This window comes from Salmo salar, unplaced genomic scaffold, assembly GCF_965601325.2.
Source record: "Salmo salar unplaced genomic scaffold, fSalSal1 ptg000432l, whole genome shotgun sequence".
NCBI classification, from domain to species: domain Eukaryota; kingdom Metazoa; phylum Chordata; class Actinopteri; order Salmoniformes; family Salmonidae; genus Salmo; species Salmo salar.
The window spans coordinates 3,621,330-3,678,466 of NW_027675387.1; the positions used below are offsets into that span (position 1 = coordinate 3,621,330).

The 57,137-nt window shown below is 41.4% G+C and overlaps 3 protein-coding genes across 3 annotated transcripts in view; 1 reads left to right on the plus strand and 2 right to left on the minus strand.

Annotated features, from left to right (window-relative positions):
- LOC145876037 (NLR family CARD domain-containing protein 3-like) overlaps positions 1-366 on the minus strand; it is a 2,184-nt gene extending 1,818 nt beyond the window's left edge. The window contains exons 1-2 of the mRNA XM_082971809.1: positions 258-366; positions 1-130 (exon numbers count right to left, since the gene is read on the minus strand). The exon at positions 1-130 is cut by the window's left edge and continues 99 nt beyond it. Coding sequence (XP_082827935.1) covers positions 1-85 — 85 coding nt within the window. The 5' untranslated portion in view covers positions 86-130; positions 258-366. The remainder of the gene's footprint in view (positions 131-257) is intronic.
- Positions 367-26,800: 26,434 nt separating this feature from the next.
- LOC123733302 (uncharacterized) lies at positions 26,801-43,716 on the plus strand. Its single transcript, XM_082971883.1, has 5 exons — positions 26,801-27,146; positions 36,479-37,617; positions 42,786-43,166; positions 43,287-43,429; positions 43,561-43,716. Exons 2-5 carry the CDS (start codon positions 37,476-37,478, stop codon positions 43,666-43,668), a joined length of 774 nt encoding a protein of 257 aa, XP_082828009.1. The 5' UTR covers positions 26,801-27,146; positions 36,479-37,475; the 3' UTR covers positions 43,669-43,716.
- On the minus strand, positions 32,778-34,205 carry LOC123735947 (C-type lectin domain family 4 member E). Its single transcript, XM_045713117.2, has 5 exons — positions 34,146-34,205; positions 33,771-33,981; positions 33,508-33,650; positions 33,273-33,376; positions 32,778-33,153 (listed from the first exon to the last, which is right to left on the minus strand). The coding sequence occupies exons 2-5, from the start codon at positions 33,790-33,792 to the stop codon at positions 33,006-33,008; spliced, it is 417 nt and encodes a 138-aa protein (XP_045569073.1). The 5' UTR covers positions 33,793-33,981; positions 34,146-34,205; the 3' UTR covers positions 32,778-33,005.
- Positions 43,717-57,137: the final 13,421 nt, after the last annotated feature.

Genomic DNA, 57,137 nt, shown 5'->3' on the forward strand with positions numbered 1-57,137 from the left:
CATCTTCAGCATCCACCACTTCCTCCTCCTGCTTCTGACTCTCAAAGCCTTCTGGGAGTTCAGGACCAAGAATCCTCTTGAACATCTTCAGCTCGTTCTTCACAAATGTTATAATTTTCTCTTCAAGCAACTGAAATAAATCAAGTAAATAAGTTAAGCAAGAGAAGAAATGCTTTCTCATTAACACATGAATTAATAATTGAAAGAAACATTACTTGAGGAAAACAAAAACAAATGTACATAACAGGATCACATACACTGAATATAGAGTCCAGGTCTGTTTGATGACTCTGGGAAGACTGACCACTGAGAATCTCTGACTCTGATCTCTCCTGTTGGTTTCTGTGGACAAAACATGAGATTACAGTACACACACACACACACACACACACACTGTTTTAGGACTATGAAAATGGACTAAAGTAGGAGAAATGACTAGAGACAGTGTTGTTTAACACACTGACCATGACCCATGAGTTCTTCTTACCTTTGTTCAGTAGAAAAGTCTCCCTCTCTAAAGTGTATAGGATGATTCATAGACTTGTCACTCTTCATGGACACACAGCTGGGAACAGGGGAGGCTGGTCTCTCCTGCTTGATTGGTCTTCAACACAACAGAGACAAACATTACATCTCTCATCTACTCTGATCTCAGATGGGGAACATAAGAAGAGTTCCAAAACGCAACATATCACTTTACAGAAATGAGCTTTTATTGTTTAAAGAAATTATGTATAAATTATTACATCTCTCACAGACAAGGATTTGTTTCAAATCTATCACTTGATGGTTTCATTTCAGAGAGACAAAAATCTTTTTTTTTATGCAAAATGCTATATATCTCCCTCACTCTCAAATGTGACCGACCGGCTCAATTTGGTCATTAACTAAATAACTACATATATAGTGATTTTGGTTTATGTCAGTTTAATTGTTTGTTATGTATAAGTTGTTATTTTATGATTGTAAGTGATAAAATTAACTAGTAATTCTCAGTAATTACTACTTTAGTAAGGAATAACACATTTTTTCAGCACTACTGCAGTTGCTAAATAATTCCAATAGATGGGAACATAAGACCACAATGACATTTCAGAATATTAGTTTAGTTTTCTCCCTGGATACACCACCACTCCCCGCGCTTCCTGCAGAACCCCTGCAGTACCTCCGCAGACCCCGGATTGAGAACCCCTGATTTAGCAGATGCTCTTATCCAGAGAGATTTACAGTAACTGCATTCACCTTAAGATAGCTATTTATTTAGGAAATAAACTTAGTTAATTATTCATAAAATTGTCATCTTACCTCTTAGCTTTGGTGTTATGTCCGCCAGAGAGATGCATTTTGGAGGCAGGGCCCCCCTTCTCTCTCTCGCCAGAGAGACTCATTTTAGAGGCAGGGCCCCCCTCCTCTCTCTCCCCAGAGAGACTCATTTTAGAGGCAGGACCCCCCTCCTCTCTCTCCCCAGGGAGACTCATTTTAGAGAACTGACCCCTAAACAGAGATCCAACATGTTGGTTGTGGTTAACACAGTGACGTCCTAAACAGAGATCCAGCATGTTGGTTGTGGTTAACACAGTGACAACTAAACAGAGATCCAGCATGTTGGTTGTGGTTAACACAGTAACAACTAAACAGAGATCCAGCATGTTGGTTGTGGTTAACACAGTGACAACTAAACAGAGATCCAGCATGTTGGTTGTGGTTAACACAGTGACAACTAAACAGAGATCCAGCATGTTGGTTGTGGTTAACACAGTGACTAATTCTTGAATGTCAATTGTTCTCATTCATTCATTATCTCTTTGAGAAATATATTTTTAACAACTTTCTCTTTTACTTCACTACATTCATGAAGAAAATGATGTACTTTTTACTCCATACATTTTCCCTGACACCCAAAAGTACTCGTTACATGTTGAATGCTTAGCAGGACAGAAAACGGTCCAATTTGAACACTTATCAAGAGAACATCCCTACTGCCTCTGATCTGGAGGACTCACTAAACAGAGAACATCCCTGGTCATCCCTACTGCCTCTGATCTGGAGGACTCACTAAACAGAGAACATCCCTGGTCATCCCTACTGCCTCTGATCTGGAGGACTCACTAAACAGAGAACATCCCTGGTCATTACTGCCTCTGACCTGGAGGACTCACTAAACACAAATGCTTCATTTTTAAATGATGTCTGAGTGTTGGAGTGTGACCCTGGCTATCCGTAAATTAAAATAACAAGAAAATTGTGCCGTCTGGTTTGCTTAATAAAATGATTTTTAAATGATCACTACTTTACTTTTACTTTTGATGCTTAAGTATATTTTAGCAATTACATTTACTTTTGATACTTAATTATATTTTAAACCAAATACTTTTAGACTTCTACTGAAGAAGTATTTTACTGGGTGACTTTCACTTTTAATTGAGTCATTTTCTATTAAGGTATCTTTACTTTAACTCCAGTATGAGAATTGAGTACTTTTTCCACCACTGTTCTAACGTTCTAGAGACATATGAGCCACAGTTTCAACAGACATTTTGTAACTGCGTGGGCTACAAAGTTACTTTCAGTTTCATATAAGGAAATAAAGTAACGGTCACTGGGTGAATTCGTTTTGCATTGCCCGGCTCCCCGGGTGCGCAGAGTTTACGCATTTTAGACCATTCCATTGTGCCTTAAAATAAAACTCCACTCACCTGTAGCACCGGGCCATGCAAAACGAACTTCCCACTGTCGCAGGGCACTGAGACACAGAGTTCTAAACCCAGAGGCATTTACAACAGTAACCAGAGGTAACAGTCAGTTGCATGCGACAGCAGCAAATCATGACATTGTACCGAATCTTGCTTCAGTTTTTTTATTATAGTCCTTCTTATGTTATTTTTGCTAAACATATAATTTACTCGTAACCAAGTTTAGCTGTGTTTTTTTCCTCCAAAATATGAATTACTGTAGGACTTTAATAATTGTAAACAGGCCTACAAACCCAAAAGGTTTTAATGATGCCTTAAATCTATCTTCAAATATATATTTGATGATTAGTTGAATCCGGTGTGTAAGTGCTGGTAAGAACAAAAGGATTGAGAAACCCTGAGATAAACATAAAACTATATAATGTAAAAGCTCCTCCACCATCTTTACCAGACGTTTTACTGATAACATGTAGACCTACTGATTAGTTTCCACTTTGAAAACTGCTGTCAGCAAGTCAGCTCAAGAAACAGTTCTACTAACTAGTAATATCTTATTCCAGGTATTTATTCTCTTACTCTGTCCAGTAGAATCAATTATTGTTCAGAAATTCTTACTTTATTATTTAATTTAATAATTTTTATTTTATACTTTACTTTACCCTCAAAACACCAGTCTCAACGTCAACAGTGAAGAGGCAACTCCGGGATGCTGGCCTTCTAGGCAGAGTTGTAAAGAAAAAGCCATATCTCAGACTTGCCAAAAAAATTTAAATATTAAGATGGGCAAAAGAACACAGACACTGGACAGAGGAACTCTGCCTAGAAGGCGAGACGTTGAGACTGGTGGTTTGTGGTTACTATTCAATGAAGCTACCAGTTGAGGACTTGTGAGGCGTCTGTTTCTCAAACTAGACACTCTGATGTACTTGTCCTCATGCTCAGTTGTGCATCGGGGCCTCCCACTCCTCTGTCTATTCTGGTTAGAGCCAGTTTGCGCTGTTCTGTGAAGGGAGTAGTACACAGTGTTGTATGAGATCTTCAGTTTCTTAGCAATTACTCGCATGGAATAGCCTTACTTTCTAAGAACAAGAATAGATTGATGAGTTTCAGAAGAAAGTACTTTGTTTCTGGCCATTTTGAGCCTGTAAACAAACCCACAAATACTAATGTTCTAGATACTCAATTAGTCTAAAGAAGGCCAGTTTTATTGCTTCTTTAATCAGAACAACAGTTTTCAGCTGTGCTAACATAATTGCAAAAGGATTTTCTAATGATCAATTACCCTTTTAAAATTATAAACTTGGATTAGCGAACACAACGTGCCATTGGAACACAGGAGTGATGGTTGCTGATAATGGGCCTCTGTACGCCTATGTAGATATTCCATAAAAAATCAGTGTTTTCCAGCTACAATAGTCATTAACCTCTTGGGTATGTGGGACGTGACTGTCCCAACTGCGGGACACACTATTCAACAGCCAGTGAAATAGCAGGGCGCCAAACTCAAAACAACAAAAATCTCATAATTCAAATTTCTCAAACATACAACTATTATATCCCATTTTAAAGATAAACTTCTCGTTAATCCAACCACAGTGTCCGATATCAAAAAGGCTTTACGGCGAAAGCATAGCATTAGATTATGTTAGGACAGCACCTAGACAAGAAAAACCACACAGCCATTTTCCAAGCAAGGGGAGGCGTCACAAAAACCAGAAATACAGCTAAAATTAATCACTAACCTTTGATGATCTTCATCAGATGGCACTCATAGGACTTCATGTTACACAATACATGTATGTTTTCCTCGATGAAGTTCATATTTATATCCAAAAACCCCATATTACATTGGCGTGTAATGTTCAGAAATGTCCCAAAACTTCTGGTGAATGAGCACATCAATTTACAGAAATACTCATCATAAACGTCGATAAAATATTAAACTGTTATTCAAAGAATTATAGATACACTTCTCCTTAATGCAACCACTGTGTCAGATTTCAAAAAAACTTTACAAGAAAACACACTTTGCAATAATCTGAGTACGGCGTTCAGACACGAAACCAAACCCGCCATTTTGTGGAGTCAATAAAACTCAGAAATAATATTATAAATATTCCCTTACCTTTGATGATCTTCATCAGAATGCACTCCCAGGAATCCCAGGTCCACAATAAATGTTTGTTTTGTTCGATAAAGTTCTTCATTTATGTGCAAATACCTCCTTTTTGTTCGCGCGTTCAGTCCACTCCTCCAAATGCAGGAAGCGCGCAAAAAAGTCACGAAGAAAAGTAAAAAGAAGTTCTATTTACGTTCGTAGAAATATGTCAAATGATGTATAGCATCAATCTTTAGGATGTTTTTAACATAAATCTTCAGTAATATTCCAACCGGACAATTCCAATGTCTTCAGAAAAGAAAAGGAACACAGCTCACACTCACGTGAGAGCGCACCTCTGAGCTCATGTCATTTCGTCACTCATCTGACTCAATATTCACAGTAGAAGCATGAAACAACGTTCTAAAGACTGATGACATCTAGTGGACGCCTTAGGAAGTGCAAAATTAACCCTAAGTCACTGTGTAGGCAATAGGCAATCACTTGAAAAAACTACAACCCTCAGATTTCCCACTTCCTGGGTGGATTTTTCTCAGGTTTTTGCCTGCCATATGAGTTCTGTTATACTCACTGACATCATTCAAACAGTTTTAGAAACTTCAGAGTGTTTTCTATCCAAATCTACTAATACTATGCATTTCCTACCTTCTGAGCCTGAGTAGCAGGCAGTTTAATTTGGGCATGCCTTTCATCCGGACGTCAAAATACTGCTCCCTACCCTAGAGAAGTTAACAATGTGTACACTGTATTTCTGATCAATTTGATGTTATTTTAATGGACACATTTTTTTACTTTTCTTTCGAAAATATGGACATTACTAAGTGACTCCAAACTTTTGAACGGTAGTGTACATGTAGGTAGGGGTAAAAGTGACTAGGCAATCAGGATAGAGATTACATCTCCTCATCCAGGGAGTGCACACACACACACACGGAGGGAATGTTGTGTTTGTTTAATATTGTTTTAGGACTATGAAAATGGACTAAAGGATTAGCCTGTGGATTATGAAAACAACAAAAAGAAATGTGAAAATGGGAGAGGAGAAATGACTAGAGACAGTGTTGTTTAACTCACTGACCATGACCCATGAGTTCTTCTTACCTTTGTTCAGTAGAAAGGTCTCCCTCTCTAAAGGATATAGGAGGCGCCATAGACTGCTCACTCTTCATGGACACACAGCTGGGAACAGGGGAGGCTGGTCTCTCCTGCTTGATTGGACTTCAACACAACAGAGACAAACATTTCATCTCTCATCTGCTCTGAGCTCAGATGGGAAACATAAGAAGAGTTTTATTCCAAAACGCTATATATAACTTTTCAGAAATGTTCGTAAATTAGCTTTTATTGTTTAAAGATATTATGAAAGAGATTGGTGTGATTTTTCACTATCTAATCATGGCATTGGATTATTCAATGACAGACATGTATTAGTTTAAAATCTATCACTTGATGGTTTCATTTCAGAGTCAAATGTTTTTTTTTGCAAAATGCTATATATCTGCCTCACTCTCAGAGAAATCGGTAGTACTGCTAGGTTTTACACAGTAATAATATATATCTGCCTCTCTCTCAGAGAAATCAGTAGTATTGCTAGGTTTAACACAGTAATAATATATATCTGCCTCACTTTCAGAGAAATCAGTAGTACTGCTAGGTTTTATACAGTAATACTATATATCTGCCTCACACTCAGAGAAATAAGTAGTACTGCTAAGTTTTACAAAGTGAAATGTAACAAATAACTACATTTTTAATAAAGAACTGTACAAATGATACACTTGTGACATCAATATTAAAACATTTAAATATAATAATCCAATACAGAAATATGAGATCAGTTTGTAAAACATTTACATTTGACATTTTAGTCATTTAGCAGATGTTTTTATTCAGGGTCTGGTTTCCCAAATGCATTTTAAGGAAAAGTTAATAATTTGAATATTCGCAGGAGCATTGTTAAATCTCTGAGCTGTTTAAAAAAAAACATTGTTATTAACGTTGAAAGCATCGTCGGAAAAGGAGGACCAATATGCAGCAGAATTGTTTTGGCTCATCTTGAACATTTATTAGACTCAAAATTAACATACAAAATAACAAAACAAACTCACGATATAGACAGTCTTCTCAGGCTCACATACGCTAGACAAGAAACAATCTCCCACAAATGACAAACACACCCTAATATATGGAACTCTCAATCAAAGGCAAAGAGAAAACACCTGCCTTCAATTGAGAGTCCCAACCCCAATTAACCAAACATAGAAACACACTCACTAGACTCCACATAGAAATATATAAACATAGACCATAAACCAAAAACCCGGAAATACTAAATCAAACGCCCTTTTACCAAAACACCACCCCGAACCACATAAAACAAATACCCTCTGCCACGTCCTGACCAAACTACAATGACAATTAACCCTTATACTGGCCAGGACGTGACAGTACCCCCCCCCCCCCTAAAGGTGCTAACCCCGGAAGCACCTCAAGAAAAACAAAAACCCCAAACAACAAAAAAATCCCCCTAAAGTAAAGGGAGGGAAGGGAGGGTGGCTGCCGTCACTGATGGCACTTGTGCTACACCCCCCCTCCCCAACCCACCTATGCAAGTGGTGGTTCAGGCTCCGGCCTATTGTCCTCCAGAGTGCCGACCCCGATCAGCCTCGGACCGTAGGCAGACTCCCCTTGCTCTGGATCCTGGGCAGACCTCCTCCTCTCCACCCTGTATACAGACTCATTAATTGAACAGTTAATCATTTTAAGTTCTGGATTGTCAGGCTTACTCAGTTCAGGGTTGCTGCTCGACTCCCTTGGTTCTTCGTAATCGGCAGACTCTGGGCCGATGGGGCAGTCTGGCAGCTCCGGGCAGTCTGGCCACTCTGGCAGCTCCGGGCAGTCTGGCCACTCTGGCATCTCTGGGCAGTCTGGCCACTCTGGCATCTCCGGGCAGTCTGGCCACTCTGGCAGCTCCGGGCAGTCTGGCCACTCTGGCATCTCTGGGCAGTCTGGCCACTCTGGCATCTCCGGGCAGTCTGGCCACTCTGGCATCGCCGGGCAGTCTGGCCACTCTGGCATCTCCGGGCAGTCTGGCCACTCTGGCATCTCCGGGCAGTCTGGCCACTGGCATCTCTGGGCAGTCTGGCCACTCTGGCATCTCCGGGCAGTCTGGCCACTCTGGCATCTCCGGCCACTCTGGCAGCTCCTGACTAGTGGGTGGCTCTGGTGGCTCTTGACTGGCGGGCGGTCTGGCGACTCTTGACTGACGGGCAGCTCTGGCGACTCCGGACTGACGGGCAGCTCTGGCGACTCTTGACTGACGGGCGGCTCTGGCGACTCTTGACTGACGGGCAGCTCTGGCGACTCCTGACTGACGGGCGGCTCTGGCGACTCTTGACTGACGGGCAGCTCTGGCGACTCTTGACTGACGGGCAGCTCTGGCGACTCTTGACTGACGGGCAGCCCTGGCGACGTCGGACTGGGATGACGCACTTGAAGCCTGGTGCGTGGTGCTGGTACTGGACTTACCAGACTGGGAACACGTACCTCCAGGCTAGTGCGGGGAGCGGGAACAGGACGAGTCGGACTGGGCTGACGCACTTCCGGGTCCGCACGAGAGACAGGAACTGGAAACACCGGGCTATGGAGGCGCACAGGCGGTCTTGATCTTACCTCCTGCACAACCTGTCCTGGCTGGATGGAACTAGTAGCCCTGTATGAGCGGGGTGCTTGTACAGGGCGGACTGGGCTGTGCAGGGGCCTGATGGTAGCCGTGCGTAGAGCGGGAGTTGGGTAGCCTGGTCCTCGGAGGCGTACCGGCGACCAGATGCGCTGCGCAGGCATCCTCCTACCAGGCTGGATGCTCACTCTAGCACGGCACCTGCGAGGGGCTGGAATAACGCGCACCGGACTGTGCGTGCGTATGGGTGAGATATTGCGCTCTTCAGCGAAACATGGCGCCCTCCACCTCATACGCTCCTCCATATAACCACGGGTAGCTAGCTTCCGGCTCTTCCTAGGCCTAGCCAAACTACCCGTGTGCCCCCCCCAAAAAAATTATTGGGGGTGCCTCTCGTGCTTCAACGCCAGTCGTGTTCCTCGGAAACGTTCCCGGTCCTTACCAGCCATTCTCCATGGGCCCTCTCCGGCCATAACTTGCTCCCATGTCCATCTCTCCCGTTTGTCCAATTCAAAATCCCTCTGCTCCTTCCTCTGCTGCTTGGTCCTGGTTTGGTGGGAGATTCTGTCAGGGATTTCGTCGTCGTCAGACGATATGGCGAAATCATCGTCGGAAAAGGAGGACCAATATGCAGCAGAATTGTTTTGGCTCATCTTGAACATTTATTAGACTCAAAATGAACATACAAAATAACAAAACAAACTCACGATATAGACAGTCTTCTCAGGCTCACATACGCTAGACAAGAAACAATCTCCCACAAATGACAAACACACCCTAATATATGGGACTCTCAATCAAAGGCAAAGAGAAAACACCTGCCTTCAATTGAGAGTCCCAACCCCAATTAATCAACCATAGAAACACACTCACTAGACTCCACATAGAAATATATAAACATAGACCATAAACCAAAAACCCGGAAATACTAAATCAAACGCCCTTTTACCAAAACACCACCCCGAACCACATAAAACAAATACCCTCTGCCACGTCCTGACCAAACTACAATGACAATTAACCCTTATACTGGCCAGGACATGACAGCAAGATGCAGTAGATGGTATAGAGTACAGTATATACATATGAGATGAGTAATGTAGGGTATGAAAACATATAAAGAGGCATTGTTGAAAGTGGCTAGTGCTAAATTACATCAAGATGGCAAGATGCAGTAGATGGTATAGCGTACAGTATATACATATGAGATGAGTAATGTAGGGTAAGTAAACATTATATAATATAAAGTGGCTAGTGATGAATTGAATACATCAATTTTTTATTATTAAAGTGGCTTGAGTTGAGTCAGTATGTTGGTAACAGCCACACACACAGACCTCACTTCCCTCTGGAGAGCCTTACGGTTATGGGCGGAGCAGCTGCCGGACCATTTCAGTTTGTCCGTGATGTGTACGCCTAGGAACTTAAAACTCTCCACCCTCTCCACTACTGTCCCATCAATGTAGATAGGGGGCTGCTCCCTCTGCTGTTTCCTGAAGTCCACGATCATCTCCTTGTTGACATTAAGTGCGAGGTTATTTTCCTGACACCACACTCCGAGGGCCCTCACCTCCTCCCTGTAGGCCGTCTTGTCGTTGTTGATAATCAAGCCTACCACTGTAGTGTCGTCTGCAAACTTGATGATTGAGTTGGAGGCGTGCATGGCCACGCAGTCGTGGGTGAACAGGGAGTACAGGAGAGGGCTGAGAACGCACCCTTGTGGTGCCCCAGTGTTGAGGGTCAGCGGGGTGGAGATGTTGTTACATACCTTCACCACCTGGGGGCGGCCCGTCAGGAAGTCCAGGACCCAGTTGCACAGGGCGGGGTCGAGACCCAGGGTCTCGAGCTTAATGACGAGTTTGTAGGGTACTATGGTGTTAAATGCTGAGCTGCAATCAATGAACAGCATTCTTACATAGGTATTCCTCTTGTCCAGATGGGTTAGGGCAGTGTGCAGTGTGATGGCGATTGCGTCGTCTGTGGACCTATTGGGTCGGTAAGCAAATTGGAGTGGGTCTAGGGTGACAGGTGATATGGTCCTTGACTAGTCTCTCAAAGCACTTCATGATGACAGAAGTGAGTGCTACAGGGCAGTAGTCATTTAGCTCAGTTACCTTAGCTTTCTTGGGAACAGGAATAATGGTGGCCCTCTTGAAGCATGTGGGGACAGCAGACTGGGATAGGGAGAGATTGAATATGTCCGTAAACACACCAGCCAGCTGGTCTGCGCATGCTCTGAGGACGTGGCCGGGAATGCCGTCTGGGCCTGCAGCCTTGCGAGGGTTAACACGTTTAAATGTTTTACTCACGTTGGCTACGATGAAGGAGAGCCCGCAGTTTTTGGTAGCGGGCCGTGTCAGTGGCGCTGTGTTGTCCTCAAGGTGAGTAAAAAAGCTGTTTAGTCTGTCTGGGAGCAAGGCATCGTGATCAGCGACGGGGCTGGTTTTTCTTTTGTAGTCCGTGATTGACTGTAGACCCTGCCACATACCTCTCGTGTCTGAGCCGTTGAATGAGGCTATAAGGAGTACCAGTACTGAGTCAATGTGCAGGGGTACCAGGTAGTTGAGGTAATAATGAGACTATAAGGAGTACCAGTACTGAGTCAATGTGCAGGGGTACCAGGTAGTTGACGTAATAATGAGACTATAAGGAGTACCAGTACTGAGTCAATGTGCAGGGGTACCAGGTAGTTGAGGTAATAATGAGACTATAAGGAGTACCAGTACTGAGTCAATGTGCAGGGGTACCAGGTAGTTGAGGTAATAATGAGACTATAAGGAGTACAGGTACTGAGTCAATGTGCAGGGGTACCAGGTAGTTGAGGTAATAATGAGACTATAATTGAGGTAATATGTACATGTAGGTAGTGGCAAAAGTGACTAGGCAATCAGGATAGAGATTTCATTTCCTTGTCCAGGGAGTGCAAACACACACACTTTCACACACACACACACACAGGGAGGGAACGTTGTGTTTGTTTAATATTGTTTTAGGACTATGAAAATGGACAGAAGGATTAGCCTACGGATTATGAAAACAACAAAAAGGAATGTGAAAATGGGAGAGGAGAAATGACTAGAGACAGTGGTGTTTAACTCACTGACCATGACCCATGAGTTCTTCTTACCTTTGTTCAGTAGAAAAGTCTCCCTCTCTAAAGTATATAAGAGGATCCATAGACTGGTCACTCTTCATGGACACACAGCTGGGAACAGGGGAGGCTGGTCTCTCCTGCTTGATTGGTCTTCAACACAACAGAGACAAACATTACATCTCTCATCTACTCTGATCTCAGATGGGAAACATAAGAAGAGTTTCATTCCAAAACGCAACATATCACTTTACAGAAATGTTGGTAAATGAGCTTTTATTGTTTAAAGAAATTATGAAAGAGATTGGTGTGTTTTTCACTATCTAATTATGACATGGTGTTGTTCAATGACAGACATGAATTTGTTTATAAACTATCACATGACGGTTTCATTTTAGAGAGTCAAATGTTTTCTTTGCTCAATGCTATATATCTGCCTCACTCTCAGAGAAATCAGTAGTACTGCTAGGTTTTACATAGTAATAATATATATCTGCCTCACTCTCAGAGAAATCAGTAGTACTGCTAGGTTTAATACAGTAATAATATATATCTGCCTCACTCTCAGAGAAATCAGTAGTACTGCTAGGTTTTACATAGTAATAATATATATCTGCCTCACTCTCAGAGAAATCAGTAGTACTGCTAGGTTTTACACAGTAATAATATATATCTGCCTCACTCTCAGAGAAATCAGTAGTACTGCTAGGTTTTATACAGTAATAATATATATCTGCCTCACTCTCAGAGAAATCAGTAGTACTGCTAGGTTTTACACAGTAATAATATATATCTGCCTCACTCTCAGAGAAATCAGTAGTACTGCTAGGTTTTATACAGTAATAATATATATCTGCCTCACTCTCAGAGAAATCAGTAGTACTGCTAGGTTTTATACAGTAATAATATATATCTGCCTCACTCTCAGAGAAATCAGTAGTACTGTGAGGTTTTATACAGTAATAATATATATCTGCCTCTCAGAGAAATCAGTAGTACTGCTAGGTTTAACACAGTAATAATATATATCTGCCTCTCTCTCAGAGAAATCAGTAGTACTGCTAGGTTTTATACAGTAATAATATATATCTGCCTCACTCTCAGAGAAATCAGTAGTACTGCTAGGTTTAACACAGTCAAATGTAACCGCCCGGCACGATTCGGTCTTATTTTAGAAACATTTTCAAATGTGTTTTTTACACTGGATAAAAGTAGAGACTCAGGGCTAGAAAATGGTATATCATACAAAACAGTTGATGAACAATGGGAAAGTAATTCTTCTTTGAACGTTGATGAACTTGTAACCTCACTTTTGAGAAAATGGCCTTTGAATGTTTTGGTACCTACTGGAGAGCTCTTCTTTGTCTACAGGGCTGTTACTTTGGCTGATAATGTCTCCCATCTAATAAATAGTTTTTCATATATATAATTAACTAAATATATTATGTTTTTGGTTTCGTCAGTTTCATTGTTTATTATGCAATAAATTGTTATTTTATGGTTGTAAGTTGTAAAATTAACTAGAAAATATTCAATTTTGCAATTCTGAGAAATTACTACTTTAGTAAGGAATTACACATTATTCAATATTACTGCAGTTTCTAAATCATTTCATTAGATGGCAGCATAACACCACGAATGACTTATCAGAAGATTAGTTTAGTTCTCCCTGGATACACCACCACTCCCCGCGCTTCTTTCTGTCCCTTTCCACACTGCTAACACAAGAGGAAGGACTGAAAAAGCATTTAACAGATTACTGTTTAGTAATATAATGATGATTCATGTTTATTATTACCTGTTTTTATGCTCATGTTTGAAATTATACTTCATTAATATAACGATTATCAATAAGCCTGAACATTAATTCCGTCACCTCTAGTTGAGAAGAATGTATTTTCCCAGTACATTCATTGTCAAATTCATCAACCAGCATCAACCCGCGATGCCTTCTCGCGCATGAAGTCAGCTCAAGGAGATATATAGCTAACTAAAGTAATGAGTGACCATTTTAGAAAATCATGGGACATATAGTCTGTGGTTGCATGCTATTTTATGTCAATCATATTGCTGCTTGTAGCCTATAACTGATGCTTCGTGGTCTTATGCTGCCATCTATTGGAAATATTTACCAATTAAAAGTCAGTCATTCATAGACAGACATTAGTGAGACACCTGAGAAGAAAAAAAAACATTGTTAATTCCTTAGATTAGTCTCAAACCTGCCCTGTCTATCCCACGCCAATTGCTGGACATTCACAAAGAGGTTACTAGGTCTCCCAGTTCAAACCACATTTGAAAAATAAAAACACATGTGGCTTGTTGTGTGCCTTGCAATAATAGATATTAGAAAAAAACGAATAACAAAATAAAAACAGCAAAAGGCTTAGACAGGTTTGATTAACAAAATAATCAACATGCTGTTTGGTACTATACTTGTATTTACTAACATAATATTATTACTAAAATAGTTTCTAAAAGTGTTTTAGGCTACCCTACCCTAGAATTAGGGTTAGGGGTTAAGGCTAAAATAGGTAATACACAGGATTAGGGGTTAAGGCTAAAATAGGTAATACGTAGGGTTAGAATTTCTGTACAGCACTTTGTGACATCTGCTGATGTAAAAAGGGCTTCATAAATACATTAGATTGATTGTTAGGTTTAAGGGTTTTAAGGCTAAAAACGTTATGGGTTTATAGCTCTCTAGCTCCTCCCTGTGGTCTTCTGTGGGTACTACATAACTCATTCACCACACTTGCAAGGCTCAACTGCGTCAGATCTACAAATCAATGAGCTAGACCTATCCATTTGGGTTGTAACTCAGTGAACCTGTGCAGCATTTGCTCAATTCAATGCCTACAAACGAAGATTTCGATGCATATCAAATTACCCAGTAGCCATTCAGAAACAATAACTCCTCAAAAAAAGTGTTATATCTTAATTACATTTTTTATTATGTCTGTATAAATCGGCCACATCTTGAAAAAGAGGGCAGGGACATGTGTTCTGTTTAGGTTGTATACATTTTTCTGAAAACAAAATTGGTTAACTATGACCAGAAAATGCTTAACGTTTGATCGGTTTGCGCCAGCCATCACTAGTACTGTGGGTCACCACAACGTGTACCCAGGTGAAGTGTGCACCAAGTAGCTGTGATAATATTAGTAATAATACTAATAATAATACTTGAGGTCAGCCTACAATGTTAACGCAGGCAGGTCTCATTGATAACAATAGCGAAGCTGGCATTGTGACGCAGAACAATGGGCAATGGTATAGAACGTTCAGAATGTCAGGTGGTGCCACAGTGCTCAATTAAACTAATAGGAGCTGGAAGGGTGAAAAATGACCTAAAATAAGGCCGGTTTTTTCGCTATAACTTCATAACTAGGGACATAAGGTAATATTATGAAACTGAGCTCCATGGCGGATGCAATGAACTAGTTTTATCAGAAAAAAAAACATTGTTAAAAATGGAATGTGTCCAGACTACTTGAGGCGTCACAATTTTTTTTTTTAAACTTCGGTCATTGGACACAGAGGGGTTAAACACTAAAGTTACCGTCCATCTAGTGAAGAGAGGAGAACCGGACAGAGGTAGCCAGCATCCGTCAACGAGAGAGACGGAAGCCTTCCATGGGATTTAACTGGTGGATGAAACAACCAGGGAGCTCCATCGGTCCACAAGTAATGCGGGCAGCTAGTGATGATGTAGTGGTAGCTAGGAAAAATGAGGATGCTGCTGGTAGAGTAGCTAGCTTACCTAGCTGTACTGACTAGCTTGGCTAGCTAGCAGGTCGTTCGTCTGTCCCTCGTCTCGAGGATGAGGACGAATCCAGTGAACCACAAAATGAAACAAGGATAGAGAGTGAAAAGGATCTGGCTACACTCATACTGTCCCTGACCGTAAAGCAAAAAGCTAATTGAACAATAAACTTTGGCGTCTCAACAATGTAGCGAACTCCGTCGTTATTCCCCAAGATCACCTCAGCCCACTCTGCACGTAACCTGACAATATCCTTGGTGCCACACCGTACGTGGACGCGGGCAGTTCCAGAACGCAGACATGAGCAGTGCAACACAATCAACTAAACCCAGTCTTTACAGTGGGTTACATTAGTAATATTGTGTCCCATCTACTGGCAGATATTTAGGACCTCAGCAGGTATCTGGATAATAGCCTCATGAGCTGTCCTAACCAGTTAAGAGGTACCAGCAGGTATCTGGATAATAGCCTCATGAGCTGTCCTAACCAGTTAAGAGGTACCAGCAGGTATCTGGATAATAACCTCATGAGCTGTCCTAACCAGTTAAGAGGTACCAGCAGGTATCTGGATAATAACCTCATGAGCTGTCCTAACCAGTTAAGAGGTACCAGCAGGTATCTGGATAATAGCCTCATGAGCTGTCCTAACCAGTTAAGAGGTACCAGCAGGTATCTGGATAATAGAAACATGAGCTGTCCTAACCAGTTAAGAGGTACCAGCAGGTATCTGTATAATAGCCTCATGAGCTGTCCTAACCAGTTAAGAGGTACCAGCAGGTATCTGAATAATAGAAACATGCAGCCAGTCAGTGGTTCCTGTGCCACATGTAATTGCTTTGGAGCAGTGGCAACCTGTTATTCAAGGCAGATTTTTTAATTTTTTTAAATTTATTTCACCTTTGTTTAACCAGGTAGGCTAGTTGAGAACAAGTTCTCATTTACAACTGAGACCTGGCCAAGAAAAAGGCAAAGCAGTGTGACACAGACAACAACACAGATTTACACATGGAATAAACAAACATACAGTCAATAATACAGCATAAAAAGTATATATACAGTGTGTGCAAATGAGGTAAGATAAAGGAGGTAAGGCAATAAATAGACCATGGTGACGAAGTAATTATAATATACCAAATAAACACTGGAGTAATTGATGTGCAGAAGATGAATGTGCAAGTAGAGATTTACAGTGAGGGAAAAAAGTATTTGATCTCCTGCTGATTTTGTACGTTTGCCCAATGGCAAAGAAATTATCAGTCTATAATTTTAATGGAAGGTTTATTTGAACAGTGAGAGACAGAATAAACAACAAAAAAATCCAGAAAAACGCATGTCAAAAATGTTGTATATTGATTTGCATTTTAATGAGGGAAATAAGTATTTGACCCCTCTGCAAAGCATGACTTAGTACTTGGTGGCAAAACCCTTGTTGGCAATCACAGAGGTCAGACGTTTCTTGTAGTTGGCCACCAGGTTTGCACACATCTCAGGAGGGATTTTGTCCCACTCCTCTTTGCAGATCTTCTCCAAGTCATTAAGGTTTGACGTTTGGCAACTCGAACTTTCAGCTCCATCCACAGATTTTATATGGGATTAAGGTCTGGAGACTGGCTAGGCCACTCCAGGACCTTAATGTGCTTCTTCTTGTGCCACTCCTTTGTTGCCTTGGCCATGTGTTTTGGGTCATTGTCATGCTGGAATACCCATCCACAACCCATTTTCAATGCCCTGGCTGAGGGAAGGAGGTTCTTACCCAAGATTTGACGGTACACGGCCCCGTCCATCGTCCCTTTGATGCGGTGAAGTTGTCCTGTCCCCTTAGCAGAAAAACACCCCCAAAGCATAATGTTTCCACCTTCATGTTTGACGGTGGGGATGGTGTTCTTGGGGTCATAAGCAGCATTCCTCCTCCTCCAAACACGGCGAGTTGAGTTGATGCCAAAGAGCTCCATTTTGGTCTCATCTGACCACAACACTTTCACCCAGTTGTCCTCTGAATCATTCAGATGTTCATTGGCAAACTTCAGACGGGCATGTATAGGTGCTTTCTTGAGCAGGGGGACCTTGCGGGCCCTGCAGGATTTCAGTCCTTCACGGTGTAGTGTGTTACCAATTGATTTCTTGGTGACTATGGTCCCAGCTGCCTTGAGATCATTGACAAGATCCTCCCATGTAGTTCTGGGCTGATTCCTCACCGTTCTCATGATCATTGCAACTCCACGAGGTGAGATCTTGCATGGAGCCCCAGGCCGAGGGATATTGACAGTTCTTTTGTGTTTCTTCCATTTACGAATAATCGCACCAACTGTTGTCACCTTCTCACCAAGCTGCTTGGCGATGGTCTTGTAGCCCATTCCAGTCTTGTGTAGGTCTACAATCTTGTCCCTGACATCCTTGGAGAGCTCTTTGGTCTTGGCCATGGTGGAGAGTTTGGAATCTGATTGATTGATTGCTTCTGTGGACAGGTGTCTTTTATACAGGTAACAAACTGAGATTAGGAGCACTCCCTTTAAGAGTGTGCTCCTAATCTCAGCTCGTTACCTGTATAAAAGACACCTGGGAGCCAGAAATCTTTCTGATTGAGACGGGGTCAAATACTTATTTCTCTCATTAATATGCAAATCAATTTATAACATTTTTGACATGCGTTTTTCTGGATTTTTTTTGTTGTTATATAAAAGATGACTGCTATGGTGTGTGGGCATCCACACCCCCTCCCAAAATGGCTGCTGTGCCATTTCTTCCCCATGCATTACTTGACTGTTCAAATAAACCTACCATTAAAATGATAGACTGATCATCTCTTTGTCAGTGGGCAAATGTACAAAATCAGCAGGGGATCAAATACTGTTTTCCCTCACTGTATGGAGTGTGCCACTCTCCTTATTTTTATAGCTTATAGTTTATTAGCCATTAGTCAGAACTTCCACATAAAAAAATAAAAATCTTTGGGTGTGCGCCAGCTCATGTGTTTTATTGGAAATACTATTGGAACCATTTCCCTGTTTGACCGCTAGGTGTTATGGGTATTATGACACCTCCACTGTGGGGCTCTATAAAACTATTGGATCCATTTCCCTGTTTGACCGCTAGGTGTTATGGGTATTAGGACACCTCCACTGTGGGGCTCTATCAAACTATTGGAACCATTTCCCTGTTTGACCGCTAGGTGTTATGGGTATTAGGACACCTCCACTGTGGGGCTCTATCAAACTATTGGAACCATTTCCCTGTTTGACCACAAGGTGTTATGGGTATTATGACACCTCCACTGTGGGGCTCTATAAAACTATTGGAACCATTTCCCTGTTTGACTGCTAGGTATTATGGGTATTATAACACCTCCACTGTGGGGCTCTATAAAACTATTGGAACCATTTCCCTGTTTGACCGCTAGGTGTTATGGGTATTATAACACCTCCACTGTGGGGCTCTATAAAACTATTGGAACCATTTCCCTGTTTGACCACTAGGTGTTATGGGTATTATGACACCTCCACTGTGGGGCTCTATAAAACTATTGGAACCATTTCCCTGTTTGACCGCTAGGTGTTATGGGTATTATAACACCTCCACTGTGGGGCTCTATAAAACTATTGGAACCATTTCCCTGTTTGACCGCTAGGTGTTATGGGTATTATAACACCTCCACTGTGGGGCTCTATAAAACTATTGGAACCATTTCCCTGTTTGACCACAAGGTGTTATGGGTACTATGACACCTCCACTGTGGGGCTCTATAAAACTATTGGAACCATTTCCCTGTTTGACCGCTAGGTGTTATGGGTATTATGACACCTCCACTGCGGGGCTCTATAAAACTATTGGATCCATTTCCCTGTTTGACCACTAGGTGTTATGGGTATTATGACACCTCCACTGTGGGGCTCTATAAAACTATTGGAACCATTTCCCTGTTTGACCGCTAGGTGTTATGGGTATTATGACACCTCCACTGTGAGGCTCTATAACACAAATGAAATGTGAGAATCTGGTGAATGCAGAATCTAGAGAATGCAACAATATTTGTTTCATCTTGCTGTGATGTTCTCAGTAAAATGTCATAAGCTAAAATCTATGAATTTAAAATCTTAGAACAGTAATATTTTACACACTCATAAGCCTCCATTTCTGATGAAAAAACACAAATGTGAAAAAATGGTGGATATAGCATTTTGTGTATAAACTCTTCATAAATTCTTTAAAAAATTGTCATCTCACCTCTTAGATTTGGTGCCATGTTCCCCAGAGACACTCCTTTTCGAGGCAGGGCCCCCCTCCTCTCTCTCCCCAGAGAGACTCATTTTAGAGGCAGGGCCCCCCTCCTCTCTCTCCCCAGAGAGACTCATTTTAGAGACAGGACCCCTGTAAACAGAGATCCAGCATGTTGGTTGTGGTTAACACAGTGACAACTAAACAGAGATCCAGCATGTTGGTTGTGGTTAACTCAGTGACAACTAAACAGAGATCCAGCATGTTGGTTGTGGTCAACACAGTGACAACTAAACAGAGATCCAGCATGTTGGTTGTGGTTAACAGTGACAACTAAACAGAGATCCAGCATGTTGGTTGTGGTTAACACAGTAACAACTAAACAGAGATCCAGCATGTTGGTTGTGGTTAACACAGTGACAACTAAACAGAGATCCAGCATGTTGGTTGTGGTTAACACAGTGACAACTAAACAGAGATCCAGCATGTTGGTTGTGGTTAACACAGTGACAACTAAACAGAGATCCAGCATGTTGGTTGTGGTTAACACAGTGACAACTAAACAGAGATCCAGCATGTTGGTTGTGATTAACACAGTGACAACTAAACAGAGATCCAGCATGTTGGTTGTGGTTAACAGTGACAACTAAACAGAGATCCAGCATGTTGGTTGTGGTTAACACAGTAACAACTAAACAGAGATCCAGCATGTTGGTTGTGGTTAACACAGTGACAACTAAACAGAGATCCAGCATGTTGGTTGTGGTTAACACAGTGACAACTAAACAGAGATCCAGCATGTTGGTTGTGGTTAACACAGTAACAACTAAACAGAGATCCAGCATGTTGGTTGTGGTTAACACAGTGACCCCTAAACAGAGATCCAGCATGTTGGTTGTGGTTAACACAGTGACAACTAAACAGAGATCCAGCATGTTGGTTGTGGTTAACACAGTGACAACTAAACAGAGATCCAGCATGTTGGTTGTGGTTAACACAGTGACAACTAATTATTGACTGTCAATTGTTCTCATTTATTAATTATCTCTTAGAGAAATAAAACATTTACTAACAGACATAGAAACAGTCAGGTGATTTAAAGCATCACATGAACATGTAGTTGTGACATTTCATCTCCATGGTAACTGTCAAAAATAATAATAAGTCACTGTTTGTTAAGGTAGTTATAGACAGAACAACAACAACAACAACAATAATAATAATAATAATAATAATAATAATAAGTCACTGTTTGTTAAGGTAGTTATAGACAGTACAACAACAATAACAACAATAATAATAATAATAACAATAATAATAATATTAATAATAATAAGTGACTGTTTGTTATGGTATTTCTACACAGTACAGCAACAATAATAATAATAATAACAATAATAATAATAATAATAATAAGTCACTGTTTGTTTAGGTAGTTATAGACAGAACAACAACAATAAAAATAACAATAACAATAATAATAATAATAATAATAATAATAATAATAATAAGTCACTGTTTGTTAAGGTAGTTATAGACAGTACAGCAACAATAATAATAACAATAATAATAATAATAATAATAATAAGTCACTGTTTGTTAAGGTAGTTATAGACAGTACAGCAACAACAATAATAATAATAATAATAATAAGTCACTGTTTGTTAAGGTAGTTCTAGACAGAACAGCAACAATAACAATAATAATAACAATATTAATAATAATAATAATAATAATAATAATAAGTCATTTTTTGTTAAGGTAGTTATAGACAGTACAGCAACAATAATAATAATAACTATAATAATATTAATAATTATAATAAGTCACTGTTTGTTAAGGTAGTTATAGACAGAACAACAACAATAATAATAATCATAATAATAATAAGTCACTGTTTGTTAAGGTAGTTATAGACAGAACAACAACAATAACAATAACAATAATAATAATAATAATAATAATAATAATAAGTCACTGTTTGTTAAGGTAGTTATAGACAGAACAGCAACAATAATAATAATAATAATAATAATAATAATAATAAGTCACTGTTTGTTAAGGTAGTTATAGACAGTACAGCAACAATAATAATAATAATGATAATAATAATAATAAGTCACTGTTTGTTAAGGTAGTTATAGACAGAACAACAACAATAATAGTAATAATAATAATAATAATAATAATTCACTGTTTGTTATGGTAGTTATAGACAGTACAGCAACAATAATAATAATAATAATAATAATAAGTCACTGTTTGTTAAGGTAGTTATAGACAGAACAACAATAATAATAATAATAATAATAATAATAAGTCACTGTTTGTTAAGGTAGCTATAGACAGTACAGCAACAATAATAATAATAATAATATTAATAATAATAATAAGTCACTGTTTGTTAAGGTAGTTATAGACAGAACAACAACAATAACAATAATAATAATAATAAGTAGGACAGAGAATGTACTGTATATAACCTACATATCATAGATGACCAGTCTAAACCTGTTCAGATCAGTTCACATAATGTTATAGTCCAGTAGCAGGACAGAGAATGTACTGTATATAACCTACATATCATAGATGACCAGTCTAAACCTGTTCAGATCAACATAATGTTATAGCCCTACCAGTAGCAGGACAGAGAATGTACTGTATATAACCTACATATCATAGATGACCAGCCTAAACCTGTTCAGATCAACATAATGTTATAGTCCTACCAGTAGCAGGACAGAGAATGTACTGTATATAACCTACATATCATAGATGACCAGTCTAAACCTGTTCAGATCAGTTCACATAAACTATCAGTAGCAGGACTGACCACCTACAAATCAGTTTTCAGTCTAAATACCAGAGCATGTTGCCTAGACCTGATATGTTCACAACATTTCCTACAGAGACCTTCAGGTCAGTCAGCATGATAAAGGATCATATCTCAAGCTTTGTCTGACCACAACCTAACTTTATAATAGTTATATTTAGCCTACAGTAGACTTACCAGTCTGCCCGTCTTTCCTTCAAATCAACACATTTATCCCACTTCTAATGTTGTTGACAAATGTTTGCGATAGTTTCAACAGCCGTTTTGAAACTGCGTAGGCTTCAAACACGCTTTTAATTTCCTATGAGGAAATCACATAACTTCAGTCACGGGATGTGGACGACTGGTTTTCTTGCAGAGGAAGTAGCCTCTATTACAATCTCCAAAAGCCTTTTTAAATCTCAAATACAATACAAGTTTAAAATTAACTGCATTGCAGCAACGTTGTCCTGCAACAGGATGATCAAATTAAGATCCTACATTTGTACAGAGATTGTCTTTATCTGAATAAGGCAGTTTAAGTTATTAGCAATGATGGTACAACTGTCAGCTGCTGTAAACCTCTGTGATTGGATGTTATGACCCCCATCTAAACAGTTTCTTTCCTTATGCTGTGGCCCTCAATAACTGGCCCATAGAGACTAAAGGACTATGCTGCACACCGCAAAAAGCCATCTCTAAACTGGGGGAAGGAATTGGGAAGGCTGAAAGATAACAGTGAATATGACACATGGATGACGGTAGAAAGATAACAGTGAATATGAGACATGGGGGAAGGTAGAAAGATAACAGTGAATATGAGACATGGAGGAAGGTAGAAAGATAACAGTGAATATGAGACATGGAGGAAGGTAGAAAGATAACAGTGAGACATGGGGGAAGGTAGAAAGATAACAGTGAATATGAGACATGGAGGAAGGTAGAAAGATAACAGTGAGACATGGAGGAAGGTAGAAAGATAACAGTGAATATGAGACATGGGGGAAGGTAGAAAGATAACAGTGAATATGAGACATGGGGGAAGGTAGAAAGATAACAGTGAATTTGAGACATGGGGGAAGGTAGAAAGATAACAGTGAATATGAGACATGGGGGAAGGTAGAAAGATAACAGTGAATATGAGACATGGGGGAAGGTAGAAAGATAACAGTGAATATGAGACATGGGGGAAGGTAGAAAGATAACAGTGAATATGAGACATGGAGGAAGGTGGAAAGATAACAGTGAATATGAGACATGGGGGAAGGTAGAAAGATAACAGTGAATATGGGACATGGGGGAAGGTAGAAAGATAACAGTGAATATGAGACATGGGGGAAGGTAGAAAGATAACAGTGAATATGAGACATGGAGGAAGGTAGAAAGATAACAGTGAATATGAGACATGGAGGAAGGTAGAAAGATAACAGTGAATATGAGACATGGAGGAAGGTAGAAAGATAACAGTGAATATGAGACATGGAGGAAGGTAGAAAGATAACAGTGAGACATGGAGGAAGGTAGAAAGATAACAGTGAATATGAGACATGGGGGAAGGTAGAAAGATAACAGTGAATATGAGACATGGGGGAAGGTAGAAAGATAACAGTGAGACATGGAGGAAGGTAGAAAGATAACAGTGAATATGAGACATGGGGGAAGGTAGAAAGATAACAGTGTTTATGAGACATGGAGGAAGGTAGAAAGATAACAGTGAATATGAGACATGGAGGAAGGTAGAAAGATAACACTGAATATGAGACATGGAGGAAGGTAGAAAGATAACAGTGAATATGAGACATGGGGGAAGGTAGAAAGATAACAGTGAATATGAGACATGGAGGAAGGTAGAAAGATAACAGTGAATATGAGACATGGGGGAAGGTAGAAAGATAACAGTGAATTTGAGACATGGGGGATGGTAGAAAGATAACAGTGAGACATGGGGGAAGGTAGAAAGATAACAGTGAATATGAGACATGGGGGAAGGTAGAAAGATAACAGTGAATATGAGACATGGAGGAAGGTAGAAAGATAACAGTGAATATGAGACATGGGGGAAGGTAGAAAGATAACAGTGAATTTGAGACATGGGGGATGGTAGAAAGATAACAGTGAGACATGGGGGAAGGTAGAAAGATAACAGTGAATATGAGACATGGGGGAAGGTAGAAAGATAACAGTGAATATGAGACATGGGGGAAGGTAGAAAGATAACAGTGAATATGAGACATGGAGGAAGGTAGAAAGATAACAGTGAATTTGAGACATGGGGGATGGTAGAAAGATAACAGTGAATATGAGACATTGGGGAAGGTAGAAAGATAACAGTGAATTTGAGACATGGGGGATGGTAGAAAGATAACAGTGAGACATGGGGGAAGGTAGAAAGATAACAGTGAATATGAGACATGGGGGAAGGTAGAAAGATAACAGTGAATATGAGACATGGAGGAAGGTAGAAAGATAACAGTGAATATGGGACATGGGGGAAGGTAGAAAGATAACAGTGAATATGGGACATGGGGGAAGGTAGAAAGATAACAGTGAATATGAGACATGGAGGAAGGTAGAAAGATAACAGTGAATATGAGACATGGGGGAAGGTAGAAAGATAACAGTGAATTTGACTGCATACATGTTTTCTCCTTCTTATAGTGTTCTTATAAAGCTGTGTTCTGTAGTTTATAAACTGGTTTACTGAAACTCTGGTTAGTTTGAGGTGAAGACAATAAATGATCTCAGATCCTTAACCTTTATAACACTGTTAACAGGGAGTCAACACTGAGACCAGGGTCTCTTCCACCTTTATAACCCTGTTAACAGGAAGTCAACACTGAGACCAGGGTCTCTTCCACCTTTATAACCCTGTTAACAGGGAGTCAACATTGAGACCAGGGTCTCTTCCACCTTTATAACCCTGTTAACAGGGAGTCAACATTGAGACCAGGGTCTCTTCCACAAGGGAGACCTGCACATACAATACATAGACAAACAATCAAGAAAAACACATTCCTCAGCAAATAGTTCCCTAATCAATATTTGAAATTTGCCCAATCGTCCAATTGCAGTGTATTTTGTAGTTGGTTCCAGCTATGAGGTGGTGTTGTAAAACTGATGTTGACCTCACACACGTGTTGTTCTGCAGACTGATGGGGAACAGTGGAATGGGCTGTAAGGACTTATGTTACATGTATCTATATTAATCCACTAGTGTTGTTCTGGAGACTGATGGAGAACAGTGGAATGGGCTGTAAGGACTTATGTTACATGTATCTATATTAATCCACTAGTGTTGTTCTGGAGACTGATGGAGAACAGTGGAATGGGCTGTAAGGACTTATGTTACATGTATCTATATTAATCCACTAGTGTTGTTCTGGAGACTGATGGAGAACAGTGGAATGGGCTGTAAGGACTTATGTTACATGTATCTATATTAATCCACTAGTGTTGTTCTGGAGACTGATGGAGAACAGTGGAATGGGCTGTAAGGACTTATGTTACATGTATCTATATTAATCCACTAGTGTTGTTCTGCAGACTGATGGGGAACAGTGGAATGGGCTGTAAGGACTTATGTTACATGTATCTATATTAATACACTAGTGTTGTTCTGCAGACTGATGGGGAACAGTGGAATGGGCTGTAGGGACTTATGTTACATGTATCTATATTAATCCACAAGTGTTGTTCTGCAGACTGATGGGGAACAGTGGAATGGGCTGTAGGGACTTCTGTTACATGTATCTATATTAATCCACTAGTGTTGTTCTGCAGACTGATGGGGAACAGTGGAATGGGCTGTAGGGACTTTTGCAACACAGCTGTGGTTTAGCACAATCTCCTGATTTATTCCGCTTTCAAATTGTCTTTGAACTTTCAGTTCTCCTTTGTGCAGTTAACTGAGAATACTCAGCAGTAAATTAATGTGGTTTCATTAGTGTCTCTCTGCCTTCCCATTGGCTGTCTCTGGATTCTGACCCTCACAGACCACCATTTCGATGTCACATATCGATGTGTGTGTGTGTGTGTGTGTGTGTGTGTGTGTGTGTGTGTGTGTGTGTGTGTGTGTGTGTGTGTGTGTGTGTGTGTGTGTGTGTGTGTGTGTGTGTCTTTGAGTGTGTGCGTGATGCAGAAGCCTAATGGATTATTATGTGTCCATTTTCCATTTAAAATGTGTTTTGTCAGAATTTTGGGCACAGCATTTGTCTCCATAGCAACATGGACAATACTGGTTAAAGCTGAATAGTTTAAATGTTTGATATTGAAACTGTTTGTTAGGGGATGAAATATAATTTTAGCTTCCAAATGAGAGAATTGGGTTTTCATAAGGAAAGAGCCCTGACCAATCAGTGGCCCGCATGAAGAGACAGGGGTTCTAAACTATGAAACACACCCTTCTCCCCTCGCCACTATATAAGACAATGACACAATGTAACCAGGGTTCCACTACATGAGGTCTGCAGCCTCTGCGTTAAAAGGACTCACATGTCAAATACAGAACTAAGTCAACCTCAGCGTGAGCTTTGGTGGCGAATGGTATGAACTTTGAACTTATTCACTACAGAAGTGATACTTCCTAGCAGTTGAGTTAGCAGCGGCCGCTGTAGACGTGGGCTAGGAAAGGACGGACGACGGATCCAGTCTAACAACCAGACGAAGATACCACCACGTATCCAATTTACCACCAGAGACATTCTCCCGAGTACAGGAAGATCTGTTGGCCAACCCGGCCAGCATCTACGACCAATCTACCGAAGCGCAGCTCAGAGTAAATATTTATTGCATTTTCCTTTTCCAAATGGGCGGTAATTTAGAATGCATAAGATACTGTATTTACGATAGCATAGCTGCTTTCTCTTTTCTTGTCTTCACTCTCTTTCATTCAAGCCCAACCCCCTTTGTGTAACAAGCCGCCATGCTGGTTTAGTCCACTAGGGCACATTCTCCTATCATTTCCTTGTAACCATATCTGTTTGTTATGCATTTCTGTGAATTACTTAGATTAGTATATAAATGATTTTAAGACAATTGATGTATGGATGACTCATAGTGAAGCCTGGGTTCGTGCAGATAACCAACAATTTACGACGTTTGGAATGAGATTGACGTGAGGTAAACTAACACATCATTAATCAGAGGACTCATAGATCAGATATTATAATATCTGAAAGTTATATTAGGAAAATTATAACTTTCTAATCTGAATATTTTCCTTAGTGCCCCGACCTCCTAGTTAATTACAGTTACACGATTAATCAGTTTAATCGCGTAATAATAATTACAGAGAGTTATTTGATAAACATGTCTTCAGTTTAATGATGCCAAAGACACGACAACTGCTATATGAATGTCCTCAGTATATTACTGTATAGACTGCTGTATGAATGTCCTCAGTATATTACTGTATAGACTGCTGTATGAATGTCCTCAGTATAGTACTGTATAGACTGCTGTATGAATGTCCTCAGTATATTACTGTATAGACTGCTATATGAATGGCCTCAGTATAGTACTGTATAGACTGCTGTATGAATGTCCTCAGTATAGTACTGTATAGACTGCTATATGAACGTCCTCAGTATAGTACTGTATAGACTGCTGTATGAATGTCCTCAGTATATTACTGTATAGACTGCTGTATGAATGTCCTCAGTATAGTACTGTATAGACTGCTGTATGAATGTCCTCAGTATAGTACTGTATAGACTGCTGTATGAATGTCCTCAGTATATTACTGTATAGACTGCTGTATGAATGTCGTCAGTATATTACTGTATAGACTGCTGTATGAATGTCCTCAGTATAGTACTGTATAGACTGCTGTATGAATGTCCTCAGTATATTACTGTATAGACTGCTGTATGAATGTCCTCAGTATATTACTGTATAGACTGCTGTATGAATGTCGTCAGTATATTACTGTATAGACTGCTGTATGAATGTCGTCAGTATATTACTGTATAGACTGCTGTATGAATGTCCTCAGTATAGTACTGTATAGACTGCTGTATGAATGTGGTCAGTATTAGTACTGTAAGTAGAGGTTATCATGATGGCATGTTCTCTCAAATCAAACCAGGGAGCAAAGTTCAAAGTCAAGCCATTTAGCGGTTCATCATGCGTTACCGTGGAAACGTCTAAGGACTTGAAGTTCATTAGTAAGAGTATTGACGTCTGATAGTTCAGATAATGATTGTGAATATTTGTTGGTTCGGTCAGATAACCTGGAACAAACGTAGTAGATGAAGTGAGTATTATTGTGGAAAACAAATGAAACCACTTCAAAGTCCACATTCAATGTATTTATTACAAAGTCTTCAAAAACCCCAGTCATAGTTTACTAGGCTTACCTCGTTGCTAAGACAACAACACACAAGCCAATCCCTCCCAGCCTGCTTCCATGTAGATCATTTAGATTCAGGTGTGTTGGACTGTACACATTAATATGATTTATTATATACCACAACAACATTACATGTTGGACTGTACACATTAATATGATTTATTATATACCACAACAACATTACATGTTGGACTGTACACATTAATATGATTTATTATTGGAGAATACCATAACAACATTACATGTTGGACTGTACACATTAATATGATTTATTATTGGCGAATACCACAACAACATTACATATTGGACTGTACAGATTAATATGATTTATTATATACCACAACAACATTACATGGTGGACTGTACACATTAATATGATTTATTATATACTACAACAACATTTCATGTTGGACTGTACACATATGATTTATTATATACCACAACAACATTACATGTTGGACTGAACACATTAATATGATTTATTATAAACCACAACAACATGTCATGTTGGACTGTACACATTAATATGATTTATTATATACCACAACAACATTTCATGTTGGACTGAACACATTAATATGATTTATTATATACCACAACAACATTACATGTTGGACTGAACACATTAATATGATTTATTATATACCACAACAACATTACATGTTGGACTGTACACATTAATATGATTTATTATATACCACAACAACATGTCATGTTGGACTGAACACATTAATATGATTTATTATATACCACAACAACATGTCATGTTGGACTGTACACATTAATATGATTTATTATATACCACAACAACATGTCATGTTGGACTGTGCACATTAATATGATTTATTATATACCACAACAACATTACATGTTGGACTGAACACATTAATATGATTTATTATATACCACAACAACATTTCATGTTGGACTGTACACATTAATATGATTTATTATTGGAGAATACCACAACAACATTACATGTTGGACTGAACACATTAATATGATTTATTATATACCACAACAACATTTCATGTTGGACTGTACACATATGATTTATTATATACCACAACAACATTACATGTTGGACTGAACACATTAATATGATTTATTATATACCACAACAACATTACATGTTGGACTGAACACATTAATATGATTTATTATATACCACAACAACATTACATGTTGGACTGAACACATTAATATGATTTATTATATACCACAACAACATTACATGTTGGACTGAACACATTAATATGATTTATTATATACCACAACAACATTACATGTTGGACTGTACACATTAATATGATTTATTATATACCACAACAACATTTCATGTTGGACTGAACACATTAATATGATTTATTATATACCACAACAACATTACATGTTGGACTGTACACATTAATATGATGTATTATATACCACAACAACATTTCATGTTGGACTGTACACATTAATATGATTTATTATATACCACAACAACATTTCATGTTGGACTGTACACATTAATATGATTTATTATATACCACAACAACATTACATGTTGGACTGAACACATTAATATGATTTATTATATACCACAACAACATTTCATGTTGGACTGAACACATTAATATGATTTATTATATACCACAACAACATTTCATGTTGGACTGTACACATTAATATGATTTATTATATACCACAACAACATTACATGTTGGACTGAACAAATTAATGTTATTTATTATATACCACAACAACATGTCATGTTGGACTGTACACATTAATATGATTTATTATATACCACAACAACATTTCATGTTGGACTGAACACATATGATTTATTATATACCACAACAACATTACATGTTGGACTGTACACATTAATATGATTTATTATATACCACAACAACATTTCATGTTGGACTGTACACATTAATATGATTTATTATATACCACAACAACATTACATGTTGGACTGTACACATATGATTTATTATATACCACAACAACATTACATGTTGGACTGAACACATTAATATGATTTATTATATACCACAACAACATTACATGTTGGACTGAACACATTAATATGATTTATTATATACCACAACAACATTACATGTTGGACTGTACACATTAATATGATGTATTATATACCACAACAACATTTCATGTTGGACTGTACACATTAATATGATTTATTATATACCACAACAACATTACATGTTGGACTGTACACATTAATATGATTTATTATATACCACAACAACATTACATGTTGGACTGAAGACATTAATATGAATTATTATATACCACAACAACATTTCATGTTGGACAGAACACATTAATATGATTTATTATATACCACAACAACATTACATGTTGGACTGAACACATTAATATGATTTATTATATACCACAACAACATTACATGTTGGACTGTACACATTAATATGATTTATTATTGGAGAATACCACAACAACATTACATGTTGGACTGTACACATTAATATGATTTATTATATACCACAACAACATTACATGTTGGACTGTACACATTAATATGATTTATTATATACCACAACAACATTTCATGTTGGACTGTACACATTAATATGATTTATTATATACCACAACAACATTACATGTTGGACTGTACACATTAATATGATTTATTTTATACCACAACAACATTTCATGTTGGACTGTACACATTAATATGATTTATTATATACCACAACAACATTACATGTTGGACTGTACACATTAATATGATTTATTATATACCACAACAACATTACATGTTGGACTGAAGACATTAATATGAATTATTATATACCACAACAACATTTCATGTTGGACAGAACACATTAATATGATTTATTATATACCACAACAACATTACATGTTGGACTGAACACATTAATATGATTTATTATATACCACAACAACATTACATGTTGGACTGTACACATTAATGTTATTTATTAAAAACAAAGGAGGACAAAGGCACTCTTCATATAATTCATTTAAATGCCTTTATCTGTATGTTATGTTCAATAGAAACAAAGTTTTAAAAAATCCTACGCGTTTCGGCTGCATGGCCTTCGTCAGGGAGTACAAAGAATAATACAATGACTTCTTTTGAACAGCTTTTCCAATTAGCCCTAATTTGAAGAGGGAGTGGTTACACAATGAATTGGACACACCTAGAGACGCCTTCAAGACCTCTTAGCGGAACACAAGTACGCTATACGGGTAGGCAATGAAGACTACACCATGGCAACCCTGCCTCCCTACAAGCTGTGGGTATTGATCATGTTCCGGCCTCTATTAGAAAAGGGGACCGTCTTAAACAGTTAAACCAAAGGGAAAGTTTTTGGATTTACAAATTACAAGCCACTAAATACCCTGGTTTAAATGAAGATATGGATTTCTCACCATTCCTGTAGGGTTGTGATAGGTCCATTTGCTATCATCTAGTGGTCATTTTGCTCAATTGCCCTCAGCTATGTTTAGACTATTGTTGTTCATGTTTGGCTGTGTTCTAGTGTACTATGGAATATATTGCTTTCTTATTCTTCACACTTCTCCCAGTCATGTTTAAGGTTAGAACTACCTTTCTAAGTGTTCTGATACTTCTAGCTTGGAGTTGTATTTTTTTTGATAACATAGCTACAGTATTTCACTTTGTAATGTGTATAGTATTGCTTACTAGGTGTGTCCAATCAATTTTAACCACTCCCTCTTCAAATTAGGGCTAATTGGAAAAGCTGTTCAAAGGAGGACATTGTATTATTTCTTTGTACTCCCTGACGAAGGCCATGCAGCCGAAACGCGTCAGATTTTTAAAACCTTGTTTCTATTGAACATGCCATACAAATAAAGGCATTTTAATCAATTATATGAAGAGTGCCTTGGTCCTCCTTTCTATTTTATACTGTACTCTGTATTTCACACAGTGAGTCTATGCAACCTATTATGTGTCAACGGAAGCACATTTTACTTCTGAACGTGTTTAGGCTTGCCATAACAAAGGGGTTGAATACTTTCTGACTCAAGACATTTCAGATTTAAATCTTTTATTCATTTGTAAAAAAGAAAAGAAAAACATATTTCCACTTTGACATTATGAGTTATTGTGTGTAGGACAGTGACAGTAAAATCTCAATTTAATCGATTAAAAAATACAGCGTGTAAACAACAAAATGTGGAAAAGGTCTAGGCAGTGAATACTTTCTGAAGGCCCTGTAGCTGGTATCATGACTTTCAGCATGCCAATCAATATCATAACTAAAATTGAGAAAGAACTATCTCACAGATCCAGGAATGGTTAAATGAACACGGATAGTCATGCCATGGTCCTTGGTCTGATGAACTGTGAGTTAACAACACACAGTTCTCCACTCCACCACCATTAGGCTGTCCACTCCCCCAGTACCTGCAGTAGAAATAACACAGTTAGACTGACCACTCTCTCAGAACCTAGAGTATGAACAACACAGAATCAGTCCTACCCCTTACACGGTGGTCAGAGTTGTTAGAGCAGTAGTCTCTTACTTTGGGGTGGTCAGTGGGTTGCCGTCCACCCATTTCCAGGTCCCCTCAGTAACAGTGTCAGTCAGACCAATCCAGAAACCCTTGTTGAGGTGGAAGAGAAACTCCTGTTGGTGAGAAAGAGCTGATATTGTCAACTACTATAGACTACATGTGTTAAATACTGGAAGATACATTACTGACCAAGGGATGTTTGATCATAACCCCCCCGCCATATCTCTCTCTCTTTCTCTCTCACCTGTTCCTTATCACTGTTGATGATCACCAGGTCTGCTCCTCTCTCCAGACAGTCATCTTTGCTCTCCCCCCAGGTTTTAGTCTCAGTAGACAGGAAGTACCAACTGGATTCAAACTTCTTCCAGTCTTTAGGGCAGGTTTGTTCTACAAGACAAAAACATGAATTTCCATCTTATTATTCTGCACCTATTATTTTAGAATACAAACACAAGTTGACTGCATATTAGATATATGATGTTATGATCATTTATTTGGTAAACTCACTCAGATTAGAGAACTTTCTCATGAGATCATTTTTCTCTTTCTGTTGCTGGGCTCTCTCTTTAGTCAGGGTGTTACTGCTGGTCTGTAGTTGGTCTCTCTCTTTAGTCAGCTTGTTGTAACTGGTCTGTAGCTGGTCTCTCTTTAGTCAGAAGGCTGTAACTGGCCTGTAGCTGGTCTCTCTCTGTTGAGTCGTGATGACCAATTACTCCATCTGTAAAAGGGAAAAGTTAATCAAACATGTAACTACCACACCATTGATGATTAAGGATGATTAAGGATGATTAAGTATGATTAAGGTTGATTAAGGATGATTAAGGATGATTAAGGATGATTAAGTATTCTACTTAAGTCTCAGTGACAAAATACTAAACTTACAGTAGACAGACAGGCCTATGATCCCAGTCAGTAGGAGGACAGACAGCAGCCCCAGACACACTGCAGCTACTCCAGAGGGTCTCTTCCACCACTGGAAATGTACTGAATCACAAATTATTAAAGTATGGTATTTGGTAATGTGTTTTACTGTATCATCCACGATTGGGACAAATAAATAAAATAAAATTGTATTTGTCACATGCGCCGTATCCAACAGGTGTTTTAACCTGTTGGGGCTACAGGTTAGCAATGAACCCCGAGACGGGATTGCTAACAAGGCTGGAAATTCAAAACATCAAAAATCTAATAATTTCAATTTCTCAAACAAGCAACTATTTTACACCATTTAAAAGATAAACATCTCCTTATTCCAACCACATTGTTCGATTTTCAAAGAGGCTTTACGGCAAAAGCATAAAGTTAGATTATGTTAGGACAGTACATAGCCACAAAAGTACAAACATCCATTTTCAATTCAAGGTCAGGCGTCACCAAAAGCAGAAACCAGCTAAAATTATGCACTAACCTTTGGCAATCTCCATCAGATGACACTCCTAGGACATTATGTTATACAATACATGCATTTTTTGTTCCATCAAGTTCATATTTATGTCCAAAAACAGCATTTTACAGTAGCGTGAAATTCAGATTTTTTTCTTCTCTGAAGTGCTTCCGGTGAACAACGTTACAATTTACAAAATTACTATTCGAAAACATTGGTAAATTATAATATTGTGATTCAAATAATAATAGTTTATCATTTCGTAAATGCTACTGTATTGCCAGATTTCAAAATAACTTTACTGGGAAATCACAAGTTGCAATAAACCGGGTGCTGTGCTAAGAACAATAGGCTAGGCTATATAAGTTAGCATCATCTTGTAACCAGCTAATATCAATAATACTATCGTCAATAATCCCTTACCTTTGATTATCTTCATCCATTGGCACTTCCAGGAATCCCAGGTCCACTACAAATGTGGTTTCTTTTGACAAAGTTCATAATTGATGTCCAAATAACTCCAAGTTGTTCCATGTTGTTAGCGCTTCGGTGGCTACTCAAAAGTAGCGCGGGCGGGGGGTGGGAAGTCACGGCGAAAAGTTAAAAAAGTTTAAAAAATAATCTATTTACGTTCGTTCAAACATGTCAAACGTTGTTTAGCATCAATCTTTAGAGCCATTTTTAACGTGAAACATCAGTAATGTTTCAACACGACCGCTCCTGTGTCTAGAAAAACATCTTTGAAAATTGTCTCGAGTCACATGATTGAGCAGGTGCAGGCAATAATGGAAGTGACGACATCCCAGGGAGGTCAACTTCCCTTCCTTGTCATCCGGTCTCTGTTGATCATAGACGCTTCAAACAACTTTATAAAGATCGCTGACATCTAGTGGAAGCCGTAGGAGTTGCGAAATGAATCCTTTCTCACTGTGGTATCTATTAAACAATGATAAAAAAAAATAGTACAGCCACAAAATTCTTTTTTTCTCTCAGGTTTTCTCAGGTTTTTGCCTGCCATATGAGTTTTGTTATACTTACAGACACCATTCAAACAGTTTTAGAAAATTCAGAGTGTTTTCTATCCAAATCTGGTAATAATATGCATATCCTAGCTTCTGAGTTGGTGTAGGTGGCAGTTAAAAATGGGCACATATTTTTTTCAAAATTCTCAATACTGCCCCCGTAGCCCATTAAGAAAAATACAAAAAAATGAAAATAAATAAAAGTAACAAATAATTAAAGAGCAGCAGTAAAATACCAATAGCAGGGCTTTATACAGGGAGTACCGGTACAGAGTCAGTGTGCGGGAGCACTGGTGTCGAGGTAATTGAGGTAATATGTACATGTAGGTAGAGTTATTAAAGTTACTATGCATAGATAATAAACAGAGTAGCAGCAGGGTAAAAGAGGGGGGGGGACAATGCAAATAGTCTGGGTAGCCATTTGATTAGATGTTCAGGAGTCTTATGGCTTGGGGGTAGAAACTGTTTATAAGCCTCTTGGACCTAGACTTAGGCACTCTGTTACTGCTTGCCATGCGATAACAGAGAGAACAGTCTATGACTAGGGTGGCTGGAGTCTTTGACAATGTTTAAGGCCTTCCTCTGACACCGCCTGGTATAGAGGTCCTGGATGGCAGGAAGTTTGGCCCAGTGATGTACTGGGCTGTATGCACTACCCTTTGTAGTGCCTTGCTGTCGGAGGCCGAGCAGTTGCCATACCAGGCAGTGGTGCAACCAGTTAGGATGCTCTCGGTGGTGCAGCGTTAGAACCTTTTGAGGATCTGAGGACCCATGCCAAATGTTTTCAGTCTGTTGTGCCCTCTTTTCAGATTTTGTTGGCTGGAGTGTGTCAGCAGTTCCTGCAAGAGGAAGGCATTGATGCTATGGACTGGCCCGCCCGTTCCCCAGACCTGAATCCAATTGAGCACCTCTGGGACATCATGTCTCACTCCATCCACCAACGCCACGTTGCACCACAGACTGTCCAGGAGTTGGCGGATGCTTTAGTCCAGGTCTGGGAGGAGATCCCTCAGGAGACCATCCGCCACCTCATCAGGAGCATGTCCAGGCGTTGTAGGGAGGTCATACAGGCACGTGGAGGCCACACACACTACTGAGCCTCATTTTGACTTGTTTTAAGGACATTACATCAAAGTTGGATCAGCCTGTAGTGTGTTTTTCCACTTTAATTTTGAGTGTGACTCCAAATCCAGACCTCCATGGGTTGATAAATTGGATTTCAATAAATTATTATTGTGTGATTTTGTTGTCAGCACATTCAACTATGTAAAGAAAAAAGTATTTCATAAGATTATTTCATTCATTAAGATCTAGGATGTGTTATTTTAGTGTTCCCTTTATTTTTTTGAGCAATGTATAATCAAACTAAGGGTGGTGGGAGTCATATCATGTATTATATTATCACACTAAGGCTGGTGGGAGTCATATCATGTATTATATAATCACACTAAGGCTGGTGGGAGTCATATCATGTATTATATTATCACACTAATGCTGGTGGGAGTCATATCATGTAGTATATTATCACACTAAGGCTGGTGGGAGTCATATCATGTATTATATTATCACACTAAGGCTGGTGGGAGTCATATCATGTATTATATTATCACACTAAGGCTGGTGGGAGTCACGTAGTGGCCAGGGTTGTGCTAATTTCACAATTTCCCCTTCACTGTGGTTGACTGATAAAGGGTTTCACTACCTAAAGTCACACAGACGCAGGACTTTGCGGGGAGAAGACACAGCTATAGACGTATATTAGAGTTGAGGTTAGAAGTTACTGTATTTCACCACAAGTGTGTTAAGATGTCAGAGGGAGTCTATGAAAACTCAGATGGATTTGAAGACGATGAGCTTGATGCAATGAAGAACACAGAGATTGATGACCAATTATATTCCAATGTAAGAGCCTTCAAGCCCAGTTCAAGAGATGGAGTTGTTGCTTCAGGTAAGATTACACACACACACACACACACACACACACACACACACACACACACACACACACACACACACACACACACACACACACACACACACACACACACACACACACACACACACACACACTAAACAGGTGAGATTGCCATGTAGTAATATGGCTTTGTTCTGGACGACTGTGTGATCACGCTCTCCATAGCCGATGTGAGTAAGACCTTTAGACAGGTCAACATTCACAAGGCCGCAGGGCCAGACGGATTACCAGGACGTGTACTCTGAGCATGTGCTGACCAACTTGCAAGTGTCTTCACTTACATTTTCAACCTCTCCCTGTCTGTCTGTAATCCCAACATGTTTTAAGTAGGGGAGGTTCATAGATTTGAAGTACAGTGAAATTATCATCATTATTAGGTTTTGTTTGTAGTCAACTTATGGGTTTCTGAATCGGTGTAGTTTAACCTGTTAGGGCTAGGGGGCAGTATTGACACGGCTGGATAAAAAACGTACCCGATTTAATCTGGTTACTACTCCTGCCCAGTAACTAGAATATGCATATAATTATTGGCTTTGGATAGAAAACACCCTAAAGTTTCTAAAACTGTTTGAATGGTGTCTGTGAGTATAACAGAACTCATATGGCAGGCCAAAACCTGAGAAGATTTCAAGCAGGAAGTGGCCTGTCTGAGAAGTAGTGTTTCATCTTGGCTCTTTTTATTGAAGACTCAGGATCTGTGCAATAACGTGACACTTCCTACGTCTTCCATAGGGTCTCAGAGCCCGGGAAAAAGCTGAACGATATCGATGCAGGCTCTGGCTGAAACACTTTATCGCTTTTGGCAAGTGGCCACACAGAGTACTATGGGCTTAGGCGCGTGCCCGCTTCGACCGAATGCTTTCTTTTCCTTTGTCTGTTTACCTAAAGATTCCCGGTCTGAATATTATCGCTTTTTTATGAGAAAAATGGCATAAAAATTGATTTTAAACAGCGGTTGACATGCGTCGAAGTACGGTAATGGAATATTTAGAATTTTTTTGTCACGAATTGCGCCATGCTCGCCACCCTTATTTACCCTTTAGGATAGTGTCTAGAACGCACAAACAAAACGCCGCTGTTTGGATATAACGATGGATTATTTTGGACCAAACCAACATTTGTTATTGAAGTAGAAGTCCTGGGAGTGCATTCTGACAAAGACAACAAAGGTAATAACATTTTTCTTATAGTAAATCTGACTTTGATGAGTGCTAAACTTGCTGGGTGTCTAAATAGCTAGCCCTGTGATGCCGGGCTATCTACTGAGAATTTTGCAAAATGTGCTTTCACCGAAAAGCTATTTTAAAATCGGACATATTGAGTGCATAGAGGAGTTCTGTATCTATAATTCTTAAAATAATTGTTATGCTTTTTGTGAACGTTTATCGTGAGTAATTTAGTAAATTCACCGGCAGTGTTCGGTGGGAATGCTAGTCACATGCTAGTCACTTGCTAATGTAAAAAGCTGGTTTTTGATATAAATATGAACATGATTGAACAAAACATGCATGTATTGTATAACATAATGTCCTAGGGTTGTCATCTGATGAAGATCATCAAAGGTTAGTGCTACATTTAGCTGTGGTTTGGGTTTATGTGACATTATATGCTAGCTTGAAAAATGGGTGTATGATTATTTCTGGCTGGGTACTCTGCTGACATAATCTAATGTTTTGCTTTCGTTGTAAAGCCTTTTTGAAATCGGACAGTGTGGTTAGATTAACAAGAGTCTTATCTTTAAAATGGTGTAAAATAGTCATATTTTTGAAAAATTGAAGTAATAGCATATCTAAGGTATTTGAAAATTGCGCCACAGGATTCAACTGGCTGTTGAGTAGGTTAGCCCATAGAGGTTAAGCAGACCACCCTGTGCCCAAGAACACTAAGGTAACCTGCCTAAATGACTACCGACCCGTAGCAACAGTTAGTGGAAGGCTGGTAATGGCTCACATCAACACCATTATCCCAGAAACCCAAGACCCACTCCAATTTGCATATCGCCCAAACAAATCCACAGATGATGCAATCTCTATTGCACTCCACACTGCCCTTTCCCACCTGGACAAAAGGAACACCTATGTGAGAATGCTATTCCTTGACTACAGATCCGTGTTCAACACCATAGTACCCTCAACGCTCATCAATAAGCTAAGGACCCTGGGACTAAACACCTCCCTCTGTAACTGGATTCTGGACTTCCAGACGGGCCGCCCCCCAGGTGGTAAGGGTAGGTAACAACACATCCGCCACGCTGATCCTCAACACGGGGGCCCCTCAGGGGTGCGTGCTCAGTACCCTCCTGTACTCCCTGTTCACTCATGACTGCATGGCCAGGCATGACTCCAACACCATCATTAAGTTTGCCGATGACACAACAGGGGTAGGCCTGATCACCGACAATAACGAGACAGCCTATAGGGAGGAGGTCAGAGACCTGGCCATGTGGTGCAAGGACAACAACCTCTCCCTCAACGTGATCAAGACAAAGGAGATGATCGCGGACTACAGGAAAAGGAGGACCGAGCATGCCCCTGTTCTCATCGATGGGGCTGTAGTGGAGCAGGTTGAGAGTTTCAAGTTCTTTGGTGTCCACATCACCAACAAACTAACATGGTCCAAACACACCAAGACGGTTGTGAAGAGGGCACAACAAAATCTGAAAAGAGGGCACAACAGACTGAAAACATTTGGCATGGGTCCTCAGATCCTCAAAAGGTTCTAACGCTGCACCACCGAGAGCATCCTAACTGGTTGCACCACTGCCTGGTATGGCAACTGCTCGGCCTCCGACAGCAAGGCACTACAAAGGGTAGTGCATACAGCGCAGTACATCACTGGGCCAAACTTCCTGCCATCCAGGACCTCTATACCAGGCGGTGTCAGAGGAAGGCCCTAAACATTGTCAAAGACTCCAGCCACCCTAGTCATAGACTGTTCTCTCTGTTATCGCATGGCAAGCAGTAACAGAGTGCCTAAGTCTAGGTCCAAGAGGCTTATAAACAGTTTCTACCCCCAAGCCATAAGACTCCTGAACATCTAATCAAATGGCTACCCAGACTATTTGCATTGTCCCCCCCCTCTTTTACCCTGCTGCTACTCTGTTTATTATCTATGCATAGTAACTTTAATAACTCTACCTACATGTACATATTACCTCAATTACCTCAACACCAGTGCTCCCGCACACTGACTCTGTACCGGTACTCCCTGTATAAAGCCCTGCTATTGGTATTTTACTGCTGCTCTTTAATTATTTGTTACTTTTATTTATTTTCATTTTTTTGTATTTTTCTTAATGGGCTACGGGGGCAGTATTGAGAATTTTGAAAAAAATATGTGCCCATTTTTAACTGCCACCTACACCAACTCAGAAGCTAGGATATGCATATTATTACCAGATTTGGATAGAAAACACTCTGAATTTTCTAAAACTGTTTGAATGGTGTCTGTAAGTATAACAAAACTCATATGGCAGGCAAAAACCTGAGAAAACCTGAGAGAAAAAAAGAATTTTGTGGCTGTACTATTTTTTTTTATCATTGTTTAATAGATACCACAGTGAGAAAGGATTCATTTCGCAACTCCTACGGCTTCCACTAGATGTCAGCGATCTTTATAAAGTTGTTTGAAGCGTCTATGATCAACAGAGACCGGATGACAAGGAAGGGAAGTTGACCTCCCTGGGATGTCGTCACTTCCATTATTGCCTGCACCTGCTCAATCATGTGACTCGAGACAATTTTCAAAGATGTTTTTCTAGACACAGGAGCGGTCGTGTTGAAACATTACTGATGTTTCACGTTAAAAATGGCTCTAAAGATTGATGCTAAACAACGTTTGACATGTTTGAACGAACGTAAATAGATTATTTTTTAAACTTTTTTAACTTTTCGCCGTGACTTCCCACCCCCCGCCCGCGCTACTTTTGAGTAGCCACCGAAGCGCTAACAACATGGAACAACTTGGAGTTATTTGGACATCAATTATGAACTTTGTCAAAAGAAACCACATTTGTAGTGGACCTGGGATTCCTGGAAGTGCCAATGGATGAAGATAATCAAAGGTAAGGGATTATTGACGATAGTATTATTGATATTAGCTGGTTACAAGATGATGCTAACCTATATAGCCTAGCCTATTGTTCTTAGCACAGCACCCGGTTTATTGCAACTTGTGATTTCCCAGTAAAGTTATTTTGAAATCTGGCAATACAGTAGCATTTACGAAATGATAAACTATTATTATTTGAATCACAATATTATAATTTACCAATGTTTTCGAATAGTAATTTTGTAAATTGTAACGTTGTTCACCGGAAGCACTTCAGAGAAGAAAAAAATCTGAATTTCACGCTACAGTAAAATGCTGTTTTTGGATATAAATATGAACTTGATGGAACAAAAAATGCATGTATTGTATAACATAATGTCCTAGGAGTGTCATCTGATGGAGATTGCCAAAGGTTAGTGCATAATTTTAGCTGGTTTCTGCTTTTGGTGACGCCTGACCTTGAATTGAAAATGGATGTTTGTACTTTTGTGGCTATGTACTGTCCTAACATAATCTAACTTTATGCTTTTGCCGTAAAGCCTCTTTGAAAATCGAACAATGTGGTTGGAATAAGGAGATGTTTATCTTTTAAATGGTGTAAAATAGTTGCTTGTTTGAGAAATTGAAATTATTAGATTTTTGATGTTTTGAATTTCCAGCCTTGTTAGCAATCCCGTCTCGGGGTTCATTGCTAACCTGTAGCCCCAACAGGTTAAATCACCTGTTGGATACGGCGCATGTGACAAATACAATTTTATTTTATTTATTTGTCCCAATCGTGGATGATACAGTAAAACACATTACCAAATACCATACTTTAATAATTTGTGATTCAGTACATTTCCAGTGGTGGAAGAGTAGCTGCAGTGTGTCTGGGGCTGCTGTGTGTTCTCCTACTGACTGGGATCATAGGCCTGTCTGTCTACTGTAAGTTTAGTATTTTGTCACTGAGACTTAAGTAGAATACTTAATCATCCTTAATCATCCTTAATCATCCTTAATCAACCTTAATCATACTTAATCATCCTTAATCATCCTTAATCATCAATGGTGTGGTAGTTACATGTTTGATTAACTTTTCCCTTTTACAGATGGAGTAATTGGTCATCACGACTCAACAGAGAGAGACCAGCTACAGGCCAGTTACAGCCTTCTGACTAAAGAGGGAGACCAGCTACAGACCAGTTACAGCCTTCTGACTAAAGAGAGAGACCAGCTACAGACCAGTTACAGCCTTCTGACTAAAGAGAGAGACCAGCTACAGACCAGTTACAGCCTTCTGACTAAAGAGAGAAACCAACTACAGACCAGCAGTAACACCCTGACTAAAGAGAGAGACCAGCAACAGACCAGCAGTAACACCCTGACTAAAGAGAGAGACCAGCAACAGACCAGCAGTAACACCCTGACTAAAGAGAGAGACCAGCAACAGAAAGAGAAAAATGATCTCATGAGAAAGTTCTCTAATCTGAGTGAGTTTACCAAATAAATGATCATAACATCACATATCTAATATCCAGTCAACTTGTGTTTGTATTCTAAAATAATAGGTGCAGAATAATAAGATGGAAATTCATGTTTTTGTCTTGTAGAACAAACCTGCCCTAAAGACTGGAAGAAGTTTGAATCCAGTTGGTACTTCCTGTCTACTGAGACTAAAACCCGGGGGGAGAGCAAAGATGACTGTCTGGAGAGAGGAGCAGACCTGGTGATCATCAACAGTGATAAGGAACAGGTGAGAGAGAAAGAGAGAGAGATATGGCGGGGGGGTTATGATCAAACATCCCTTGGTCAGTAATGTATCTTCCAGTATTTAACACATGTAGTCTATAGTAGTTGACAATATCAGCTCTTTCTCACCAACAGGAGTTTCTCTTCCACCTCAACAAGGGTTTCTGGATTGGTCTGACTGACACTGTTACTGAGGGGACCTGGAAATGGGTGGACGGCAACCCACTGACCACCCCAAAGTAAGAGACTACTGCTCTAACAACTCTGACCACCGTGTAAGGGGTAGGACTGATTCTGTGTGTTTTTCATACTCTAGGTTCTTAGAGAGTATCCAGTCTAACTGTATTGTTCATACTCTAGGTTCTGAGAGAGTATCCAGTCTAACTGTGTTGTTCATACTCTAGGTTCTGAGAGAGTATCCAGTCTAACTGTATTGTTCATACTCTAGGTTCTGAGAGAGTATCCAGTCTAACTGTATTGTTCATACTCTAGGTTCTGAGAGAGTATCCAGTCTAACTGTATTGTTCATACTCTAGGTTCTGAGAGAGTGGTCAGTCTAACTGTATTGTTCATACTCTAGGTTCTGAGAGAGTGGTCAGTCTAACTGTATTGTTCATACTCTAGGTTCTGAGAGAGTATCCAGTCTAACTGTATTGTTCATACTCTAGGTTCTGAGAGAGTGGTCAGTCTAACTGTGTTGTTCATACTCTAGGTTCTGAGAGAGTATCCAGTCTAGCTCTGTATTGTTCATACTCTAGGTTCTGAGAGAGTGGTCAGTCTAACTGTGTTGTTCATACTCTAGGTTCTGAGAGAGTGGTCAGTCTAACTGTGTTGTTCATACTCTAGGTTCTGAGAGAGTGGTCAGTCTAACTGTGTTGTTCATACTCTAGGTTCTGAGAGAGTTGTCAGTCTAACTGTGTTGTTCATACTCTAGGTTCTGAGAGAGTGGTCAGTCTAACTGTATTGTTCATACTCTAGGTTCTGAGAGAGTGGTCAGTCTAACTGTGTTGTTCATACTCTAGGTTCTGAGAGAGTGGTCAGTCTAACTGTGTTGTTCATACTCTAGGTTCTGAGAGAGTGGTCAGTCTAACTGTGTTGTTCATACTCTAGGTTCTGAGAGAGTGGTCAGTCTAACTGTATTGTTCATACTCTAGGTCCTGAGAGAGTATCCAGTCTAACTGTATTGTTCATACTCTAGGTCCTGAGAGAGTATCCAGTCTAACTGTATTGTTCATACTCTAGGTTCTTAGAGAGTATCCAGTCTAACTGTATTGTTCATACTCTAGGTCCTGAGAGAGTATCCAGTCTAGCTCTGTATTGTTCATACTCTAGGTTCTGAGAGAGTGGTCAGTCTAACTGTATTGTTCATACTCTAGGTTCTGAGAGAGTATCCAGTCTAGCTCTGTATTGTTCATACTCTAGGTTCTGAGAGAGTATCCAGTCTAACTGTATTGTTCATACTCTAGGTTCTGAGAGAGTGGTCAGTCTAACTGTGTTGTTCATACTCTAGGTTCTGAGAGAGTATCCAGTCTAACTGTATTGTTCATACTCTAGGTCCTGAGAGAGTATCCAGTCTAGCTCTGTATTGTTCATACTCTAGGTTCTGAGAGAGTATCCAGTCTAACTGTATTGTTCATACTCTAGGTTCTGAGAGAGTATCCAGTCTAACTGTATTGTTCATACTCTAGGTTCTTAGAGAGTATCCAGTCTAACTGTATTGTTCATACTCTAGGTTCTGAGAGAGTGGTCAGTCTAGCTCTGTATTGTTCATACTCTAGGTTCTGAGAGAGTGGTCAGTCTAGCTCTGTGTTGTTCATACTCTAGGTTCTGAGAGAGTGGTCAGTCTAACTGTATTGTTCATACTCTAGGTCCTGAGAGAGTATCCAGTCTAGCTCTGTATTGTTCATACTCTAGGTTCTGAGAGAGTATCCAGTCTAACTGTATTGTTCATACTCTAGGTTCTGAGAGAGTGGTCAGTCTAACTGTATTGTTCATACTCTAGGTTCTGAGAGAGTATCCAGTCTAACTGTATTGTTCATACTCTAGGTTCTGCGAGAGTATCCAGTCTAACTGTATTGTTCATACTCTAGGTTCTGAGAGAGTGGTCAGTCTAGCTCTGTATTGTTCATACTCTAGGTTCTGAGAGAGTGGTCAGTCTAACTGTGTTATTTCTACTGCAGGTACTGGGGGAGTGGACAGCCTAATGGTGGTGGAGTGGAGAACTGTGTGTTGTTAACTCACAGTTCATCAGACCAAGGACCATGGCATGACTATCCGTGTTCATTTAACCATTCCTGGATCTGTGAGATATAGTTCTTTCTCACTTTTAGTTATGATGTTGATTGTCATGCTGAAAGTCATGATATGTCACGTCCTGACCAGCAGATGGAGCTAGTGTTTTAGTTTTGGGGTCAGGACGTGGCATGTTTGTATTGGTTTAATGTTGGGTGGATGATTGGGACTTCCAATTGAAGGCAGGTGTGTTGAGTTGCCTTTGATTGGAAGTCCTATATAGGTGTGTGTGTTTTTCTTTGGGGTTGTGGGTGGTTGTTTTTTGCACTGCGTTTCTAGCCTGCAGAACTGTAGCTGTTGTTACTTTGTTTGAATTGTTAAGTGGATGCTTTACTCCTTTATTTTAATTAAAGATGAGTATTCACGTACCTGCTGCGCCTTGGTCCATTTCTACAGAAGACAACCGTTACAGAACCACCCACCAAAGGACCAAGCAGCAGAAGAGGAGGAAGCCACAGGAGAGAAAAAGGGAACAATGGACATGGGAGGACGTCCTGGACGGCAAGGGAGCCTACACCTGGGAAGAGATCCTGGCCGGAAGGGATCGCCTCCCATGGGAACAGGTGGAGGCACTCAGGAGAGTGGAGGCAGCTGGACAGAGGAACCATCGGGAACGTTACGCTGGAACACGGTTGGCTAGGAAACCCGAGAGGCAGCCCCAAGATTTTTTTGGGGGGGGGCACACGGGTAGTTTGGCCAGGCCAGGGAAGAGCCGTAAGCCAGCTACCCGTGACTACAGGGAGGTGCGTACGAGGTGGAGGGCGCCATGTTACGCTGAGGTGCGCACCATCTCGCCTATACGGACGCACAGCCCAGTTCGCCCAGTACCAGCGCCCCGCAGGTGCCAGGGCAAGGGGAGCATCGAGCCGGAAGGGGTGATGCCAACCCTGCACTCAAGACCGCCAGTGCGCCCTTTTGGTCCGGTGTTTCCCGCCAGACGCACTAGCATGGAGGTGCGTGTCTCCAGGCTGGCACGTCCTATACCAGCCCCACGCATCAGGAGTCTAGTGTGTCAACCCAGCCTCGCCAGTCAACAGTCACCAGAGCTGCCCGCCAGTCAACAGTCGTCAGTGCTGCCCGCCAGTCAACCATCACCAGAGCTGCCCGCCAGTCAACAGTCGTCAGAGCTGCCCGCCAGTCAACAGTCGTCAGAGCTGCCCGCCAGTCAACAGTCGCCAGAGAGGTCAGACTGCCCTGAACTGCCGGAGTGGCCAGACTGCCCTGAGCTGCCGGAGTGGCCAGACTGCCCTGAACTGCCGGAGTGGCCAGACTGCCCTGAACTGCCGGAGTGGCCAGACTGCCCTGAACTGCCAGAGTGGCCAGATTGCCCTGAACTGCCAGAGTGGCCAGATTGCCCTGAACTGCCGGAGTGGCCAGACTGCCCTGAACTGCCAGGGTGGCCAGACTGCCCTGAACTGCCAGAGTGGCCAGACTGCCCTGAACTGCCAGGGTGGCCAGACTGCCCTGAACTGCCAGAGGTGCCCGCCTGCCCTGATCTGCCAGGGTGCCCGGCCTGTCAGGATCAGCCCGAGTGGTCCTCCTGCCCTCCGGTCCTGCCCGAGTGGTCCTCCTGCCCTCCGGTCCAGCCCGAGTGGTTCTCCTGCCCTCCGGCCCAGCCTGAGTGGCCCGCATGCCTTCCGGCCCAGCCCGAGTGGCCCGCATGCCTTCCGGCCCAGCCCGAGTGGCCCGCATGCCTTCCGGCCCAGCCCGAGTGGCCCGCATGCCTTCCGGCCCAGCCCGAGTGGCCCGCATGCCTTCCGGCCCAGCCCGAGTGGTCCGCCTGCCCTGATCTGCCAGGGTGCCCGGCCTGTCAGGATCAGCCCGAGTGGTCCTCCTGCCCTCCGATCCAGCCCGAGTGGTCCTCCTGCCCTCCGGTCCAGCCCGAGTGGTCCTCCTGCCCTCCGGCCCAGCCCGAGTGGGCCGCATGCCTTCCGGCCCAGCCCGAGTGGCCCTCCTGTCCCCCGGCCCAGCCCGAGGGGCCCTCCTGTCCCCCGGTCCAGCCCGAGGGGTCCTCCTGTCCTCCGGCCCAGCACGAGTGGTCCGTCTGCCAGGGTCAGCCCAAGTGGCCCATCTGCCCGGCGCAGTTAGCAGCGCCACCGAAGTGGGCTACGCCGACGGTGGAGCAAGGTCCATGCCCTGCACCTGAGCCACCTCCAGGATAGGTGGGTTGGGGAGGGAGGGTGTAGCACAGTGCCGTCGGTGACGGCAGCCACCCTCCCTTCCCTCCCTTATTGTTTTAGGGTTATTGTTTATGGGTTTTGTGTTGTTGTTTTTTTTTGTTGGTAAGTGCATTCCGGGGTCTGCACCTTGAGGGGGGTCACGTCCTGACTGGTCACGTCCTGACCAGCAGATGGAGCTAGTGTTTTAGTGTTTTAGTTTTGGGGTCAGGACGTGGCATGTTTGTATTGGTTTAATGTTGGGTGGATGATTGGGACTTCCAATTGAAGGCAGGTGTGTATAGTTGCCTTTGATTGGAAGTCCTATATAGGTGTGTGTGTTTTTCTTTGGGGTTGTGGGTGGTTGTTTTTTGCACTGCGTTTCTAGCCTGCAGAACTGTAGCTGTTGTTACTTTGTTTGAATTGTTAAGTGGATGCTTTACTCCTTTATTTTAATTAAAGATGAGTATTCACGTACCTGCTGCGCCTTGGTCCATTTCTACAGAAGACAACCGTTACAGAACCACCCACCAAAGGACCAAGCAGCAGAAGAGGAGGAAGCCACAGGAGAGAAAAAGGGAACAATGGACATGGGAGGACGTCCTGGACGGCAAGGGAGCCTACACCTGGGAAGAGATCCTGGCCGGAAGGGATCGCCTCCCATGGGAACAGGTGGAGGCACTCAGGAGAGTGGAGGCAGCTGGACAGAGGAACCATCGGGAACGTTACGCTGGAACACGGTTGGCTAGGAAACCCGAGAGGCAGCCCCAAGATTTTTTTTGGGGGGGGCACACGGGTAGTTTGGCCAGGCCAGGGAAGAGCCGTAAGCCAGCTACCCGTGACTACAGGGAGGTGCGTACGAGGTGGAGGGCGCCATGTTACGCTGAGGTGCGCACCATCTCGCCTATACGGACGCACAGCCCAGTTCGCCCAGTACCAGCGCCCCGCAGGTGCCAGGGCAAGGGGAGCATCGAGCCGGAAGGGGTGATGCCAACCCTGCACTCAAGACCGCCAGTGCGCCCTTTTGGTCCGGTGTTTCCCGCCAGACGCACTAGCATGGAGGTGCGTGTCTCCAGGCTGGCACGTCCTATACCAGCCCCACGCATCAGGAGTCTAGTGTGTCAACCCAGCCTCGCCAGTCAACAGTCACCAGAGCTGCCCGCCAGTCAACAGTCGTCAGTGCTGCCCGCCAGTCAACCATCACCAGAGCTGCCCGCCAGTCAACAGTCGTCAGAGCTGCCCGCCAGTCAACAGTCGTCAGAGCTGCCCGCCAGTCAACAGTCGCCAGAGAGGTCAGACTGCCCTGAACTGCCGGAGTGGCCAGACTGCCCTGAGCTGCCGGAGTGGCCAGACTGCCCTGAACTGCCGGAGTGGCCAGACTGCCCTGAACTGCCGGAGTGGCCAGACTGCCCTGAACTGCCAGAGTGGCCAGATTGCCCTGAACTGCCAGAGTGGCCAGATTGCCCTGAACTGCCGGAGTGGCCAGACTGCCCTGAACTGCCAGGGTGGCCAGACTGCCCTGAACTGCCAGAGTGGCCAGACTGCCCTGAACTGCCAGGGTGGCCAGACTGCCCTGAACTGCCAGAGGTGCCCGCCTGCCCTGATCTGCCAGGGTGCCCGGCCTGTCAGGATCAGCCCGAGTGGTCCTCCTGCCCTCCGGTCCTGCCCGAGTGGTCCTCCTGCCCTCCGGTCCAGCCCGAGTGGTTCTCCTGCCCTCCGGCCCAGCCTGAGTGGCCCGCATGCCTTCCGGCCCAGCCCGAGTGGCCCGCATGCCTTCCGGCCCAGCCCGAGTGGCCCGCATGCCTTCCGGCCCAGCCCGAGTGGCCCGCATGCCTTCCGGCCCAGCCCGAGTGGCCCGCATGCCTTCCGGCCCAGCCCGAGTGGTCCGCCTGCCCTGATCTGCCAGGGTGCCCGGCCTGTCAGGATCAGCCCGAGTGGTCCTCCTGCCCTCCGATCCAGCCCGAGTGGTCCTCCTGCCCTCCGGTCCAGCCCGAGTGGTCCTCCTGCCCTCCGGCCCAGCCCGAGTGGCCCGCATGCCTTCCGGCCCAGCCCGAGTGGCCCTCCTGTCCCCCGGCCCAGCCCGAGGGGCCCTCCTGTCCCCCGGTCCAGCCCGAGGGGTCCTCCTGTCCTCCGGCCCAGCACGAGTGGTCCGTCTGCCAGGGTCAGCCCAAGTGGCCCATCTGCCCGGCGCAGTTAGCAGCGCCACCGAAGTGGGCTACGCCGACGGTGGAGCAAGGTCCATGCCCTGCACCTGAGCCACCTCCAGGATAGGTGGGTTGGGGAGGGAGGGTGTAGCACAGTGCCGTCGGTGACGGCAGCCACCCTCCCTTCCCTCCCTTATTGTTTTAGGGTTATTGTTTATGGGTTTTGTGTTGTTGTTTTTTTTTGTTGGTAGGTGCATTCCGGGGTCTGCACCTTGAGGGGGGTCACGTCCTGACTGGTCACGTCCTGACCAGCAGATGGAGCTAGTGTTTTAGTGTTTTAGTTTTGGGGTCAGGACGTGGCATGTTTGTATTGGTTTAATGTTGGGTGGATGATTGGGACTTCCAATTGAAGGCAGGTGTGTATAGTTGCCTTTGATTGGAAGTCCTATATAGGTGTGTGTGTTTTTCTTTGGGGTTGTGGGTGGTTGTTTTTTGCACTGCGTTTCTAGCCTGCAGAACTGTAGCTGTTGTTACTTTGTTTGAATTGTTAAGTGGATGCTTTACTCCTTTATTTTAATTAAAGATGAGTATTCACGTACCTGCTGCGCCTTGGTCCATTTCTACAGAAGACAACCGTTACATGATACCAGCTACAGGGCCTTCAGAAAGTATTCACTGCCTAGACCTTTTCCACATTTTGAATTTTTAAATCGATTAAATTGAGATTTTACTGTCACTGTCCTACACACAATAACTCATAATGTCAAAGTGGAAATATGTTTTTCTTTTCTTTTTTACAAATGAATAAAAGATTTAAATCTGAAATGTCTTGAGTCAGAAAGTATTCAACCCCTTTGTTATGGCAAGCCTAAACACGTTCAGGAGTAAAATGTGCTTCCCTTGACACATAATAGGTTGCATAGACTCACTGTGTGAAATACAGAGTACAGTATAAAATAGAAAGGAGGACCAAGGCACTCTTCATATAATTGATTAAAATGCCTTTATTTGTATGGCATGTTCAATAGAAACAAGGTTTTAAAAATCTGACGCGTTTCGGCTGCATGGCCTTCGTCAGGGAGTACAAAGAAATAATACAATGTCCTCCTTTGAACAGCTTTTCCAATTAGCCCTAATTTGAAGGGAGTGGTTAAAATTGATTGGACACACCTAGTAAGCAATACTATACACATTAAAAAGTGAAACACTGTGGCTGTGTTATCACAAAAAAGGAAAGATAATACAACACCAAGCTAGAGGCACTAGAACACCCAGCAAGGTAGTTCCAACCCTAAACATGTCTGGGAGAGAAGTCAAGAACAAGAAAGCAATCTATTCCCTAGTACACTTGAACCCAACAAAACATGAACAACAGTCTAAACATAGCTGAGGGCAATTGAGAAGAAAGACCACTAGATGATAGCAAATGGACCTATCACAACCCTACAGGAATGGACCTATCACAACCCTACAGGAATGGACCTATCACAACCCTACAGGAATGGACCTATCACAACCCTACAGGAAGGGTGAGAAATCCATATCTTCATGTAAACCAGGGTATTTAGTGGCTTGTAGATTGTAAATCCATATCTTCATGTAAACCAGGGTATTTAGTGGCTTGTAGTTTGGAAATCCATATCTTCATGTAAACCAGGGTATTTAGTGGCCTGTAGTTTGTAAATCCATATCTTCATGTAAACCAGGGTATTTAGTGGCCTGTAGTTTGTAAATCCATATCTTCATGTAAACCAGGGTATTTAGTGGCTTGTAGTTTGTAAATCCATATCTTCATGTAAACCAGGGTATTTAGTGGCTTGTAGTTTGTAAATCCATATCTTCATGTAAACCAGGGTATTTAGTGGCTTGTAGTTTGTAAATCCATATCTTCATGTAAACCAGGGTATTTAGTGGCCTGTAGTTTGTAAATCCATATCTTCATGTAAACCAGGGTATTTAGTGGCCTGTAGTTTGTAAATCCATATCTTCATGTAAACCAGGGTATTTAGTGGCCTGTAGTTTGTAAATCCATATCTTCATGTAAACCAGGGTATTTAGTGGCCTGTAGTTTGTAAATCCATATCTTCATGTAAACCAGGGTATTTAGTGGCCTGTAGTTTGTAAATCCATATCTTCATGTAAACCAGGGTATTTAGTGGCCTGTAGTTTGTAAATCCATATCTTCATGTAAACCAGGGTATTTAGTGGCTTGTAGTTTGTAAATCCATATCTTCATGTAAACCAGGGTATTTAGTGGCCTGTAGTTTGTAAATCCATATCTTCATGTAAACCAGGGTATTTAGTGGCCTGTAGTTTGTAAATCCATATCTTCATGTAAACCAGGGTATTTAGTGGCCTGTAGTTTGTAAATCCATATCTTCATGTAAACCAGGGTATTTAGTGGCCTGTAGTTTGTAAATCCATATCTTCATGTAAACCAGGGTATTTAGTGGCCTGTAGTTTGTAAATCCATATCTTCATGTAAACCAGGGTATTTAGTGGCCTGTAGTTTGTAAATCCATATCTTCATGTAAACCAGGGTATTTAGTGGCCTGTAGTTTGTAAATCCATATCTTCATGTAAACCAGGGTATTTAGTGGCCTGTAGTTTGTAAATCCATATCTTCATGTAAACCAGGGTATTTAGTGGCCTGTAGTTTGTAAATCCATATCTTCATGTAAACCAGGGTATTTAGTGGCCTGTAGTTTGTAAATCCATATCTTCATGTAAACCAGGGTATTTAGTGGCCTGTAGTTTGTAAATCCATATCTTCATGTAAACCAGGGTATTTAGTGGCCTGTAGTTTGTAAATCCATATCTTCATGTAAACCAGGGTATTTAGTGGCCTGTAGTTTGTAAATCCATATCTTCATGTAAACCAGGGTATTTAGTGGCCTGTAGTTTGTAAATCCATATCTTCATGTAAACCAGGGTATTTAGTGGCCTGTAGTTTGTAAATCCATATCTTCATGTAAACCAGGGTATTTAGTGGCCTGTAGTTTGTAAATCCATATCTTCATGTAAACCAGGGTATTTAGTGGCCTGTAGTTTGTAAATCCATATCTTCATGTAAACCAGGGTATTTAGTGGCCTGTAGTTTGTAAATCCATATCTTCATGTAAACCAGGGTATTTAGTGGCTTGTAGTTTGTAAATCCATATCTTCATGTAAACCAGGGTATTTAGTGGCCTGTAGTTTGTAAATCCATATCTTCATGTAAACCAGGGTATTTAGTGGCCTGTAGTTTGTAAATCCATATCTTCATGTAAACCAGGGTATTTAGTGGCCTGTAGTTTGTAAATCCATATCTTCATGTAAACCAGGGTATTTAGTGGCCTGTAGTTTGTAAATCCATATCTTCATGTAAACCAGGGTATTTAGTGGCTTGTAGTTTGTAAATCCATATCTTCATGTAAACCAGGGTATTTAGTGGCCTGTAGTTTGTAAATCCATATCTTCATGTAAACCAGGGTATTTAGTGGCCTGTAGTTTGTAAATCCATATCTTCACTTAAACCAGGGTATTTAGTGGCCTGTAGTTTGTAAATCCATATCTTCATGTAAACCAGGGTATTTAGTGGCCTGTAGTTTGTAAATCCATATCTTCATGTAAACCAGGGTATTTAGTGGCCTGTAGTTTGTAAATCCATATCTTCATGTAAACCAGGGTATTTAGTGGCCTGTAGTTTGTAAATCCAAAAACTTTCCCTTTGGTTTAACTGTTTAAGACGGTCCCCTTTTCTAATAGAGGCCGGAATGTGATCAATACCCACAAAATACAGTACTGAAGCAGAGAACATTAAAAGAATCATTAAAAATAATTGGGGAATTATCCAAAGTGATACTCTACTACGCCAAGTCTTTCCTGAGCCACCAGTCATAAGCTTTAAAAGATGTCCTACCCTAAATGATAAATTAGTACACAGTTATCTTCCGGGTGACTCTCAAAAAACTTGGCTTGACCACAAACCCAAGGGCTCTTTTAAATGTAACCACTGCAGAAATATTGCACAGAAAAAGTATTTTGTTGATACAGCTTCCAAAATTGAGTATTACGTCAAGCATTTCATTAACTGCAAAACCACTCATGTCATCTATAGATTGGAATGTCCACAGTGCAAGGTGTTCTACATTGGACGGACAAAGAGACGCCTTCAAGACCGCCTAGCGGAACACAAGTATGCCATACGGGTAGGCAATGACGACTACCCCATGGCAAGGCACTATAAGTCCTTACACCAAGGCAACCCTGCCTCCATCTCTTCGCCCCAACCTGGGCTCAAACCAGGGACCCTTGCACACATCAACAACTGACACCCCACGAAGCATCGTTACCCATCGCGCCACAAAAGCCGCGGCCCTTGCAACGCAAGGGGAACAACTACTTCAAGTCTCAGAGCGAGTGACGTCACCGATTGAAATGCTATTAGCGCGCACCACCGCTAACTAACTAGCCATTTCACATCGGTTACACCTACAAGCTGTGGGTATTGATCACATTCCGGCCTCTATTAGAAAAGGGGACCGTCTTAAACAGTTAAACCAAAGGGAAAGTTTTGGGATTAAATATTTATGTCCCCTTAGTGGTTCATCACGTCAGCAAAAGGGAATATGTTCCATTTATGTTTATTTAGTGCAAATTGTCCACTGGTATTGCTGTATGAAAGTGAATTTTCCCCCCAGGCATACATACATGTTCTTTGTTATTACCCGAGCCACTGCCTGTTCACCCTGCTATCATTCAGAAGGCGAGATCAGTACAGGTGCATCAAAGCTGAGACCGAAAGACAGAAAAACAGCTTCTATCTCAAGGCCATCAGACTGATAAATAGCACAGAGAGGCTGCAGCCTACATATAGACTTGACATCATTGGCCACTTTAATAAATGGAACACTAGTCACTTTAATAATGTTTACATATCATTTCTCATCTCATATGTATTAACTGTATCTCAGTCTATGCTGCTCTGACATTGTTTATCCATATATTCCTAATTCCATTACGAACCAGCTCTGAGTTCGCAACAAAAGGGAGACAATGTGGAGACAAGGAGTATCAAAAATATATATTTATTAGATAACACAACCAAAATCAACAAGGTGTCTGCATGGAGAGAGTCTCCCTTCATGACTGTGGAAGAGGTCTATTTATCCTGGGACACACCCGGGCCCAGGTGCTTCCCATTTAGCTGACGACCCTCCCAGCTCCGCCCACCGGCATCCTAATAAGGAACCAAGAGCAGAGAGAATACGGCAGACAGAGGGAGGGGCGTTAAATATATTACTCTATTGTTATCATATAGAAACATCACTTGTTAGATATTACTGCACTGTGGGAACTAGAAGGACAAGCATTTCACTACACCTGCAATAACATCTGCTGAACACCTGTATGTGACCAACAACATTTGATTTATTATGAAGGTCATTTGTGTCAAATGTACTTTTCCCAGCATCTCTATACATTGCTGATGCATATTCAGTGGCCTGACTGCGTCCAGACTGTCAAAGGCCCATCCTGGTAGATCTGAACCTAATGCAGCTTGGAGAGATCAGATGACAGAAGTCACATGTTGGTGCCAGGTGTAACTGAGGCCATAGATGCTCCATATCCATTACTTTGAGTGTTTTATATAATATGACTAAATGTGTTTCTGTGTTGCAGGGACAGTCAAGAAATGGAACAGCAAGGCCACAGAACATGACATAAGCAGAGCTGTGGGAGACCACCTCAAGCCCCTGGTAGAGCCGGGGGTGGTGTTTACCACTCCACCACGCCTTCAGCAGGCTGGAAAAGTGGGATTGATACAGTTTTTCATACTAAGGTGGACCAAGTCTGTTGATTGGTCGGTCATTGGGTTAATTTGTTTTACAATATGTTCAAATCAAATCAAGCTTTATTTATACAGCACGTCAGACAAGGATGCAACACAATGGCTTCACAGGAAAAAATTATGAAAATAAACAGAAATATTTAGTAAACAAACATAAGAGGATAAAAAACAGAAGATTAACAACTGAAAGACTAATAAACCCTAAAGAAATGTCATTGATTAAAATATTAATTGGATGCAATATCCAACCCAAAATATAACTTGTTTTTTAGGAGGGGCTCTGAAAGACACTATGGGGGTGTCCACTGGAAGTTGACTAGTAACAACAACTGGGACCTAAAAGACACCCACCATGAGACCCACTAAATCTGCCCAAGAAGAGGAAAACAAAAGAAAAACCCACACCAAACTTAAAGACAGGAAGTAAACCAAAAAGGTGGAGCAACTAAAGGTGTTGACTCTCCACATGTATCAAGATAACTGGAGCACTGGGCCAGACACTCTTAAATAGAACCTGGACCAGCTCAGGTGAAACACCTTCCCACTAACGAGATGGACAAGCCAGCACAGGTGTAACACATACTGACTAACGAGGTGACACCAATCAGTGCGTCCTACGTGCTAACGAGCTAGACGTGCTAACGAGCTAGACGAGCTGAGGAGCTAGACGTGCTGACGAGCTAGACGGGCTAACGAGCTAGACGTCCTAACGGGCTAGACGTGCTAATGAGCTAGACGTGCTAACGAGCTAGACGTGCTAACGAGCTAGACGTCCTAACGGGCTAGACGTGCTAACGAGCTAGACGTGCTAACGAGCTAGACGTGCTAAAGTCCAACCTCAAAACATAAATGGAAAAACCAAAGCCTGTAACACCTTCCCCCTTAAGACAACAAATATATCCTATATTTCTTTTGGACAAGTTTGCTCACCACCAACAGAAAACAACTTCCATTTCACATTATAATCAACTACAATGCTTCACCTTCACCAATATAAACATGGTGTCTACTGGATGTCAACAATTAAAAACAAGAAAAAACCACGTATTTCTAAATAATAATATACAATAGGATTATTTGTTTCTCCTTTTTCTTTCTATAGAATCCTAAATCCCTCTAGCTTCTAGAACACTCGTCTTCCTAAATCCCACTAGCTTCCAGAACTCTCGTCTTCCTACAACTCACTAGATTCTAGAACTCTCCTCTTCCTAAAACTCACTAGCTTCTAGAACTCTCCTCTTCCTAAATCCCACTAGCTTCTAGAACTCTCGTCCCCTTGGAACGAGC

Bases quoted from the DNA above. Each gene is read 5' to 3' on its own strand.
- LOC123735947 (XM_045713117.2), bottom strand. From the start codon at position 33,792: ATGAGAAAGTTCTCTAATCTGA. The intron at 33,651-33,770 runs GTGAGTTTACCA...TTTGTCTTGTAG, and splicing joins GAGAAAGTTCTCTAATCTGA to AACAAACCTGCCCTAAAGAC. The intron at 33,154-33,272 runs GTAAGAGACTAC...TTTCTACTGCAG, and splicing joins AACCCACTGACCACCCCAAA to GTACTGGGGGAGTGGACAGC.
- LOC123733302 (XM_082971883.1), top strand. From the start codon at position 37,476: ATGTCAGAGGGAGTCTATGAAAACTCAGATGGATTTGAAGACGATGAG. The intron at 37,618-42,785 runs GTAAGATTACAC...TCCCTTTTACAG, and splicing joins AGATGGAGTTGTTGCTTCAG to ATGGAGTAATTGGTCATCAC. The intron at 43,167-43,286 runs GTGAGTTTACCA...TTTGTCTTGTAG, and splicing joins GAGAAAGTTCTCTAATCTGA to AACAAACCTGCCCTAAAGAC.